The 72,089-nt window shown below is 29.7% G+C and overlaps 5 protein-coding genes across 9 annotated transcripts in view; 3 read left to right on the top strand and 2 right to left on the bottom strand.

Annotated features, from left to right (window-relative positions):
* Nucleotides 1-1,088, bottom strand: part of fzr (fizzy and cell division cycle 20 related) — a 6,548-nt gene extending 5,460 nt beyond the window's left edge. The window contains exon 1 of the mRNA XM_011497479.1: nt 1,058-1,088. The gene's annotated coding sequence lies outside the window, so the exon portion shown is untranslated. The remainder of the gene's footprint in view (nt 1-1,057) is intronic.
* Nucleotides 1,089-10,386: 9,298 nt separating this feature from the next.
* On the top strand, nt 10,387-15,326 carry koko (cyclin Q). Of its 5 annotated transcripts, XM_011497484.1 has the most exons (7): nt 11,871-12,005; nt 12,069-12,136; nt 13,020-13,153; nt 13,452-13,549; nt 13,625-13,843; nt 14,293-14,523; nt 15,132-15,326. In XM_011497484.1, the coding sequence occupies exons 3-7, from the start codon at nt 13,027-13,029 to the stop codon at nt 15,225-15,227; spliced, it is 771 nt and encodes a 256-aa protein (XP_011495786.1). In that variant the 5' UTR covers nt 11,871-12,005; nt 12,069-12,136; nt 13,020-13,026; the 3' UTR covers nt 15,228-15,326. The 5 variants fall into 5 exon arrangements, with proteins under 5 accessions (XP_011495787.1, XP_011495786.1, XP_011495782.1 ...); XM_011497485.1 differs by lacking the exons at nt 11,871-12,005; nt 12,069-12,136 and adding an exon at nt 10,387-10,412; XM_011497480.1 differs by lacking the exon at nt 12,069-12,136.
* Nucleotides 15,327-17,316: 1,990 nt separating this feature from the next.
* On the bottom strand, nt 17,317-41,833 carry LOC105360773 (band 7 protein AGAP004871). Its single transcript, XM_011497774.1, has 9 exons — nt 41,788-41,833; nt 22,654-22,769; nt 21,539-21,611; nt 19,865-19,947; nt 19,468-19,671; nt 18,607-18,662; nt 18,225-18,303; nt 18,042-18,143; nt 17,317-17,420 (listed from the first exon to the last, which is right to left on the bottom strand). The coding sequence occupies exons 1-9, from the start codon at nt 41,831-41,833 to the stop codon at nt 17,319-17,321; spliced, it is 861 nt and encodes a 286-aa protein (XP_011496076.1). The 3' UTR covers nt 17,317-17,318.
* Nucleotides 41,834-52,300: 10,467 nt separating this feature from the next.
* firl (firelighter) lies at nt 52,301-56,670 on the top strand. The gene is made up of 7 exons (XM_011497775.1): nt 52,301-52,611; nt 52,884-53,021; nt 53,339-53,533; nt 54,732-54,861; nt 56,168-56,285; nt 56,367-56,492; nt 56,589-56,670. The coding sequence occupies exons 1-7, from the start codon at nt 52,333-52,335 to the stop codon at nt 56,668-56,670; spliced, it is 1,068 nt and encodes a 355-aa protein (XP_011496077.1). The 5' UTR covers nt 52,301-52,332.
* Nucleotides 56,671-64,597: 7,927 nt separating this feature from the next.
* Nucleotides 64,598-72,089, top strand: part of LOC105360552 (epidermal retinol dehydrogenase 2) — a 21,656-nt gene continuing 14,164 nt past the window's right edge. The window contains exon 1 of the mRNA XM_011497486.1: nt 64,598-64,617. The gene's annotated coding sequence lies outside the window, so the exon portion shown is untranslated. The remainder of the gene's footprint in view (nt 64,618-72,089) is intronic.

Consider the following 72,089-nt stretch of genomic DNA (forward strand, 5'->3'; position numbering starts at 1 on the left):
AAATAGATAAGAGAGGGAATAATAATAAAGCTCCCAGCCGACGTTTAAAAATGGAACACTGGCACTAGAAGCACTTAGCGAGCACATAAGTTAAGTAAAATCTGCTTATAATTACCGTATTGCAAAAGCTAATTGAATATAAAATTAACATTCCAAATAATTCAAATTGCCTTGTTATTTTACTCAAGACTAGTCAACTGCCTATATTAGTTGAACATGTATGCAGGAGAGATATGTGTGCCTATACATTCCAGTAGATAAGACTTAAATATTGTATATTTGAAATATGATTATCAGTGCTTGATAAGAAAGAAAGCAAATATGTGATTAAAGGCGTGTAAAAATATAGATTAGCACTTTTAATGTTTCGCGCTACATTTCGAAAACAGAATTTTTCGGGGCCGTGGCTTTGGCAAACTAGCATAAGCGAAATCGCTGCGTATCACCAATGAAATCAATCGGCCGACGTAGCAACGCCGTGTCTCTCGCTAAATTACAAATAAATTGCAAGCGACCGGATGTAGAGCGTACGCACAACCAAAAGCTAATTCCCAAATAAATAATTAATGATCGGAAAATCGGCGCCCCTAAAACAAGGACGAAACCCCATAGAATCGGATAGATACATGCTGATCTCGTGAAACTCAAGAGCGATTATTAGCCTCGAGAATAAAAAAGGCCAGGACGATGAGAAGCGATTGAGAAGCGACGGGGGACAGCCCCCACAAAGTTCGATAGCTCCGTAAAGTCTCGCGCCCACGGCACAGGAAACCCCCTAACCTCGCGGATGTTCGTGGTCGCGCTTGCTTGAGTGCGCGCGCGCGCGCACTTCCCGACCAGACCGTGTTCGAGAGACGGACGACCGACTGAGAGTGACTGAATGAAAGAGAATGAGAGACTGAGTGAGTGAGCGAGTGAGCGAGTGAGAGAGAGAGAGAGAGAGAAAGAGAGAGAGAATCAGAAGGAGAGCGAATGAGGGAGGGATTGGGGAGATTACGGAGGAAACGAGACTCCCGCGGGTCGTGCACACTCCGAGGGTTGGAGTTATCATACTAACCCTTTTCAAGCAGCTTATGGTCGCATGGCCTCTCACGAGTCCTCGTCGTCGTCGTCGTCCGCGACGCGAGTCGCAAGACCAGTCATCCACGTCTCCGTGGCCGTCGCCATTCGACGCCTCGACTGCTGCTCTCGTGGCCGCTGCTCTCCCTCGGGCTTTCCTCGAGTAACAGCGAACGAAGCGCAGAGCGTGAGACGCGTTGATGTGTAGTGAGACGAACCACGATGGAGCGAGAACGGGAACGTTGAGCGCAAGAAAGAAACAGGAGGAGAGAGTGTGCGTGTACGTGTCTATATATGTGTATAGGTGACTGCGTGTTTTAGGGGGTGATATAGGGAGAAATGAAGAGAGGGTGGAAAAGAGAGAAAGAACAACAGAGAGAGAGAGAGAGAGGAAGGGAGCGAGAGCGAGAGCGAGTGTTAGGAAGGGGCGCGAGAGACGTACACGAATCTTCCTCGCCCGCTCGTAGTGCGTGAGCGACTGGGCGCCTTGTGTCTCTCTCTTTTACTACTACGCTACGAAACCCCCCTCGTACTCCCCATCCCCTGCGATACTATAATGCCCCCGGATCTATACTGTACAGCTTTTTCACGGGGAGACGAGAGCCGAACCGCGCGGATTCTCACAACTACGAGTCGCGCCGCTTTATTGCCTCCGTGAGCTGCCGCCGCCGTCGCCGCTGCCGCCGTCATAGGACGACGCGTAGCCGCCGTACGTATTCGTGTGGCCTCTCATCCCCCTTCTCTCTCTTGTTCCCACTCACTTTCCTCTCTCTCTCTCTCTCGCGTTCTCTCTCTCTCACTCATTCTTTCTTTCTCTCTTACTCACTCGCTCTCTCTCGCTCTCTCTCTCTCTCTCACTCATTCTTTCTTTCTCTCTTACTCACTCGCTCTCTCTCGCTCTCTCTCTCTCTCTCACTCATTCTTTCTTTCTCTCTTACTCACTCGCTCTCTCTCTCTCTCTCGCTCTCTTGTTCTCTCACTCGCTCTCTGCCCCACTACCGCCACTTCATTCCCCACTCACTCACTCCCTCTTTCTCTCTCTTTCTCTCTTTCTCTCTCTCTCTCTCACTTACTCGCCGCCTTAAGCCACGACTACAAACCAAATACCGAGGCCGAGCGACGGAGGCAGCCCGACGTCGTCGAGCGATCGCCGATGCCCCCGAACAATTCATCGGGGATAACCCAGCTAATGCACCGTGGCTGCCTCGTCCCTCACCCCATCCACCGCCGCCAACTCTTGCGGAACGCAGCGAGCAAGCGGCCGAGACTCGAGGCTCGACTTGGTCATTGTAGGGGAGGCCGTAGGCCGTAGGACACTTACACAACGCGAGCTCGAGTTGTGTTACATCGCGCGCGAGTCGTGGCTTTCGGCATTGCCGCATTAGCGTGGTAGTAGTAGCGCACTATAGTCCATTCTCTGGGGCCTTTAGTCGATCGTCCCCCGCCGCCCCCCCCCCACCACCACAACGCTCGCTCGGCTGGCTTGCTCGTGTACGTGCGCGTATGCGTGTGCGCTCGCGTCCATCCGCCCGCGTGCGCTTGCGAGCGAGGCGCGTGTGGGCGTAGGAAGGCGCGAGCGCGCAACTTAGTACGTGCGATCAGCCTTTGGCCATTTAAACGTATGCATGCGTCAGATATCCTTTTGGATGCTTTAAATACTTGAATGGCTCGGCTGCATCCACGGCGCGCTATTCGCCGCACCGAATAGCCAGCCGCGAGTGACGCTGGTCTACGGGAATTTTTGAATTTGTACGTTGCAACATTGGCACAATGCACTTGTCGGCTAGGAAAAAATAGTATCGAACGGAATATCGAACGCCGGTTGGCTTAACTTGTGAGCGCTCGTCCCCTTGTATACGCTTGATTTTCTCCAAACTTGAACGAACAGGCTTCGCTTTTTATTTGTTTTATCATTGCCTTGCGAAATATCCTTTTTAATTGTTCTAGCAATTATAGTTCTGCCAATTTTATCGACGCGCTACTTTATCGAGCCTGATTAATCGTGCAATTGCGAGATCGAAGTAATGGCTTTAGAGAGAGAGAGAGAGAGAGAGAGAGAGAGAGAGAGAGAGAGAGAGAGAGGATGAGTTGAAAAAGTGGGGAAGCAAGGGCAGAGGAAAACGTTTTCCGCTCCTTCCAAGCCTAAGGAATAACGTATTAAATAAATTAATCCGTGCTTATGGACGAAAGTGTAGAGTTATTTATCAATAAGCTGCATCGAATGACAAATTGCTTGATCGAATAACGAAGCCAAACATTCCTTATATTATTATTGTTATTATTATTATTATTATTATTAATTATTATTATTAATTATTATTATTAATTATTATTATTTATTATTATTATTATTAATTATTATTATTATTAATTATTATTATTAATTATTATTATTATTATTATCATTCGTTGTATCGTCGTTTGTAATCCGAGGCACACAATTTCATTTTGCATTAAGCTTGAAGTGTCGCAATGCATGTGCATACCTACGCAGTTTGGCTAATTAGCGTCTGGATGTATAAAACATTTACACGATAAATTGTCCAGAAATAACCTTATCCTGTAAAACCTTGCCTGTAAATTGCCTTGATTATCGGTATGTATGCACGTATGCGCATACGTGGCTGTGTTTAATACGCGCGCGCTGCGTGTATTAAAAATTAGATGTAAGAAAATATTGAGCATACGTTGCTATTGAAATTTTAAGACGATTGTTTTACATCGGCTCTCTCCTCGTTACTCGCCAAACGTGAAAAGTAATTTTAGAAATTGAATCTGTCGGACGTACGCTCGTTTATAAAAATAATTGTTGATGTCATTCTCGAATGTCTTATTTCTCTTATTTTTTCTTTCTTTATTTTTTTGTCTTGTTTTTTCTTTTTTTTTTTTTTTAGACTTTTCTACGCTTCGCGTCTGCCACGAGCCTCTGCTGCTCTCGCCATAATATTCATAATTTCGTTGGCAAAGACGTTAAAGATATGCCTTTATGCATAAATATTATAAATTTGCGCGCGTGTAAACTCCGGTGCGTAATGCGACGAGCAAATCTCCGGTAAACGCGAAAGAATCGCTCGGCCGTAACGGTGGAAGCGTATACGTTGAGAAGAGTAGCTTGCTTTCTTGGAGGTCTGCGAGTTTGTGAAAAAATGAAATAATTTCTCGCAGGCTTTCAAGAGTTGGTCAACGAGCTTCCATAATGAATTCCTGGCTATTAGTTTGCTCGCGCTCGCAATTTCGGAAGAAGCTCTACTACGCGGGACTGCGTACGAACGTTACTTCCGAAGTCGTTCCAAAGGGAAAGAAAGAAAATCCCGTCCGTTCCCAAATGAAGGAAGATTACGTGCGCCCATGATTATAGCAAAATACAACGAATGCTTGTAAAAAATATCAGTGCCGTCGAAAATGTACGGTCCCTGGCGTAAATAAGTGGCTTTAATCTGTACGTGAGTCGGAATTTCTCACACATGGGTGCTCTGCCCATGTAGATGCGGACCGCAGCGATATTTCATTGCGGAACGATAATAAATGAACTCTCGAGTGCCTCATTTTTCGCCAAATTTGCAAAATAAGAAAGCCGAGAATTTCAGGCGACTCGGCATAGCGAACGACCGGACTCTTACGGACAAGTAGAAAAGCGTGAACGGACGCCGGGAGATTGGAATAAGGTGAAAAGCGGAAAGCTACTGCTGCTGTTGCTGCTGCTGGACAATAACGGCCCATTTTTCCAAATCGAGCGGAAGCGCAATGAGACAGACGAGCGCCGTTCCAATTCGCGTTGACAATATAGACTCGTGGCGTCGTTGATGTCGATGTCGATGTCGATGTCGATGTCGATGTCAACGTCGGCGTCGGCGTCGGCGTCGGCGTCGGCGTTGGCTTCGGCGTCGTCTACGAGGCTGATGGAGATGGCAACATGAGGCGAAGCAAAAAGAGAATTAGAAAGATGGTCGTCGTCGGGTAAGGGACTGAGCGGAGATGACGATGAAGCGGGTGGGAGCGTAATCGGCCTTCCCCTCGGCCCCTAAGCTCAGGACGAACGTCCCCCGCTCGTAGGTAGTACGAGTACCACTGGCAGATCATTGACCCTCCCCTCCCGCTTGCCTATTGGTAGGTGACGTCGCGACGCCAGATAAGATGCGCGTCGGACCCTTTTCCCTTCCTCTCGGCCAAGCGTCGTCCTCAATAAGGATGCGCGCGTGGCTCCCGTGGAAAATTTCGAAGGCCGACCGCGTAGAGCCCGAGTCGGACGTCTCGTTTCCCCGATGAATGATCGATGCTCGGCGTGCGAGACGATACGCCCTGAATTCCCAATACAATATTTCGGGATGTAAAGGGAACCTAGAGGCTTTATCGATGACTAGCTTGAGCTGCGAGCAAGCGCCTCCCCCCCCCCCCCCCCCCCCACACACACACACTCTGTTCGCCAGCGATCGAGCGCATGATTTTTATCGCCACGACTTATCGAGGACTCGCGATAAAAGTGCTCTAATGGCGATATAACGACGATTCACGCACGGAGTCCCGTGACTCCACGAGCTCCAACGTCAGTAATTCGGAGCTTCATCGACACGCGTGCGACGAATACGGTCGTCAATATTATTTCGGTGATATTAATAGACGACGAGCGCCTCTAGGATTTAATTCTTCGAGTGAACGGATGAATTCTTTCTAACGACGCTCGTAGCGTTACGTTTTAGCTTTATCATCCGCTCTCGGCCTGTACCTGACCGTTTTCCCCCCCGGTATACGGGGACTAGCAAGTGTGGGAGACCGAGGAAATCGGTGTTCCCTCTTCTTTATCGAAGCACCGAGAAACGGAATGCAGCTCTTACGCAACAGTAGTACGCTAGTGATAAAGGAAAGGGGAAAAGGAGGTGGGGGAGCGGTGGAGCGTGGTGGGCGGAGGGCGGAGGGCGGAGGAGGGACGGTGGGACGATGAGGGGGCGGGGAGAAGGGAATAATATAAATAAAGTCTTTCGACGCGATATTTACATTAAGTTTATCTGGAGTAATTTACGTGTACGTAATGAGGGCTTATTCTATACTCTTCTTAATAAATGCGAGTATTTTCGCTAGCGCTTCTCAAGCCTTTAGCAGCATTAAATATTTTGCATTAAAATCTCGTTTATTGGCTTGGCGTGGCATATGGTTTTTTCTTTCTTTTTTATCTTTCGTTTTTTTTTTTCGTTTTTTTTTTTTCATTTTACAAATTATATTAGCGCTTGCTTGGGAACTATTTGTTGTGTCTTTGGCTCCTAATTTTTTCGCAGTCTCTATAAATACAGGGGCCATTATACATAACTGTTCGTTTAATCTGCGTTAAAACAGTTGCTTGAGAGATTATTGCTAATGTATATTGGAAAGCGCTAAATTCATCATCGCTCCTTGCGAGAATTGTAAAACATCGATTGGAAATAGCGCGAGACATACATTGGTATATCGGCTAACAAGAAAGAGAAATAACGTAAGTGAATGTCAAGGTGAATCTTCGCCTGCTGTATATCGAGATTCCTCTGAGTTATATGCAGATTAGTGTCGATCGATCGACTTACTTTCATATTGGGAGCATTTGCGCTCGCTCGAGCCTTCGTCCTCGTAAAATGCGATTGTTCTAAAATAAAATAGAACGCTCGTAATTTGGGCGAGCTTATCTTTATTTCAAAGTATCAAAGCTGAGAGAGAAAGAGAAACTGGTTTCAGGCAATATACGGAATTAGAAGTTATCTAGGAGGATCCCTAGTTGATAAAAGACACAAAAGAGCTTTATGTGCATTCGTCACGTAAATTCCTCGACGTTCTTGTCATTTTATGTCTACATTGTTTTACTAAGTGCGTAAAGATCAACTCGCTCGTATAAAAGCGACGGTCATTTTTCATGCCGTTAATAATGACTCAGTCTTACCTTTAAAATTCTTCAAGAACACGATGAATAAAGTGCTACGGTATTGCCGAAGAAAGCCTTTGTAAGAAGAGAGGACTTCCCACGTTTTTGCATTCTTCGATAAAAACACTTATGTAATTTGCAGAAGTTCTGCCTTCTGCAAAAGCAAAAGCAAAAGGTATCTGCTTTTTTTTCTTTTATCATAATTCAATCACGCGAGTGAGGTCAACGAAGGGTTGCGAGTCGTCATTTTCTCAATATTCACGCACTCGTAACAGTATTCATGGTCAGATTCATTCTATGGTTATTTTATATTCAAGCACATTATTACTGATATATATATATATATATATATATATATAACATTTTTTCGATACAGCGATATGGTTAACTTAAACACTTTTTCCGTCCTCTGCAATAAATCGCTGCTTTCTACTAAATTTATACAATACAGTTCGAATGGAAAATAGAAATAATTACGAATATTATTGTCATACCAATTAATTCTCGCAAATACAAAGTGATAAATATTTATTTTCACAGGACAGCGACACGGAGAGAGAATTTAATTAGAAATAGAACTTTTACTTTTCGTTATTATGCGATTATTAGGCATGCGTGAAATATTTTTAATATTTCCAAAAGATGCTAAAAATAAGTAATATTTATAAAGTAAAAAGGGAAAGAAGTGGGGGGGGGAAGTTTCGAATCTCCCACGCTTCACTCATTATGAAACCTTTTATTGCGGATACGTGTAGAATAAAATTAATTTTTATTTAATGCACAGGTATAATTGAATTAAAAATATTTCCTTTTTAATTAAAAGTAATGTTACTTGAAATTTTAACGAATCATTAAACTTTTTGTACAATGTTAAATAAAGTGCACTAACAATAATGACAATTGAATCTCATTCCTATATAAACAATTACAGTCTAATTTTAATTTTCATTTGAAAAGAAATTTGTATTTATAAAGACGTAAAAGTATGATATAAAAGAAAATAAACCAGAATATTAAAGTTTGCCAACTTTCTCTTTTTCAAGTGCCTTACTTCCCTTATATGATAAAACAAGCCTGCATAAATGTACAGAAGCAAGTTGAAGCGAAGGTCAAGTTAAACGTCAAATTCACATTTTTAATAAATGACGAAATACTTATAATTTGCAAGAAGCTTTGGCTAAACGGAAATAAAATCATATAGCTGTTTAAATATTATAGGTTTATAATGTACTTAAGTTACTTGTGTTAATTATATCTTGATATATATATATTTTAATAGTTTATCTTCGAGTTGTGTTTTATTTCTAAAAATGTATTGGTAAAATAAAATTTAGCGATTTAACCAGATCACTCGGTGTAATTTTATTCGTACATGATAGATTTCATTATATAAATATACTTTAATAAACATTTTTAAGAAACTCTATTTGTACATTCGTGGAATTATTATATTTTATTTTTTAAGTGTGTGTATGTGTGTGCTTCAATATCTTAGGCGGCAACATTTTTATAGCTGCAATAGTAATCAGTCAGTAGCTTTTAGTTTCTTTTGATATTCTTATAAAAGCTATTTTCGATATTTTCATAAAAAACCAATGATTCTAATTTTCGATAAAGAATAAAGTATTTTAATGCTTAAATAATTTACATTTAAAAGTGCCATAGGAGCTAATATTTATGAATAGCCTTAAGTTTATTTAATAGCGTCAATAACGTAAAATAAAGTATTATCTCTTCTACGAATACGATAATTTAGGTTTATCTTTATTGTTATATTTCAAATTATTATAAAATTCCGTTATCATATTTATTATGTAAAGTAATGAATTATTTGTTAAACTGTATTAAATGTACATTATAGACAGTTTTGAAATTTATGGAAACAATAGTGGTTGCTTTATTATATTTAGATGTAATAATCAGTTTGAAATATTGTATCGATATTTATATTTACGTAATACTGGATTTCAAATATTCAATAGAATTGATTGAATTACTCTACAATTGGAAATTACCTATGTTATATATCTTTTTAGTTAATTACGTCTTTTGTAGAATACCTTTTTAAAATCCGAAAGAATAAAATATATCATACTGTTTATTCTGTACGAAGAGTGTGTACAGATTTAATATAAAGTTGTGTATTCTGCTAATTTTCAAAAATCAGTTTATGATTCTACTAATTAGTATATTGCTACTACTATTACTACTACTACTACTACTACTACTACTACTACTACTACTACTACTACTACTACTACTACTACTACTACTACTACTACTACTACGACTACTACCACTACTATTGCCACCGTCCTTTTAATTATTACTAAATATAGTAATCATTGAAATGGGGGCGGGTCAAAGACCGGAGCGATTGTATCGTAGAGGCGGTTCGAAACTGCACAGATAATGTTTTTAAAATTAAAAACTATATGCTAGAAATATTTCTATTCAAATTATAAAACTATATAAAATAAAATGTTATACTCATTTTAACTGGTCAGGCATTTAATTACGATACTCATTCTCAATTCTTACCTCTTGTGTTTCAAAATTCGAGAAGGTAAAGATCGATATTAAAATGGCTTAAATTTACATTCAATTGGGCACATTATTATAACGCAAATTTAATTATTTAAATTATATTACGAGCAAACACGAAAACAACAGTACGATTATAAGTAATATTTTACGAAGGTAATATATATATATATATATATATATATATGTATATATTTAAATATTCGTTCGTTCATTATTTGCAAGTAGCTATAATAGAGAATATAATCTATTGTATTCTATTGTTTATTATTGTAGACCGCGCATTAAAAAATAAATTGCACTTTAAAATATTGTTATTTTCGGAACAGACTGTTTGAAATCCCTGCCACGAGCGTTCACGAGATTAATAAACTTTTAAATAAGCTAAAACAACGTAAGGTAAGCGTACTGTAAATTACGTTTAGAATAATATAATTACGACGAAAATATATTCAACCTTTGAAAATATATTATTTTGACCCGAATAAATGCCTAATTTCTTAGTTAGATAACAGGTAGTTTATCAAAAAAAGCATATTGATATGAGCAATTGGAGTTAATTTTAACGAAAAATTCATTCATCAGATATTTTGTCATGTTAGCTACCTGATTCTCACATTGGTGAAATATCTCAAAGATACAATTAGTTTTAAATGTTTGCAAACAAAACGGAATACTGGTATAGACACTGGTATAGATTAGTCAGTCAACCAGGTTTTTATCAGTTATATTTCGAATCTTAAAAGCTTGGCTATTCTTCAAATGCCAAAGAACATTACTATTAAATTTCATGTAAAAATTTGCAATACAAAATTATTGCAATAGTATTTTACGATAAATAATACAGTACGTTACATTTAATTTAAAAAAAAAAATTGTTCATTCGCATGTAAAATTGCAAATAAAATCATTCATAATGAAATGCATAAGCATCGTAAAAATATATTCTCATTTGTGTTAAGTAAAGTTTTAAATATCATTTGTATGCGATTATTGGCACTATAAGTGCAGTATAAAAAGTGAAAGTAACAAATAGATTTATATATATATATATATATATATATAGAGAGAGAGAGAGAGAGAGAGAGAGAGAGAGAGAGAGAGAGAGAGAAAGAGAGTTGACAAGATGTTCATCATTGCAAGGTCGTTTTGTCGTATGAATTGGTAATGGTAAGCAAGATAGTAGTAGCGCCAAGTTGAACAATTAAATTAAAGTTGAATCTACCCGATTTAATTTCTTATGCTAGTGAATTGTAACAATGGATAATTAAAAAGAGCTATTTAAGATAGAATGGGCGCACGGTTAAAGCAACATAGGATAATATTGCTAAAACAATTTTATGTGTATAATGCTAAGTAATAACGAATTTATTGAAAAACATATAGTTAAGTTACGTGTTTGTTGCATTATGATATACACACATGTAATCTATGTGCAATTGTAGATTGTTTGTAGTTTTTTTTTTTTTTTTTTTTTTTTTTTTTTTTTTTTAAAGGAAAAAAACTGTTTATTTAATGTTTTCATATTCAAATTATGATTCAGGATAAGCATCGATAAAAATGGGATGAAAAATTAAACATTGATAAATTAAAAATTGCCAATTTTTATTGTTTAACGTTTGAGGCGCGTATGGCAATATTTTTAACATATTCTTGAGCATTTATGTCAATTAATCATAATTGAGTTGCTATATCGATACACGTCAAAACGTTCTTATTTATTTATTTGTTTTTCACTCTGCAACAGAACATTTGAATGTATCGTCTCGATCAAGCAGCGAGGAAAAAATTAAATTAACATTTATTTATTTTCAAACATTTTAGCCTTACATCCAAGCCTATGTATACAAGCTGCTCAAACAACTGGCAATACTACTCGCATATTACTCCCGATTTTCTTCTAAAATCATAAAATTTTAAATAAATCTACGCACATATTGCTGATTTTTAAGCACGGCCTCGTGCAATAAATTACACGTAGATAATTTTATATTGTACGATAAGCGGTATGATGATAATTTGTATGGGCTAGTGAAAGAAATATAGAGCAGCAGCAACAGCACACGCGAACGTGATTGTTTAGCTAGACTGCCTAGCTGATTACCATTTAATTTGCCATTAACGCAATTATGAATTCCTTCCCTTGAAGTTATCTTCAAAAAGCAGAGCTAATCCAGCTAATCCATGACCCCTGCACATTATCACACTGTCCAACTCGATGATTATTCTTGGGCTTGGGAATAACGAGGCTCAGCCCATTCGATGAAAAAGTATGGGAAAGTCGATTGCCACGTTTTTCGAAACGAGTCGAGTCGAAAGTCGAAAAAAGCCTATTGAAATTTCAACCTAACCTCAAATCGACCGGTCGCTTCGTATTTCAGTTTAGCGTGGCGTTGTGGATGAGTTGGGTTTTATATCCAGAGTGGATATCTAAATCAACCACTTCGTCCGCGGTCAATGCGGCTTGTTATATCAGTGATCGCTTTTTGTGCAGCGTTTTAATGATTATGATGAAAAGGTACGATGAAAAAATAACCATATAATTAATTTGCTGATAACGAAATTTTATTTTCCATAAAAGTTTACAATTTGTTACCTATAACCTGCATTGGAAGAGAAGGCGTTCTTGTTGAGGCTGATTTCTTTAATGTAATATTTATTTTCTACACAAGTATAGTAATAATTATCTGATTTCATTCTCATTTCGTTAATAAATAAATAGATAAATAAATAAATAAACAAATAAACAAACAAACAAACAAACAAACAAACAAACAAACAAACAAACAAACAATCGATCGATCAATAAATCAATCAATCAATCAATCAATCAATCAAATAATCAAACGAACATAAATAAGATAAATAAATTAAATAAAACGATAAGACTCTCTATCTCTCTCTCTCTCTCTCTCTCTCTCTCTCTCTCTCTCTCTGTCTTTGCTGCTTGCTGTTGTTATAAGTATGAATACTTCCGGCGCGTATATGTTGTTTTAGAGGTTGAAAACATGATTCACTTGGAGCCGAATACTGGCGAAATTTTGAGGTAAGCGAGTCTTCGCTGCGTTTCTATATTTCACAAATATTTGTCACCAGCCAAACTCGTGGTTGTAGCCCCTATGCATATTGCACATTAATTTTACACTTCTTGGATATCACGTTTACGACCAGGATCACTTTTATCATAATACACCTCTTAATTAAAAAAAAATTTGTTTAATGTTTACTGAAAAAAAAAATAAAAAAAAAATATATATATATATATATATATATATATATATATATATTTATATATATCTTTATGTTTAATCGCAGGAAGCAATGAATCTTGATCGAAGACTGAAGCGACTAATTTTATTCTTAAACTTTATTTTATCTTCCGAGCTATCGTAGTTCCAGTTACACGCATATTTGTATGTTGTTTTGTTATCAAATCATATCATTTGATTATTACAACATTTGTCACATTCGACTCATATTGTTTTGGATTAAGTTTCTACTAAGTTAATTTTTTACCGTAATTTCATTTCAGTTCAAAAATGAAGGGCGTTATTGATGTACTCGCTATGCAAAGAGAAAAAAGAATTAGTTTACAGAAAAGTATTATCATTGATTATACTAAAGCGAGCGATAGTTTCACAGTAGCAAGATTTATATTCGAATGTGGTAAGTAATTATTATCGAATGTAAACGTACAATATTCATAGATGTAATATTTAGTAGTTCAAAAATTCAAGGTACGTTAAGATATCGAATAAAATTTTGTAGTAACGACTTTCGAACTAGGAATTTACGAGAGATTGTACAACAATTGTTAATGAAAAAATGCCACTTATATTTATCGACAATTTAAAATTATGCAAATATTGTAATAAATAATTCTTTTACTATACCACAATTGTTATTATAAGCTAACATATATATGACATAAAAATAACATATATATATATATATATGTTTAAAGGCTTTAAATTAGAGGCCCATCCATTAACAATTTCGACAGCTGCAACTTTATATCACAGGTTTATGAGAGAGGCAGTACCGCAAGGATATGACTCATATGTATGTCAATACCGTTTCTAATAAAGCTGAAAATAATGCAAAATATACTTTTTAAATGAAAACTTTTCCCCTAAGCTCATTGGATCGACGTGTTTGTACCTGGCTGGAAAGATGAAAGATAATCACTTGAAAATCAGGGACGTTATGAATGTCTCGTACAGTACATTGCATCGAGGTGCAGCGCCTTTAGAATTAGGGGATCAATATTGGGGTATGCGCGACGCCATAGTACAAGCGGAGTTGCTAATAATGCGAATGCTAAAGTTTCAAGTAATGCCGGAACATCCACATAAGGTATGCCTTGTACTACGTGCATTATTATAAATTAAATTACCAATTGGTATAGTTAGTATCGATGAATTAATTTGTATTTTTGAAAATAGTAAGCTAAGAATTTATGCGTTATAGAGAATTATAGAAATATAATAAGATATGGGATTGCTAACCATATAATGTGTTTGTGTTAAGAGGCTATTTTTTATATAAACGTGCAAAGTGTCATTGTAATTCATATGTATGTAAATACAATTTCAATATCCATTTTTATCTTCTAATCTTAATGTAAATCTTAAGTCTTATATATTTTTAGCCAAGATATACTTAGAAATTTAGATTTTTTTTTAAATGGGAAGGTAAATATATTATGATGAACTGCTTTAAGTAAAAATTAGAATTAAGCCTTATCCATCGCCAATTGTTCTAATGTCGTATTAAAATATTTGTGTACAAATAATTATTTTCAGTACATGTTACATTTTCTGAGATCTTTACAAGCCTGGTTCGGGGAAGAAGAATGGCAAAAATATCCTGTGGCAAGAACCAGTATGTCCTTACTGCAGGACTTCCATCACATTCCCGCTATTCTTGATTATCCACCAAATTTAGTTGCCATCGCTTGTATAAATTTGGCTTTGCAAATTTATGGAGTAGTGGTGCCATTAATGGATGAATGCGATCAACAACCGTGGTTTAATGTAAGCTTAAAAACTAAAATATGTATTTAGCTCTTAAAGGTATAAGTTTCCTTTTTTCTTTTTTTCTCTTATATATTTTATTCCATATAATATTAAGAAATTGTAAATTAGAAACAATAACATTATTATTTGTTACTGAAAGTTTATTATTTTGTAATGTGACATTATTTCTTACTTTGGATATTAAAAGATTTGTCTGATTATATTGTTTATGAATGGTCTATGAAACGTCATTTGTTAGAAAACAATTTTTAAAATAATAATTATATAAAATGTAAAGGATATGTCAAATGGTAGTGATTACATTTAGTGATTTTACTTTTCTAAAATATGAACGTTTCAAATCCATATTTTTATAATTGCTTAATAATGCAAAATTCTTTTGATTTTCATCAAGCTATTAACGATGGTCCATAAAGTAAAAACATATTTGTTACATTTTATTACAATAGTTTTATTATTACATCGAGTATCTTTCAATTATAAAGGCAACATGATTTCTATATGATATAAATAAATAAATAAATAAATAAATAAATATATATATATATATATATAATTTAATTCAACATTTATAAATAATTTTGTCATCATTGACATTTTTACAGGTTTTCTGTAAAGATTTGACGAGAGATAAGCTTTGGGAGATAATGGAAAAAATCATGGCGTCGTATGATGAAGAACCAGAAACGAGAGATCATTAACTACATTAGTTAATTAAAACTTTACTTGCCGATACTGAATCATTTACATTATATGTTAATTTTTATTATCGATCGAATTAAACTATCAATTCCAAACTACTTTGTGATTTGTACACATTTATCGCTTTTTTATGTGTAAATATAGAATTAGTAAAAAATTATTTAATCGACTAAATTTATAGTTCTCTCAATTCGATGCGCAAATTTCTCTGTCATTGTCTGATAGTTTTACTTTTAACTTTAAGAAATTCCTATGTACAATCATTTCTTTTGGTTAATAATCATTATTTAAATCACAGTGTTATAACAATACAATTTTTAAATAATATACGATAATGAGCTAGAAAAAGTGAAGATAATAAATTTTTTTTTAATTATGCTCTATGAAAGTATTTTGACGACTTTATTCTGAAAATGATTGTATAATTTTGTGTATATATATTCCTGTCTGGCGAAAAGTATAATTACACAAAATTGATCTATGTTTAAGTATTAAGTATCATATTAAGAGAATGATGTAATTTAACTAAGATTATATTCATAAAAATTTAGTCTGCACGAGTAAATTTCATATTTTAGTGATTAGATCCCACTTTTTTTAGCATTTGCAAGTACCGAGATTTATGTATACAAAATTTTCACAAAAAAAAAAAACACTGCTATTAGAGCATTGAATAATTTAAACTGAACACTTTTTTCTTTAAGATTACTTGGAAATTATTGTAAATCATTAACAGTAGGTAAATAGGTTTCAAAAATATTTCCAACTATTCAAAGAAAAAAAAAAAGAAGAAAAACGGTCGTAAACTTCTTAGTAATAACGTAATTAATATTACAATTAGCCGATAGTAATTGTTTGGCTTGAAAATTTCTTCATATTCAATTTCTAAATTAGTGTAATCATTAATGGATTGAGTATATATTTCATAAATTCGATTTCTTCAATTTTTACAATTTATATACATTCTAAATTCCCATAAAAACAACTGTATCATAAAACTAATAAATAAACTATTAAAATTAGATTTTCATTTTTTAACAAAATAGATTAACAAAGTATTAAATAAATATTCCACAGTGTCGTACAAAGCTTTATAAAAGAAGAGGGAAAATGATTGAGATTTATCTTTTCATTCGAGCCAACAACAATCATTTGTATGTCATTCAATTCCAGCAACATAATAGAATTAAAATTATAATTCGAATAATTCTCAATCATAATGTACGAAATAAGTTAAACGAATAGTAATTGAATTTTTTACATTTATAGTCTCATACACTCCATGTGAAATCATTGCACTTTAAGTATGCAATAATGAATAGATATGTACATACAACCGAGAAGGACTACGAATGTATTCGTCAGGTCCATGAAATAATTAACGGAACTTCATAATCATCTTTTGCATAATATTGCAATTCCATCTATCCAATTCTTTATAGTAAGAGCTGATTTTCCAACTCATTGCAGTATTAATGAGCAGCTGAATTACAAGGATTCTGGCTCAATGAACTCATTCATCTAATTCTCGAATAGCCAGTCGAGCAATCCTTATTGGAGTTATGTTGCAATTCAGCCAGAATCCTCACAGTTTCGATTGGTTCGCAATGATTGAGCTGAGGCCCTTGCGGACTAAGCATAAGAGTCCGCATATGGTTAAATGCGCTTGTGCTAAGTTTTCTCTCTCTCTCTCTCTCTCTCTCTATCTCTATCTCTTTCTCTCTCTCTCTCTTTAATTCCAGTGCCAAATATAAAGGGGGAAATAATAGCGTACACTTGAACAATATACGCTTTTCAAATCTCTTAATCAGCTTCGTACATTTTGCTTACATAGTTGTTACGATTTTACGTTAAACTATATTTTCCATGTTAGCATATGATAATTCATTGTACCAATATAATTTTACAATACCAATTAATTTTGTTATAACAGTCAATACGAGTTGTACATGTAATGTCATCAATGACGAAAGTGCTCGTGGACCAAATGCGCCTGTCTTCATTTATCGTTGTTTATACATCTGTCTATTGATTTCTCTGGAGAGGAAAAATATCATGCGAATTAATTAAAAGGAAAGTAGTTAGTTGCCTTAGGCCCTCGCCTCACTTGCTTTCAAGAAGTACGTGACCAAGTCGATGGGTAGAGGGAATACAATTGTTGAATTCTTTTCGGCCGAAATTGTATTCAATGTCTGAAAATCAAAATTATTATCTCACTTATTTATTAATTTTACTCGTGTCTTCGGGCGGGGACAGTTTCTTTTCAAATCCCAGGCCAGTTTGCATTGCACAGGTCATCGTGCGCATTAATAATAGAGTCGAGCGTTGAAACGAGCACGAATATTAATATTCCGAAATGTTAAATTTATTATATTTATTTTGTAACGTACGCACTCGCACAAAGTCACCAAGCGCCAAATAGTAAATTTATCGATTGACGAATAAACGACACGACTTTGTCAAATTGAAAAAAAAAAAAAAAATAAACATTTCTCCCTACACAATAGGTAGTCTACACAAAGGCCCGTCTCCGTTGCAGTTTTCAAAAGCTAAAAATCACGGAGCTAAATAAGCACAAATAAGATAAATAATAAAGTCGTAATGGGGCGCAAAAGATATTTACTAAAACTCTAAAGCCTCGTCGAAGCTTGTATTCGAATAATTATTCGAGTTAAAAACGCGGGTAGCGCTTAAAAAAGCCTCATCGCGTGAATAATCGTTATAATCGCAACGTTAGATTCGCAAGAGGCGACCGCTTAACTAATGCTAATTAGTCGAATTGCAATTGTTAAGGGAGTAAAATGAGTGGTGACCTGGAGATATCGGAGCTGGAGGGCAGCGGGCGAGTCGCCAATGACTTCGGAAGCCTCTCGAAGTGCTCTACTGGCCTTCTGCTCACCTTCCGCGGCGATCACCTGCAACGAGACAATAACACACAATATTAGCCAGAGTACCGCGCGATCGTCCCGTCTCCGTCTTCTTTGCTCACTCCTTACCTTAGCGCGAGCTTCGCGGGCAGCCTCGGCTTCGGCAGCCATCGCTCGCTGCAATTGCACCGGTAGTCGTACGTCCTTGCTGTGAAGCACGAATATCGCAATTGTGTCAAATCATGTTTCATATACTTGCGTGGCCTCTGACGTATTTTTCGGGCTTCGGCTCTCGGTTCGGCCGATTGACATTCGGGGAACATTGAAATATTGGCTATGAATCGAACGAGTGGCCTACGTTATTACCCCTACGGGGCGTAAAATCGTCATTATAGTCGTTTAGCAGTGTCGTTAAGGAATAGTGTGCGCGGGTTTTGAGCCTCGTAGGGTAGAGTTAAGACGAAGAAACAAAAAAAGATTATCAGCTATATTCGAGCATTGGTTTACTTACATCTCCACTCGTTCCACTTTAATGCCCCATGCGTCGGTTGCTTCGTCCAATGAAATCTGCGAACGATACTTTCTTCAGTATACATGTTTTGTGAGTATAATTTTCCTCCACTTAAATCTAGCCTTTCCATTGAAATTGTAGATTTTATAAAGCCGTTTATAATAACTGCTTGCTTGCCATTTTATTATTCGAGTACTTTGTGCGAATTATAAATGATTAAATATATTGACGTGGGTTTACCAATTTTTTTAATTCAAAAATTAAAAAGCCGATTCTCTGTTTTTAAAGGCCATATTAGTTCAATTTACCGCCACGGTAAGGCAATTGGTATTTTCTTGGTTAACCATATTTTTACCGAAATAATGATCCTACTAGTACAGTCAATAGTTTCCCTATACTTTTCTTGTTAATCGCTGTGATTATTATTACTCAGTACTTAAAACTTCCTCTCCATCTTATTTTTTTTTTTTCTTTTTTTTCTTTTTTTTTTTTTTTTTCACTATATGCTCGCATTACGCCATTAATCACGATATAACGTTATTCGGCTTAAAAAATAATGGCATTTATAAAAATTAACATACGGTAAAAGACACACGTGGAAGATTGTATTGTGAGATCGAGTGGAAATTTTATTTAACTATTGCCATTTTGGGAATATTAAAAGGATACGTCGAAAGAGCAATAGCGAACGCGAGAACTCGCTGATTGTGGCTGTTGGCAAATGAATTTGAATTTCGCCGAAAGACTGATGAAAGAAAGATTATTCGTAGATGAATTCATCTTGCCACCGCTCGTTACCAAAGAAATTCTCATTTCAAAGCAAGACTATGGACACGATGGAACACCGGTAACCTGACCGACCTGCATGTTCCCGGAGATGGTCTCGCGCTCGCTGAGAATCTCGTGCAGGGGCCTCATGCCCATGGTGTTACGTAACGTCGTCTGGGCGAGGAGCCTCGTGCTGTGGTGTGCATTTTCCACGTTGGCGATCGAGATGGTCGCGTTGTTCACTCGGTAGTATACGACGGCGTCCACTGATACTGTCACGCTGTCCTTTGTCAGCACCTGGCGACATTCGTTTGTATTTGAAACATAATAACGAAATTCACTTCAGATCACCTCTCTCGAGCTTTTATACTCGTTTGCTCCAAAGGCACGTGAATTTTCCGGCAACTTGAATCGCGTGCTTATAAAAATTCGAAATTCGACTTCTGTAAATATTGGATTATTAACGCAATGGAGAAAGAGATATACGAACCTCTTGTGGCGGCACATCATAAGTACGTGTACGTAGGTCCACTCGTGCGTAACTATCAATACAGGGCAAAATGAAGAAAATACCTGCAAAAGTCAAATAGAATTCCTGCATAAATGTGAACGTCTTGTGCCTAGGCAAAGTATTTGTTGGAGAGACGCATGGGAATCTATTGTATTTGCGCGAAGGGAAGATATTAAAGAGAATTTCTCTTATTATTGTGTCTGTTCATCGCGCACGCGTGTCTTTGTGTGTGTGTGTGTGTGTGTGTGTGTGTGTGTGTGAGGGGGGGGGGGCTCTTTAAAGTCATTTGTGCGTCAAAATAAGGATAACTAATCACTTCAGAGCTACGAATGATTATTTATTAATCATTAATGGATTTCATCAACAATAAATTCTGTTTTTAATTACACACTGGTTCTCGCGTTTCATGCAATAGGCAAATTTCAAAATTCATTCGTCAAATACTGTGAATTTACAGTGACGATTAATAAATATAACGTCGTATTTATTAAAAATGTTTAATGATCAAAAACGTTTTTAACGATCAAGAGTTTTTATCAAAAAGAGGAATAAAGAGTATTATTGATTAAAATTTGAAATATTAAGTGATCGATAATGGTAATTATTCCGAAAATAATACATGAAAATAATAATTTTCAAGATTATTAGGAACTAAGCATATTTAATATACATTCGTTTTTCTATAAAATTGGATGAAATGATTTTAATGTTGTTATTTAATCGTGAAATCAATTTGTATTTGACATCATATATATAGCCAATATCTCATGTTTGCATTACTGGTTATTAAAGTCTATTATTATAGTAATTTAAACAGTAGAAAACACAAGCGAAAAAAATTAAGTAAAAATTTATTTAAGAATAACTTGAATGAAAATCAATTGGATATTGCATATTATTTAATATTATTTAAAGTACATTATAATAGAAAAACTACAATATTTAATAGTATAGAGTAAATTCAAATTTGAAAAATCAATTTTAATTTAAACGTCTATATTTCTCTATTAAAAATGTAAAATTTTAGTTTCATTTTCATTTCATTTCATTTCATAAATAGACAACAGAAGAACTCAAATACACAATTATTGTAAAGTTTATTTACCATTTTTTTTTTTTAATTACTTCACTTACTTAAATTTATTAACTTATCAATATATATATATATATATATATATATATAAATTCATTTGAATTGTAATATTATGAATAATCTAAATGTCGTGAGTTAATTAAATTCATTGTTAATTAAAATTTCATGATACACTTTAATGCAATGAGAATTTTAATTTTTTGACATATTCTGGGCACAAGAACTCTAAGATGTAATAATAACTTTGTTTATCTGCTCTAAACGTGTATTTCATACTTTTATACGAAGTTATATTATTATTCATCATGTTGAAATGATGAATTTTTGATCCCATCGCACAAATTCATTATATTCTATTAAATTTATGTTACATTATTTATTAATTTATTACTATTTCTCTATTTAAAATATTGAATTCTTACATCAAATTTTAAATGTAATTTCATGGATATTTCGCATGTATTTCTAGTCAATAATTCTTTTATTGTTTATGTACTTTTGTGGTACATATAATGAAAACATCTAGTAATGATTACATTTTTATAAAAAATAATTCTTACCAGGACCCTTTGCACCACCAGAGAGCAGTCGACCAAGGCGGAATATAACAGCTCTTTCATATTCTTGCACCACCTGTGTACAAATTAAATAAAGGACAGATTTAATTCACTTTAAACATAAAATATAAATATATCTTTGCTAAAACTTAAATACATCGTGTTATTCTTCTTCTTTTTTTTTTCTTTTTTTTTTTTAACGAATACATTTGTAATTTAAATTAAATATTGGAGATATAAGAATCCGAAATATTATTATTGTATTATCATAGTACTGACGAAGATGGAATTTAATACTTTGAAATTTAGAAATTACCGTCGAGCTGTAATAATTAAAAATGAGTAATTAAATCAAATGCCTTGATTTAGGAACCATAATATTTATTTTGCTTCAAATTCATTCTATATATAGTAATGTGAAATTTGGTCTTTAACATGATCTTAATGAAATTCCAAAGTTATTTTATATAAAGTAGTAGTCAGTTTATATGAATTTGTTAAGCTCCACTTTTTTCATCCACAAACATGAACATTACTTGAAAATAAAAAATGTTGAATTTGAGATTAAAGATTTAGTATTTTGTAGTGCTACATGTACATAAAATAGGCAAATACACGTATTATATATTTGAATTGAATATTTACAATTAAAATGATTTTTTTTCTTTATTGGCAGTATCGTAATAAAAAAAAAAAAAAAAAAAAATGGAGTGAACGTTAAGTTTAAACAATAATTTAAAATTCGAATTCCTAATTATTTATTATCATTTCCGTATATGAGTTTATCTTTACCTTGACTTATTTAAAATTATTAGAAAATTATTAAACCATTTGAAAGTCTCATTACTTAAATAAAAAAGATTATAATAAAGTTTTTCGTTTAATTTTAGTACATAATATCTTTCGATTAAAAATATTTTACATATGAAATAATATTCAAATATATAAAATTGAAATATTAAATGCTTCCTAAATTATATATACATCTCATATGTCATTTACCTTTTTTATTATTTTAATATAAATATTACAAACATCTGACGTATTAAATTAATTTATCGTCACGTTTTCCATATTCTCAAGTACTATGATTTATATTTATAGGGACAACTTCTTACCTTGAAACATACGAATAAAGAGAAGGGCATTGTTATTATTACCAGCGCCCAGGATAACATAATAAGGATCTTTCCGCATGCCCCCCCACCAACGTCCTTGTTGTTACCATCTTCCGCTATAAGAGATAAAAAGACTCTTTATTATTCTTTTGAATTGACAATCAAAAACGATTTTGCAACTTGTTTGAATGTACATTTATTTACCTTAATAAATTGTACACAATTAGTTTTTTACATTTACGTATAAATGGTATGAATTAATGAGTGTATTTAAATTGTATGTATTCGATAAACTATTGAAAATGCATAAAAAAATACGTCCATTAACTTATGAAATTAAAAAATTGCATCAATTTAACTATTGTAATTTAAAAAGCAACACACCATTATATACAGTTTTTGTTTACAAGTTAATATGTATTTTTAAGTTTATTTGTATTTATATACAAGTTTATAAGTATAATTAGTTGTAACAATTGACTGAAATATATTATAATAAAAAATTTTACTTTTGTACAATATCGATGAAATTTACATATCTACTTGAAATTTCTGGCCTTTCAAGTTTGAAAAAATATTGACAATTTCGTATTTAAAAATATTAAATTTCACATTAAATTTCATCTCATCGGAATTTTTTGGTTTATTTAGAATAAGAATATTAATTTTATTTGCCATTATCAATGATCAATGCAAATATAAATAAATACATTATGCAATGTAGTGTGTTTTATGTGAAAATCTTCGTTTAATTACAGACAAGTTTAAGTGATTAAAAGTAAATTTATAAAGTCATATGGATACAAAGTGATTATTCATAAAGTTACATCTTGTTTATAAAGCTGACATTATCCATAATTTGATGTGGATAATATGAAAATATTATTTAGTAAAACCAATTCTACCATATTTATATTAAAAATCATGTTTAAAAATCATACATATATATATATATATATATATATATATATATATATATATATATATATATATATATATATATATATATATAGATATACATCGAAATAATGTAGGAAATATTCAATATAATTACATGATATTAATAGAACGAAAGACAGTATAAAAGTATCACTGTACAAGTGCGATGTGCATAGAAGATCAGTTTACGGACTTTCTAACAATAGACTTTACCTTAACATAATTAGAAAACATCGGCTATAGATAACTTTATGGACTGTTCCATAAAAATGAGGCCATATATATAATTAACTTTAGCGAAATATATATATATATATATATATATATATAATTTTACTTGTATGTAATCATTAATGATAGTATTACAAAATTTGTATAATTTTATAAAACTTATAAAAAAATTATTTTCAATAATAATAGTATGTTTTAATCAGACTTGGCAATGTTTAATAGTATGTAATTTCTTCTGTAAATGATATCGATATATAGCATTAACATTGATAGCTGTTTCGATTTAATAATAATTTAATAATAAAATATATTTTATAATTTCTTTCGCGTGAATGTATGTCTTACGCGATGCACAATTCACTTGTGATGTTTAAATAATTTAATTTCGACTACAAAAAAAAAATCATACGAATATATGCCGAATATTTTATATTTATAATAATCACTAATCTTTAATAAAACATGATGCGATTAATTAAAAATATATTCAATTATTAGATTGTATTTTAATTTTATAAAATGATCAAAGTGAAGTAGATTGATTGTAAATTCGGCTTCGGTAAGCCAAATCTTATTAAGACCGCGAGAATTAGTTATTACACGATAAATTTTAAATAATGAATTAATAATTTACAAGCAATTCTTTCGTGATATTAATAATAAGTAATAGTTCTTATTAGTATTGAAAAAAAAAGTCACTTTAATGAAAAATTATGCAAGAGAATATAAAATTTATTATAGAACTTTAAATATAATGTAGTTTTTCGTTAAGATTTTTTATAAATATTATGAAATAATTTCTATTTTCTTATACGTGCGCATAATAATTTCTTTGAAGCTTCAAAATGAAAAAAATGCAAATAAAAATTGAATTATAATTGTAAAAAATAAACGCAAAGCCGCTTTTCATTATATACATTATATATGGATATATAATATGTATAATATGTATATATTATATAATATATATAATATGGATATACATTAAATATATCCATACATAGGAATTTACATTATACATATTATTCAATTAGAATTAAGTAATTATAGTTAATCATAAAATATGAAAATTTATCCTTATTGTTACGAATGGAAAATGGGCCAAAGTTTTTAAATATTTAACAATTACATATATTTTTAACAATTACAATTTGCTTAAAAATAATACAGATATATTCGAATGCATTGCGATACATTACGTATACGTGTGCTCAATTAATTTTCTATAAGTAAAATTAAAAAGTGCATTCCTTGACAATAAAAAGGATAGAATATGGTGGATTCGAAGAGTTTTACCGATAAGTTAATTATTGTAAAGTTTTATGTTTGGATATCCGAAATGATGAGCATGAAAAACAGAAAATATTCTTCGAATGAAAATAGACTTTATGATTTGTTTACCATTTTTGTAGAGGAATAATGAGAATAAATATTATTCGAAAACAAAGTAAAATTAATAAAGTTTTTAAACTCATATTTTTTCTTTATTGAAAATGGCAAATGTCAGTAAAATACGTAAAGGTACTAAAGTACTGTTATGTGATGTATCAACTTTTTAAAATTAACTTCTACCACAAAGAAAAGTAAATATTTTAATATTTTGAAGGATTTTAAGTTCCGATGTTTTCATAGTATATTGCATAGTATAATGGCATATAAATATGCTCTCTATACTTTTTCCGAAATGGACTTATGGAATATCGAAGACACGAATACTCAATGCTAAATATTTAAGCGTAAAAATATTAAATGACAAATATTGTATTATTGACAATGTTTGTGCATGGCTCCATCTGGTTATGTGAAATCAATATGCCAATATTCATTATCATATATATATATATATATATATATATATATATATATATATACAAAGAATGTACAATATAGTTAAAGGAAATTGTACGATCAAAGCTCGAAGTACTTTCACGCACGAATGGAGATCGACGAGTCGAAAGTTCGGGTTAAAGCCGAAGGATTTGTCGTATAATAACGAAAAACCAGTCACAGCTGCTAAATTATACCTTATAACTAATCGCTAGCGAATCCGACAGCATTTTCCAAAGTTTTCCATCGCCGATAAACTAACATGTATACGAACTGTATTATATTTCGTGCATCTCCTGTCACTCTCGTCGATGCTTGCACTCTTACACTAATCGCATACCATTTACCGATTAGCATTAATAAGCTATGCACTTATGGCCCGTGGTTACAAAATATTAACAATGCAAAAGGAAGATCCTTTTTTAAATGTCGTTAATGGCAATTAAACTTCAGGTAATCCAGGCCATCGATGATCGTTATCAATAACTTGCATATCATTAGAAATCTAAACGCCTCGAGCTAAATTACACAATTTTTCACGATATAAATACATCGAGATTATATTCTATGCACATATGAAAATTTGTATAATGCAAAATCATAAATTAAATATTAGTTATGTATATGAAGGGAAATTGTTTTGGAAATTAATAGGCGTTTTGTGTGGAAGTATTTAATGGTCTATCTATCAGTAAGGTAATAAATAGTGCCGACATGAGCTATGACAAATGGTAGCTGTAATTTGCAAGAATACAAATTGATTTATTTACTAGAATAGCAGAAAATTTCATTTATCAAAAGCGTCAAGATATTTATACGCGCGTCATTTTTAACAATCATTCAAACAATCCATTATTGCATTATTATTAGGAGAATTTTTTCAAAATTGTTATCTCTTACTTATTCTACAATGTGTATGATTTGACTATTAGATTATTACTATTCGATGAACTTATTACGATATATTATATTTTACAATCTCAATGCGCCTCGTATAACTACTTCATTTATCTTATAATTAAGAGTACTAATAATGTTCTAAAGTAATACGTGGGACAATGAATAGAGTATGGTAAGTTAAAGAGGGATTAATTATTTTTACAAATTCTCGTATGTAATAATATTTTTTTGTTTAATAAATTTGCAAATTATATTTAGATCGTTAATATAGAAATCGATTTATCGTTGATGCATTAAATCATTATTTAAAAGTTTCTAATTATCTCAAACTCGAAGAAAATCAATGTCTCTTCAACTTCCTCTCTACTACAATTAAATAGATTACGAATTCATTGTAATATGTATAATATGAAAAAATAGGAAGAAAATAAAATAAACGGCAGATAATAATTTATAATAATCGCATATTGAAAAGTCTAATGCGGTAATTATAAAAATATCAATGACAACTTTTCTTCTTACAAATGAAAAAAGCAGCAATTTTATTAATGAATATTTTATTTTTTACTATTTTATTCATTGATTTAGAGTCATTTTATACAAAACTAGTGATTATTATATAATTCATATTAAGATCCATTTAAATAGACTTGCCATAAAAGACATATAACGAACCGATAGAAATATTTCTCGTTGAATGTTCAACGATATCAGGCTTATTATAAGAGATTGATTACTCAATAGAATTATTACGAACTTTGAGTTTTCCATCGAATGATGCCAATTTGTCATAGATACGGACTGTCCACGTTCAGAGGAAAGCGTTTACTCAATAACTAAAAAGTAGTAGTCATTTTAATTGGCCAACGAATTAATGTCATTATGTGTTGGAAAGATCGATGATAGAAAAAAATATTTTGCAATCATCAATGTTCTTTTCTAATGATATTAAATATATTTCAATTCAATTTTATAAAGTAGTTTAACAATGATTATTCATCCACTTAAGACTTTAGATCAATAGATCGGGAAAAATACTTTCTTGTCTCATAGGTTACTTCCGCACTTTTATCTTGTTTTCGATTATTCTTCTTTCTTATCGTTTATCTACTTCTTGTATGGAATTTGTTTCGCTTATTGATTATAAAGGGCAAAGAAAGAAAGAAAGAAAGAGTGGTTTAGTGTGCATGGAATTTCATGAGCTTTCGTTTTTCTCATTTCTTTCACTTTTCTTCTTTTCTATCGATTTAGCCTGCATTGCGTTAACGTCTCGATAATGCTCGGTACTTAAAGGAAATTATGACTATTGTTGTTTGCATTGCCGATTTTACCATATTACTTCAGCTACATTTCATTTTTTGCTTTTATGGAATATACTCAGATAATCGAAGTATCTTTTCTACGAATGAATAAGCACATATTTTAAAATATTATTAACTTTCATAAATTTTAATTACATTTATAAAATTTATCACTTGTTACAAAATTAGCCTACTACATATAAATATTTGATAAAGCAACTGGATACTTTATCAATTTATTAAGTTTTTTGTTTGTTTTGTTTTATTTCTTACTATTTATATATTAAAGCTATTGTATTCTTACATTATTATTCATTGCTGGAATTGAATTAAACTTTAGTCTTTTTTTAATATTCTGGTTTTTCGTTTCATCTTTAATTATTGTAGAACTTAATTTGCAAGCTAAATGCTAAAAACAAAAAAAACGAACCCATATTTTACTTTCCCATAATGTAATTTAATTATTAAATATTTTACAAAATTTTTAAATTAATATCATTTAAATTGAAATTTTTGTATTATTTAACTTATTATTTTTCTCATTTCAATTGATTAAATGTATAAAAAAATTTTAATAACCAAAATGATAATAAAATTATGTAGCGTAGTATGTAGCGTAATATCAAAAAGGAAGGAAAATTTCCAAAGCGTTAATTAAATTTATGGATAGGACACGTAGTCGACAATCGATTGAAAGAATAAAAATTAAATAATAAATACATAAAATAAAACTCGAAGAAGAAAAAGTTCTTTATAAAATAATTTTCGTGAGCAAAAATTTTATTGTACTTCTCTCACACATATATTATATAGCCTTCCTATATACACTTTTACCATGAAAAAATTATTGCAATCATTTGAAATTTAAGCAAAAATCTGTTAACAGCAACTGAACATTGCAAGTAATAATTTGATTTATCATTTTTATTCATGATCTTTTGTTTTTTTAACAATTAAAAAATTTTCTTTAAAGCCTACAGTGTGTCGTTGATACATATGATAAGCAAATGATATTTACGTATTTTTGCATTTCGTTTTACAAAAATTCTGTCAGTCTGCGTGTGTTTCTTTTAACGCGCCTACGCGCTATTAAATACGTAAATCTTATTATTGTAAATGTTCAGAATAACAATAAAATTTGCGACCATAGAAAATGGATATCTACGTATTTCTATCGAAGAAGCTTGGTATAGTCGCAGTAGATAAACTATCATTGCATTATTGAAAGAAGTACTAAATTACATAAACATGAACTAGTAGAAGATAGACTAAACATAGACTTTGTTATAGGTTTTGTTATCGCTTGTGATTTATAGATTAGTATTTATTTTTTACAATTTGGATGGCCATGATGTTGTAACGATATGAAGAATCTATTACTTTCGTTTGCAAATGAATTCCATGAAATTGTTATTGTAAATAAATGACTTATTAAAATTACGGACAATATTATCATTCAGATTTTCCTGATTTAAGAAATATTATAGAAATTTTTTTAAAAAATTGTAAGATATATAGTACGGAAATAATTTACTACAATTTAATGTTTTGATTAATATAAATTACGAAATACATCAATGTACTGACATAACTACGTTGTTTATATAAAAAAAGATTGCTTATTTAATATTTGAATAAAATAATGCTTTAGAGTTCATGTCGGTAAAACTTGAATTTATTATATTTTGGATTAATTCTGCATTAATTGAAAAACTAAATCTATTTAGAAGATAGCCAGAAAAGATTGAAAAATAATTAAAATAAACTTTATTCTTATTTGAATGAAACAACTGTGGATAATTTATTAAATCAATGATATTTGAAATATTATTAAAAAAAAAAAAAAAAAAAAAAAAAAAAAATTATTATAAAAACACTTAAAGGTGCTAAAATTGTAATTATATATCTAAAAATTTATATCAATACCTATAATAAAATAATTCATTTTTATGCACTCAACGATGAATATTGATTGTCTTCAAATTATTTGTCTTTATCGAATAATAAAAATCAATTCACAAGTAAAAGATTAAATACAAATTGTAGATCAAAAATCGAGATTAGATTGTGAATAACAAAAGAAAAATATTTAAATTGCGTATTAGATGCGATTCTGTCAATAAATTTCAATTTATTTCTATTGAATTGCGCCAGATATTAACGTTTTAAATAAAAGATTTTTCAATCCCAAGATATTAATAGATTATTTAAGGAATAACATTTAACAACATGGAATAGAATAAATTATAAACTCGTATCAGTTTTCGTGATTTTTTTATGGAGCCTTTACAAATATCAATTATTAATAGACGAAATGTAACATATAACGAAGCTGAAAAAATTAGACAAATGAGGAAGTACTATTATGTTAAAGTACTCATTAAATCTATAGATAAAAATGCATGTTTACGAGTGTATTTTTTTTTTATACTTATTTTACTATTTTTATTTTTATTATACTTTTTATTTAATTATTATTTTAACGAGTATCTTGTACGTGAGTTATTTTAATCCGAATTGAATACAATACGTTATGATTATTTACTTAATGGTAGTTATTATATAATTAAATACTACTTTAGTATGGTAAAGATATAAAAATAAGAATTTAATTATAGATACATTTGCATTTTAATTTCAGGGAAAATGCCCTCAATGTAATAATTAATTTAACAAAGAACTTAATACGCTTCAGACACAATACATCTACATTTGTGTTTTTCATGAGAAAATCTGTTAATGTTAAGAAAATAAATGTTAAAGCTAATGAAAACAAACAACCCATGGATGATGTCAATGATCGTGTGATATTGAATATCCATAATACTGAAGTTTGTAGGAAATATTTTTTTCAGATTCCCCAATCGTATAATATTGAATAATTGTATCGTATCAGTTGAATTAATACTTATATTATTAAAATCAAGTTAATAAAATTTGAAATATGTTACTTTTAATAGTGAGAATTGGTCACATAAATTATTTTATTATTTTATTACTTCATTCACGCAATTTATTTATTGTTATTTATCATTGTTTCAATTATTTAAATCAGTAATATTAAATTTTGTATTTTATATTTTGTAATAGAAGCAGTTCCTGAAAGTGCTATTTTTTCAAAAAATTAATCCAATTTAATTCTATTTCGTCCAATTTCTTAGCACATAAATAAAATTATATAGTATAATTTACGAAATAATATATTTTGTTTTAATAATAATATAATTTAAACTATTGATGGTAATGGAATATTTACAAGTGTAATTTGTTTTTAAACTAGATGTTGCGTATAGTGGAGTAACGTTAGTATGTAATAAAAAAAAAGAAGTTTTTATTTAGCATCACATTAACGTATTCAGATACACTTCAATGAGAAATATTATTACGAGTGTAATTGTATGTGTTAGAAGCCTTACATAGTAGCATGATTCTCCAAATTTTAGTTCTATTAAAAAATACAGTTTAAGAAATACATTTTATAGTATATTAAAATAAAATTTAATAAGTAATTAATAAAATGTAATAAGTATAATAAAATAATATACAATGAAAGTTCCGTAGTCTCATACACTAAATATACATAAAATTTATGAAAATAATATTTACATGAATAAAATATTACTCAAACAAATTGATACACAAAGTGATCTCTAAATTGTTAATTTAATTATTATGCATTAATCTGAGAATAATCATGTCTGTTAATATATCAATGTAAATATAGTGCAATAACAAAGAAAATATGTTATGTTAAAGAATACAATTCCAAAGTTTCGTAGAGACAATAATAAGGTAATACGTTTTACTTTTTAATATTACATTATTATTGACTATTCTATTGAACGAATAAAATTATTGATATTCGATTGTATAAATATTTAAGCATACAATTGTTATAGAGCACTGAGACAAAATGAATGAAAAAATGATGAAAATTAAAAAAGTCGCAATGTAGAAGAACTATAAAAATTATATTTACAAAATTATGTTAATTGAAAAAAATTGTGTTAAATCTGTTTTTTTTTTTTTTTTTTAATATAATTAAATAATTATAATAAATAACACGTATATTCGTCAAACCAATTCTATTACATTCACAGAAAGACAGAACAACTTTTTTCTAATCAAGTATTTTATAAGTGTCTAGCGATGGAAATAATCTAATAAGAACATGAAATACAATTACAACTTCATTATTATTGAATGACAATTTCATTATAATAACAATTTTCGTTGAATAATAAAACTTATTAATCGTCGTAAGAATTATTATTTTTAATTCAAGTGCATTGATTAATATTTTACGAGAACGCAAATAAAATTTAGAAAAATTTAACTATAGACTCTTCTTATATACCAATTGTAATTTCAACAATAGATATTCAATTCCTTATTTCTTTATATAAATAATATTTAATTATTATCAAAGGTTTCAATTAATTAATTTTATTTTATGCTTCATTAGTAATTTACCTATATTGTGTGTGTGTATATATATATATATATATATATATATATATATATGCTTATGTTTATATTTATTTATTCTTTATTATTATATGAAAATCTATATTTTACAGGCATTATATTAGGAGGTATAAAATAAATTAATAAGGAATTATCTTCTTACTAATTATTCCAATTAGTACTATTATAAAAATTTACCTTATTTTTATTTAGGATTAAATAAATGCTTTATTTTATATAAATGTAACCGTTGTATGAAAACTATATGTATAATGGTTACAAGTTATTGTTTTTTTTCTATGTTAACACAATTTTACTAAATTAGCCATTTGTAAAAAAAAAAAAAAGTGAATCTAAAATTTATTTTTTTTTCTTATATATATTTTATACTATACAGAATAGGAGTAACAGAAATAGGAACTAAAATTGAAAAATTATTTCCCTAGCATAAATTAAATGGCTTATATATAATACCTCAATTATAATCAACAAATAAATAAATGAAACTCTCTAATCGAATTACTTTTAAACTTATCTATTAAAGAAATCAGTACGAAACAAAAATGTTGAGAAATTATTTTTTTCTATACTCTGCTAGAGAAAATGTTTAAATCAATGTATTTTATTTAATAAAGATCTATTTCAAAAGGCAGAATTTAAAAACTATTTAAATTATCAGTGGAGAGGGAATAAATAAGAGGCCGATAATGGAATCGTCATTGGACTCTATAGACCTTACATAATAGTTGGTTATGTGTAAATTTAAAAATGGCCTTTTTACACTTAAATATCACTTATTAAGAAGTTATGAACCTTAAGTTAAACATTTTGTTTAAGACTTATATTAATCCTTTTGTTTATCTCTCTCCGATGATTCGATTTCAAGCGTCATTTGACACTCAAAACACGTCTTTTTCGTTTAGAGGCGTTTTACATTATAGGTGATACGCCTATAACTTCTTGAAATTTCATATCCAATCCCGAATGTTTTATCTTCGGTATTCTTCAAATATCATTTCAAGGTAATAGCATAATATTTATAAATGTAAATATTAATGAAATGTTTAACTTACATATAACATCTTAAAATAACGCTCTTTCGGCTTTGCATTGTTTCTTAATCTCATAACAATATAAATTTTTTTATTATACATAAGCTAAAGAAATGTGTCTATTCCGACTTTATTTCTTCGATGGGAAATTAAAATTAAACGTTGAGCTTAAACAGTATAAACGTTACTCACTTACGTGGATCGCTTTACCTATTACTTAAAGTCATTTTTCTTTCGTTCAGTCACGGTATATGGAACGGTGGTTTAAAGGAGCTTGATGGCTCGACAGGCATCTGTCGGCAATTTTCCTTATGCTAAACGCGACACCGCGACACCGCGACACCGCGACACCACGACACCACGACACCACGACACCACGACACCGCTACATCGCGCAAAATTACAAAAGACGTTTAAGCGTCGAATATTTCAACTGAGATTTTCACGAGAGAAGCGGGAAACGGACGAAGGACACGGGAATCCACTGTTAATTACTCTCATATTGTATCGCACGTGACACTTACTGATCATAAATGGGGACGAGCGAGGAGGCGGCAATTACAAGATAAGGATTACACAAATTAATATTCGCCGGTGTCTGTTTACAATGACGTAAGTAGCCAACGCTATAATAGAGAATCGCGACGACACTCGGGGGAACGCGAGAGTAAACTAGCGCAGAGTATTATCGCGCACTCTCTCGTTCTCGCGTACACGAGCACCGGGGTTCCAATGGCTCCTGGGGGCCGATAAACGCCGGCTCACCTTTCATCTCGGTTCCTCGTTTCGGCTCTCGGAGGATGGCAGATTCGGCAGCTACGCAAGTCACTGTCGCCTAGGAAGTGCGGCCGTGCAATCGCGGCGCTGTCATTCGTTGTCCTAACGTCTGCAGGGATACGCATGCGCCCCCACCCCATCGACCTGCGCACTAGGAATCATCCCGGGGAAGTCGAACGAGGATGGTAAGCGAAACGACGGCTACTCGGTCACTCGCTTCCTCGCTCGGAATGATGTTGCTCAGGGTGGGACCAACAGGATGAGGTCGGCTAAAGTGGGAAGCCCGGAGGCCCGAGGCATAACCACTGGCCACTGCGTCGTGGAAAGTTACTGCGTGGCCGACAGGAGAGAGACTAAGTCGCCGAGTCAGAAATCAATTTCTGATAGTTTTTGATCCTCGCACTCAAAGCTTTTGGGATTATTGGGGTTGACGAAGGAGACGAATGGAGTGCTGATAAAATAGAGCACAGAGGTGTTGGCCACGGAGAAACTTCGTCTCCATGTGCATAGTTGAGTAATAATTGTTGATTATTGCTGTTTATTTCATTTTACAATGAGACTAGATAGTGTAGACTGTCGATCGAAGGTTAATGATTTTTGTGCTCGATAGAATGTAAAAATTTTTTCGAACTATGATGAATATAATATTGCGTTGATAATGTTAATGTAGTGTCGTTGAGCAACGATTGGTAGACAAAGGCAGATGGATTCGAAAAACTCTGTAATAATCTAATTTTCATATTGATTGCTTTATAAATATGTGAAATTATCCATTAATTTGGCAATTGGAAAATTCGTGATTTATTATTTCGATTTTTATTCGAACTGAAATTGAAATTTTTTTTTTTTTTTTTAATATTTGTGATAAAAACGATGCTATAGTGCGAAAATCTTGATTATTTATATTGAAAAATGTTGTTTTTAACATTCAAATGACTCAAACGTTTAATCTGTAATCTCTTTATCAAATATATTTAAAAATTAAATTAAAAATTAAAAATTAAATTAACTAATAATTAAATGATAGAAAAGAATTAGCATTTTTTTTTCTTCTTAACATTTAGTCGATAAGAGCATTTCTTCTATATTATCCATATTGATATTTTACATACTGGAAACGTTACGTTAATAAATTATTATTAAATTAATATTTATATAAATTATATAAATAAATAAAGTTAATAAATTAATATTAAAAATTATAAAGAGTGAAATAGAAAATATTATAGTATTAGGAGATACATCTTTGCTAAAATTTTTCAATCCTTGCAATATTTTTGTTTTAATACAAAAAAACATTATAAACATGAAAGAAATTTGAACAGTGATCGTTAAGAAAAAAGTATAACAATCATTCTGAAAGATTTAAGACAAATTTTGTATTTTGCAATATATATATATATGTTTATTTTAAATGTTAAATTAGTAATTAATGTAAAAATTCAAAATTCATAAATATTTTGAGAAAGTATATGTTTATAAATAAATAATTTTCTTGTTGACAAAATATTGGACGTTACTTGGCTTATCACCATGCATAACTTTTTTTTTTATACATTTTCCACGTACGTATACTTTTTATACTTTTAGCCTTTTTTTTTCTCTTAAAAATAAATCGTTTTACGATATTAAGTTTATGTAAACTTTTAGAACAAGCCATATCAAATAATTAATATTAAATTATGCATAAATTACGTATTTATCAATAATTATTTACTCCTCTCATTTGCTATACCGATAAATATCTGTTTTATTATGCAATTGAATATTTATAACAAATTTTATAATACCAATTCATTATCATTATACGTAAAATGATGAAAGAATTAAAAATTTGGTTATATACTTTTATTTATAGATATCAATGTTAAACGTATATATGCCATTTTAAATTACAATTTACTAATGCAAATAACAAACTGGTTGAAACTTGAATTTCATAATTCAATGAAATAATTAATATTAAAGAATTTTAAGTATTTTAAGTCAACCTACGATTAGCCATATATTAAATAGTATATTTTTTTTTTTTCATCCCAATAACATTGGAATATATGATAATTAAGAGTCTTATCGAATATTACCTAAATAAATTTTACCTAAATAAATATTACCTAAACATATTTATTATGAAAAAAATCCATAAGTGTTAGACTAAAATTTGTTCTATTTGTTAAATAAGCATTGATTACTATGATGAATTATCTTTTGAAAAAGTTCATTGATATTTTGAGCTTTTTATTATGATACTCTTGTGTACGATCCGACACCCAAAGAAACATTGGCACATTTATTTTCATTGATATTAATCGTCATAAATATTGTCGTTTAATAAGTATTTTTATTTATTACACTATACATATTCATATCCAATTTTCAAAATTGTTTTTATCGAATAAAATAATTAATTAAATGACATTATTTCAAATAATCTTTTTAAAATTCATCTTCAACTGATCTAAATTCCAAAATCCACATTAAAATTTTCTATTTTCGTAAAACCGGTCTATTATAATAAAAAAAAGAAGAAGATATATATTTTTAATAAGATTGATCGATATCCGTTAAAAAAGATAAAACTCCTACCTTATCAAATACATCATTCAGATCTACCAATGTTTTATAATATTGAGAAGGAAAAGAGAGATAATAAATGTATCGAATCTATTCAAGTACTCCATAACATTCGTAAGAACTTTATAACTTTCTCTAATTTCGCATTAAGATAGAATCGCTACAACTACAACGGTTTATCGCCACCGAAGACTCGTGCTCATTCGAGCAAATCAAGTGGATTTTTCGTTTCCCCGCCAAGTATTGGTCATCCTTGAAATTCTATTGCCAAACACCGTCGTATAAAATTAATTGTAGCTGTAGGTAGATTTCCGATTTTCATTCCAGCCACAAGCGATGGACGATGTAGGATTGGATTAAAGTTTGAATTGCTACTACGGGCTCGCAATCCGCAGCTGATAATTAATTTCAATTTATAATGATGACAAGGTGCACGAGTGTATATATTACAGGATAATTACATTGAGCGAACGAACTGTAGATCGGCTAATTGAATTAAATTCAGCCAGTGAATGAGAAACGTAGACAGGGAACGCGTGCAAGTAGCGGTAATCACTGGAACGAAATTTATAATAAGAAAATCCTTGTAGCATTTAAAGACAAACTCAACATCTTATTCATATACATATATGTGTATAAATGTAATTTGTTTATTTATTAAACTTATTTACGACATTTTGCTATCAGAGCAAGTGAAATTAAATACGTCCAAACATTAACAAGATCATTGTTTTAATAAAAGCATAATAAGCATTATTTTCGATTAAATTTAGCATTACATATTATTACTTAATTTTATTGTTTTCAGGCATACTTTATAATGAAAAGAGATTTTCAAAATCAAAGAAAATTTTTTCAAACATTGATAAAACTGATTAAAATGTCAATTTAAATTAAAATATAAAATAAAATTATCATAAATTTATTTAGAAATAATTTTTTAATTAATAACTATAATTAATTGAAAAATTATTCAATTTAATTATACACACACATATATATATATATATATATATATATATATATATATGCGTATTAATTTCAGAGCTTCATAGTATTTTCTATAATTTTTTGAAAATATAATAAAAAATAAATTCATTTTCTTATTATAACAAGGAGAGATAGAAATTTATATATTTGTTATAAATTAAAATAATTTTATTGCCCTAACTAAGTGGAAAATTTTTATGAAATTTGCTTTAAAAATTTTACTATTTAATTTTATTTGAAAATTATTGATATTAATAAAACAATTATATATATGTATGTATGGATGAAAGCTTAAATGGTTTAGTAAACCGAGTTTGTTAAACGGGAACGAAAGTATTTGAATTAAAAAAATTATTTTTTTTTAATTACGTAGGTTTTGTAAGCTAATATACTACAGGATCGATATTTAGAATATAAAAGGTCGCGATAATAATGTAGCTGATGCACTATCTCGTGTCCACGCGATTTCTAGTTACGTCGATTGTGAAACTCTACAGCCAACGCGATGCAACGACTACCAGGTAATTGTGAAATCGAAAGCAATAGCGCAGAATGTGTATATTTAATGTGATAAACGGGGCATTATTCTAATTATTAGATTGTAGCCAAAATTATTGGCCTGTCGATTATATTCTGTCATTCGGCAGACATGTTAAGCAGTTTAGAAGTCACAAAGGCACGAATAAATCATGCCGTTTGCCAATATTTGCCCATGATCGATATATACCATGGGGCTTGGACTTGCTAATAGTAAGGATGTCAATATTTCAAGGTTATTAGACGCGTGTCATCGATTTTGGCAAATCGGATTCGAGAAATTGGCGAGCCAATCGAACGCTTAAAATATATCAATATTATTTCAACGATAACCAAGTATTTAATAATTAATTAATTAATACGAAAGTAGCTTAGCGTCGTATCGGCTCTCGTTATATTCAAATGTCATATTTCGGTATTCGCACTAGAAATGATTCATCACAATTACCAATACAATTGCTGCTTTTGCCAATGGAAATATGCCAATTATGAGATCAGTTAGTTAATCTACATCGAAACAGAACAAAGAACTCTGTTCTACTTACTCTACTGCTCGCCAATAAATTATAAAACAATGATGCAAGGCAATGGTAATGGCACTAGTATCTTACAAATCGTCATATTTCTTATATCATGTCATAATATACGTGGATTATGTCTAGGAAATGAAAGCAAACAGCACACGGCAATATGTTAATGAGCCAACCATCGCCTCTATCTAACTATCACATAAGCCTTTTCATAGTGCACGAAGAAATTGCAATAAAATCCAACAGATTAGAGCGAAAATTAAGGGAATAAAAGAGATTGCTTGAACCACCGATCGAGATTTGTAACTGATAAGCAGTCGGCATGGACAGGTACTTTGAATTAAAGGTAGGAGAGAGATCTTCGAACGAAATAATAAAATGCAGCACATAAGAAACTTACAACTTGAGCTATTTGTTGTAGCACACTGTATGAAAATGTCCCAAACGCAATAAATTCTACAGTCTTTCCGAGTCTTGTCATCTCCCTCGAAGCACTCCAACTTAACGATTGATAAAAAGGGTGACAAGGTCGATAAGCAGATACCATTATTGACTGTCGATCTAGGATTTTCTCGCTGTTCGCACGAGCGAGTTACAAACATTATAAACTTTTGAGTTCCGAACTTGCGATAAAGAACCTGAACGTAATGAGTATCGGCGCAAAAGTAAAAGTGAAATCCGAGCTTCGCCATTAAGACACACGTAGGAGAAAATATTTTGATATCTCTAAAGGACCGTTGGCCTTCCTTGGCTATCCGTTGCGACTGGGAGACTGTGGTTCGGGAGATGGGCAAGTTGTATCGTGATCATTGTCTACTATCAACTGACTGCCACATGGGCATGGACATGACATTGGGATTATTCTATTGGCGAATACGAGTTTACGTACACGCGTGGCTCCACTTATTTTTCAAGTACCGCGTGTACTTTCATAGCGACAGATTTGTGAAAAAGGACAGTAAGGAGTCCGTGGACCGAGCGCTGAATTTCCCGTGAAATATAATATTATTGCTTAGGAGTATTAAAAATTCTGGATGCTTATCGTTAACGTTGTAATAAAAATAAGTATTTTACCAATAGTTTTAAAGACCAATAGGAAATACATTTCGTCGTTACTTTGCAATGCAATTAGTGCTTCGTTTGTAACGACTATCGATTTAATCGATCCTAGAAGCATTAACGACAATCTCCTTGGATCGATAATCGCTTGAAAAAATTTTTAAATATATTTATTGCTGATTTTAATCCGTTAGCTAGTTCAACGTTTAAGCTTTATTCGAGAAGAATTAAAGAAACAGAATATCCAAAAGGTTGAGAAATGCTTATAGGGGATGAAATATTTTTTTATGACAATTATTACTTATTAACAAAATTTACTTTGACTTAGGCCTCTTACATGTGAGTGTATATGAGAAAATGTGCAATGCCAAATTTCCAATAAATACGCGATTTACTCCTATGCATTGACATTTTAATGGCTCCTCCTCCTCCTCCTCCTCCTCCTCCTTCTCCTCCCCCATCCCCATCCCTACCGAGTTTTCTTATCAGTATAATAACAAATGTCGAAAATGAAAATGTCGAAGTGTTGATTGTCGAGTGAAATTCCTATTATAGGCAACAATACAATAACGTCTCCGTAGTAGTACAGAAAATTGAGAGAAATCACTTGTCCACTGCTGCGAATCATAAAGAGTATTGAATTTTTTTTACGCACTCAGCGAAGAATCTTAATCCTAATCGTTAATTAATTGTGCTTTTTCTCTCTCGATTATTTACGCAGAGGCTACAAATACTAATAAACTATTCGGTCATATACTATCCGCTTATTATTGCAAAACGATCACATTGTTCATCGAATTGTCATTATGTCTAAATGACTAAGCAGAAAGATCAATGAATGTCTGAGGTACGAGACTCTCGTAACATGATCGACGACAGCATGTAAAAATAAAAAGCATAATGTTTGTTGGGTAATTTTTAACAATCTTCCCGTTCCGATATTACAATCGCGTAGATAAATAAATATATTCGACTACATCGAAATATTTAGTCATCGAATGTTTTCACTTTTTATTTATCTACCAATTTTGTGCATCTCAATGGTATTTGTAAATGTGTTTAATGATTTAATTATTCGACACAATGTAACAACTATCCTTGAAGAGTATTATTTATCAATCGTACGATACTATTTGCCTATATGATTGTTACACTTATTGTTTTAAACGTTAATTTTTATATCGTTAACGAGTTAAATTACAGTTCACTGTTTAACTGTAGTTTTCAAACATTCAATATTCTTTCTAAATAACATCTACCGCGTCATATTCCAGACTGAAAGGTGAAATTATAAAATTTCATTTAACATTAAGCTTTCGCTAATTACGCTACTCACCTAATACACATTGTCATTATTAGTGAGCTTAAAGCGTCGGTGGACACAAAACGAACGTTATCGTTCGTTATCGATTCTTAAAAGTTTGTGAAAGAATTTAATTTTATTTCTGCTCTGTTAAATTTAGCTAATCACGTATTACGTAAAAAGAAAGGCAAATAAAATTTGGAAACCTATAATGCGCGAATTATCTCAACAAAAAAACGAAGTCCCCTTACGACAGTGGCCCAGCCCTTTATTTATTACTCGTACTTTATAATATCATAAATTAATAATTCCTTAATACGAATTTAATTAGCTGCTATATCAACTTTGTATTCGAAGCAATTATTTTCGGATTATTAACGGGGGCAGCTAATCGTTGGTTATTAAATTGCAAAGACATTTTTCACAACTATTGTTCACGAGTATGTACGCAACATTATGTATATATAAAAAGGTAAAAAAGAAGTAGATTATACGGCCAATGACTGTAATAAGGTCATCACAAATTAGTCTCAGGTATATTTATCGTTGTAATACCATTGCGTCGAATATTAATTCTTGAGATTTAAGTACAACAAGTAAGACAGCTGGTGTGTCGCATGACTCGCGAACTCGCGAACACGATGTACCAGCATCTCTTGCTACTTGACGACACTCTAGTGAAACTGCCCTCATCGTCGCTTATATCCTGAGCTCGAATTTCGCGAATTTTTATCAAATGTAGGGATGATGTTACGCAAGATCGTAATCACTTTTATCGTCAAAATTACAAGGTTACTTTTTGTGTGTGTGCGTGCGTGCGTGCGTGCGCGCGCGCGAGTGCGCTCATGGTTATGTGCGATGTGCGTGAGATTAATTGCAAACTACCTTGAGCATATGTCGTACATAAAGTTAAAGTATTTGTATATAAAACTGAATTTCAATGGTAAAAATTGTATAAGTGCCGGACTTTTTTTTTGTTTTTTTTTTTGATTTTTTTTGTTTTTTTTTTTTGTTTTTTTTTGTTTTTTGTTTTTGTTTTTTGTTTTTGTTTTTTTTTGTTATTTTATTACTTATTATAATCGAGCTTCTTGAGTAGAGATTCTCCTATAATTATCCTACTTTGATTTTTAAAAACAATTATGTTTCATTGATCTTAATTCTATATTCGGCTTAAAATTTTGTCTGTCCAATAGCATCACCGGCAAATAAATTATTAACGTTCTCATTGCTTCATTGCTGATATAAGAATTCATGAGTTTTACGGGGATAAACGAGAATATAGATTTCATAATATTATCTAGTAAGAACTAATTGATTGATAGAAATATACCATTACAGTAATAAATAAAATAATTGTTAATGTTCTTAGGCTTTATCTTACGATTAAAGATACATGTTACATTATATAATTATTTTATAATACCCCTATTAAGTATATTATGTTTATTTAAAATTTATTTATAATCACATCCTTCATTATATTTTTAATTACTGAAAATTGAAAGTAAAACTTACCTTTTTAACGAGAAATTTTTTTTTGTTAAACAAAAACCTTATGAACATATTAAAATTAAATATTAAATGAAATTTCATTGAATTATATGATGTTGGAATGAACTTTAATGGCACCACACAAAATGTATTAGATGAAAAAGATGTTAAATTATTAATATCGATAAATTTCAGGCTATAATATACGCTTTGTTTAATTATATTGACGAGCAGCTAAGTTTATCTAAATTCAAATATTTTTTTTTCACTTAACGTTATTCATCGAAATTTATTTAGTTAGACGCATTACATAAGCAAGCTGGTTTGCTGGTTTTTTGAAGAAACCCATAAACATTTTTAAACATCTTTCGAATAATATCGCTATAAAAGCAAATTTTTGTAGCTCATTAATTGTAAATAGTTTTCTATAAATTACATACAAGTTTTAATTACACGATATTTATGTAAATAATATTCAGAAGACGATTGTATTAAATACACCATGTCACTTAATCCTTATAAATTAGAAATATATCTTTACCACTACATTGATTGAAACTTTGATTATTTGCATAAATTCTACATTTGAGTCAAGGACATCTAATCCAGACTTAAATTTTCATTTTCTGATTTTTTCATGGGAATCGAAGCTTTGAATTGTAAGTATTGTGTTTATCATAAGCCAAAAGTATGATGGACAAAAATTTATCCTTTAAATCACTCGATACATTATATAAACACATGTTTTTAATTGACTTTCGATAGTTACTTGAACATTCGGCATTATTCGTAATCTTATAATACAATGTAACATATTTATCTTAACAAAGTCAATTAGCATTTATAATTATTTACATTGATAGCTGTCCTATAACTATAAACAACTTCTTTCGCGTAAATTACATCTTTAACATAACATACTATTTTATTTCTAATACTACATTATCTATTTAATATTCAATAGCAAAACGCTCAAAATGGCATTGCAAATTGTTTCTATATTATTGTTGAAATACATTGAATGAAATGCTGAATGTGTACATTTGGCTTAATTTAAGAAAGAAATTAAGTTGAAAGTTGAGAAAATCTATCGCTACACGCTAAAATATCGAGGAACAATTAATTAATTAATTGATTTGCGTAATGATGATAAAGTGAGCTTTATTACAACGAAGTGAAAATGATTAATTTAATGATAAGCTGAATTACAAACCATTTATTATTCGATTTTGAATGTCATCAGGGTGATTGTTGAATTGTATCGTCGTTGTTCCATTCCCGTTTACATTCATCCTGGGATTAGATATCCTTATCGGACTAATTCGCGCCTCGAATCCCGCCAGCTGTTAATAATTAAAAATCATTAGTATTTGTATCAAATACTTTTTTATCTCTTTATTATATTTTATATTCAATAATGATTCAATTTTTTTTTTTTTTTTTTTAAATGATTCGACATCTTTTAGAAACGTCCAAAGTCAAACAAAGTATTTTCAATTACTAAAAGTTATTAGGAAATAATTTGTAAGAACGTAAAGTGTATACTTATAGAATTTATAATGCAAAGGCAAATATGAACTTTGAAGTAAATTTTAAAATCACACGTCAGAATACTTACCGTTTAATCGAGGAAAACTTGGTCGTATTAAGTTTAAGTATTAAAAGTTACTTTTGCCAGAGTACATTTCATATTTATCGTAGATCCCTATAACATTGCTATTATCACTAGTATTATATGGATTTTCTTTTATAAAGTTAATGTTAGCCATCTAAATTTTATTAACTTAGAATTCATAGCAGTCACTTTCATTAATAAACAACATCGTCTAATGTATCGACTTTTTTTTTTTTATACATTTACTGAACTATATTAAATGTAAACAGAAAATATTGCCCAGTAGGATTGATCAATATGTTATCTAAAAATACCAAAATAATTTATTTTATTTTCTTTACTTATAATCCATACTTTTCTCGATATAGCTTTAACAGCAACATTATTGAAAATATTTTCTTCGTTATTAACTATTTTAATTCACAAAAAAGCTTTAGATGCAATCTTTCAAAGAGACCATTACCGTGCATCATCGGCAAAGAAATAAAAAAAAAAAAATTTTTCACAGTACAAAAAGAAACCAAGTTTGATTATAGAAATGAACAAAAAATCAAAAATATTGGTATTTGAAATTTTATGTAAATTAAAAATCATTTCATTATTATAGATGTTCATCTGTTTAATGTTCTTTTCTTTTTCTTTCTAAATTCCGTTATTTTCAAGAGAAAATTTTTACTATCTAAGATCAAACTTAATTCCAAAATTATTGAATGTATACCAATCAAACTAAGCTACGGACCTATCCTAATTACATATAACATGAACTCTGTTTGACAGCTTGACAATTCGAAAAATCATGAAGCTGTCACACAGAGCGAAGGCATCGGAAATATTATAAGCTGACAAAAGTAATCCTTAAAAGGACAAATTTTCAAATTCTATGAGTAATTTCTATGGGCAATCTGCATAATCATCCGCAGCTGTTAACGAACGCTATTCATTTTTTCGCCATTCTCATAAACAAATATTAATCAACTCAAGAAGTCTCAATTAATGAATATGTAATGAATTAACGTCTTAACCATTTATCTACGCGCGCTAAGACTTTGCTAATGATTTATCGCTTTTAAAATCGAGGCGTTAAATTCTTTAAATTTTTATGCATAATATTACGATGGCATAGTGGTAGCACTACGATATCCTCGGATAAGCTTTAAAAATGAAATAATTGCTCCTGCAAATGTCAATTGACCATAACGATGGAACTAGGCTTTCCCACACAGTTATTTAAGCAATCCAACTTAATAAATACAATAATCGTTATTCTACATTGATTGGCAATACAAAAATCTTCTATGTCTATATTATTGCTTTTATGTTGCACGAAAATGCATTGATCGCGCTGCAAGTAAGATGAAACGTAGAGCGCGATAGTCAGGAGGAAAATTTGAAAAAGAATGTGTGTAAGCCGTAGCGTGCAATTTCTAAAGCCAGAAACATAAGGCAGATAATACCTTAGGCACAATGCAAAAAGCGTAAACAAAATTTTCTTTCACTCAACTGTACGTATCGTTTATATAAACGACTGTTTTCTCGTATTCGCCTGACCGAGACCCCTAGGGATCCTCTAACATCCCCGGCAGCGTTATCGTATCGCTAAGTCGTACGGCAACTGTCACAGTAGCACCATTAGCAATCACACTGACGTATCAAATTGAAAATCGTCTCGTAGCGTCGAAACTCACCCCCACCTCAAGCACTGCCACACAAAAACTTTACCGCGTTTGATGATTACAATGTAGGCGGGAAATGAGAGACCGGGAGTGGGAGGGAGTTGGGGGATGAAGGGTGCGATATTATCACCTTATTATTATTAACAACGCGTCGTCGACGGCGGTCAACGGTGCAATGGTGACGACGTCGACTAAACGCGGCGGCACCAGGACGTACGTGGCGCGCGCTATCCACGGCCGCGGACTCTAGGCCACGTGTACCGTGACCCACGCTGCCTGGCCATCCCGTCGACGTAGACCCGGCAGATGGTGTGCACCGGCGTACGGCTCTTCATATTAATGCCGTATCGATTGGCTCGCGGGGGTGGGGACGAACGCCCGCACGTATACCCTTCGAGAATAGGGGGAGTTGGTAGTTAGCGGAGATAGCTAGCACGGAGGGATTTGACTTTTTTTCGAGACTTGGTTCGCGCAGGTATAGAAGAGAATGCAGTGAAGTAATACGTTTATGGGTGAGGGTAGATCGAGGAACGAGAGCTTGAAGGTTGAAAGAGGCTGGATAAGAGTGACGCGTTGGTCTCACTGACTCGATCTGGACTTGAGATATTGAAAAAGAGAGATGACCGATGATACTCGGCTGTTGCTCGTAAGACGTCAAATTTTTATTTTCATTTTTTTTGTTTTTTTTTTTGTTTTTGTTTTTGTTTTTGTTTTTCTCATCCCAAGGAAAGGAAACAGTCTACGTAATAGGCTACGCGTCCATGATTTTAGAACAATTTTTAGATCGAGGTGTGCGACGTGTGGGTATGTATAAAATATTGTCCAACGACGATTTCAGCTTGTCTACGTCTTCATAGGACTAAGAGAAAAGCTTGACATATCGCATAAGGCATATAATAAAAGTTAGTATAGATAATGGAACTGGAAAAACTCGAAGCAACTCGATAAATGGATGATAATGGTTAGCATAAAGTAAGGGGAATTAAAGAAGGCCAACCATTGTAATATGGAATTCTGACGCACGACATGTTATTGTGTAAAAGAGAAATTACGAGGCAGTTTATAGATTGTAACTCGAGTTCGGAGATCTCCCCCCCCCCCTCCCCCTCCCCCTCCATCCACCCCATCGTTGGTTAATTTCGGCACGAATAGGTTATTTATGTTATTTTTTATTTATTTTCTTGATGCTTTCAGTATAATTTGTCATTCCACTTTAACATAGAGAATGATAAAACATTAATGGTATAAGCTCGGGATCTAATATATAGCTCGAATAATGTCGTTTACCTTATAATAGAGATAAATCAATAAGATTTCATATGCACATTGACATATGATTAAAATAAAAAAGTATTATTCACTTAACCGTATTTGATAATTAAATTAAAAATTTATATATACATCCGATTAAAACCGATCGAATCCGTAATAAGTTCTTGACATAAAGTTTATAATTTACGATATCCTTTATGTGAAATTAAATATGTTATGAGCAAGCTTTACAGGGCATATAAATACAATATACACTATACTCAATGGTGTAGGTGTCCTTGTAAACATTTTCTTTTATCATGTGTACCACGACATTCAACATAATACTCTACGCCATATTTCTTCCAATCAGTCACTTAAGTTTCTTTTATTTCTAGGAAACCAAAGTAGTTATAATATTAATGGTTAACAGTATTATAGAGATTTATAAATGAGTTGGCGCTGATTACGTACATTTTAAAGCGCAGACTTGCTATTCTAATCAAACTAAGCATTGAATAAAGAAATATGCCAACTTATTGATAACATTATCAAACTAGGATACTGTATTCGTGGAAAAGTGTCACAAGATAGATAGATAGAGAGAAAGAGAGAGAGAGAGAGAGAGAGAGAGAGAGAGAGAGAGAGATTATATAATTTTAATGAGACAGAATGTCGTTGCTGATATTATTTTTTCCATATCCTCATCTCAAATTATTTCGAAAGGTAGTAAATCGCAATAAAGTATTGCCTATACAAATTCAACATTAATGTATTTGTAAATCTTATTATAACATATAATTATAGTATCATTTTTTTATTTTATTTTATTTTATTTATTTATTTATTTTTATTTTGCTTCATAAAAGCTTTCATTTGATCCATCTATTATTATGCAAAACTGTTACGACACAGAGAAGCTCGAATAGCTCAAATAATTAAATATACTCTATTATACAGAAAATCATAAACACATGCGAATTAGAGCTTATAACAATTTAAAATAAATTAATGTTAATTTAAAAATAAAGAGAAGCATAAATTCATATAGGAAAATATCACAGTATTTAAGTTTAAGTATGAATATAACAAAAATTATTACAAATTTTATTTTCGGATTTTAATTTTACAAGAACTATCGAGTATGATATATCAAGGTTTATTATAATTTTCTTTTTTTCTCTTTTCCAAAAATTTACTTTACAAAAAAATAAATGTGTGTAAATAAAAGTGTGTACATAAAATTGAGCACTTTCTATGTTCATTTCAAATTAATGCAATTAATTTTTATAAAAGCGCCCGCTGTATAATGCAATTATTTTCGTAATTAGTGTCAGATTTCATAGTCACAAGCGACAATAATTATTTTACAGTGAATTTCTTTTAAATTTTATAGTATACAAAATAAAAAGCAAATATCCGTTCAATAATCTAATTCAACAGTAGAACAATTAATTACGCATTTTAAAATGAAATTGTGTATTTCATTTACGTAGATGAGTAATTCAATATGTATTATTATTATTATTATTATTATTATTATTATTACTATTACTATTATTATTATTATTATTGATTATAGAAGGGAAAATGTTGCATAATTATAGGAGATTTGAAGAACATAGGAATTATTAGTTGGCTTCGATACTACTGCCAAACGCCCGAATGCATTCATAATTCATAAGATCGATGTCATCAAGTGTCTATACATTTCTATTATCTATAAACATGATAAATCATATTTCGTCAGATTTATTAAAAATAAAATGGTACATTTATTTATTTATACGATATTAATATTTACAATATTTATAGTTTAATATTCTTATGAATTTTTTGCATTAATAACACTACATTTATCTCATATCTACCAACACTACTTTACAAGCTCTTCAATTTTCATTTGAGCAAGAATACAAATATATAATTTATTCCTTAATAATTGATAAAACATTGTTATAAGCATTCGTATACTCTTTAGCCGTTGCTGAACTTTTGTTATAAATATTTTAATAGCCATTTGCGTTCTTCTTGCGTCCTTGGCCGTTCTTCTTGCGCTTTTGCAGAAAAATACAAGAAGCGGGAAGAACATTATAGATATTGTGTAAAATTTTCAAGTTACGTGAATTTTCAGTTTAACAGATGCTTATGCACACCGTAGTCCTCGACAGTCAAAACAAACAGAAAGTGAAGAATTTTAGAAACCTGTGAGATAAAACCGACGGTACTCTACAAGCTTAACGCTTAGGCTTCTAAAGGTACCGAAATAAAGAAATACAAAAGGACTTTAATAAGAATAGGAAAACGATCATTAATAAGAGAAAGTATTATTATTATCGTTATACGATAACGAATTTAAACCTTTTAGTCGAGAGTATTGCTTTTTATTGAACTTAGGCGGTGTGTCAGCGGGCGCTTAAGTCAATTATCGTTAAGGATGGGTAAAAAGCTTTTTGTAGCGTCCGATTTAGCAATTTTGGTAAATAGTGTCGTGTAAACCGAAGACATTTGCTTTTAATATAATTATTTACGAGTGATTTAAAAGCTTTCTTCAAATTATACCACTTTGATAGTCACTTTTCATTGGCTTTTTTAAATTACAACAAATATTAGTGATATTACAGTCTGACATTACTGACCATATTTTGTTAATTTTTAAAAATTTTTTCAATACTTATAATGTCAATAATCTAATATTTATACAACATCCACTTAAATATATATTTTTTTTTACTTTTTTTATTATAAAACTATACGAACGGAAAAATATTATAACTCCAATAAAATTCGATCGGGCTTATTGATTGATATTGTTTTATTATGAGACGCTTAAGTGATGCTAAAAGAAATTAGCTTTATGCATACCATGAATGTAGCATATTTCTCCATTAACGTAAAAGTTCTCTGCTCTCTTGCTTTCTATATATTCAATATATATTTAGATAATGTATATACAATAAATAAGCATACAGTGAGTCCGGATGTATTGATTCGTCAAGTTAACGGTTAGTCCTCGTTAATAATGTAGACCTTTTTTATGTCAAGTCCATTTGGCCATTACTAAAAACTCAGAAATTTCATTGGAAAATCATGTACGTACTTAATGCCGTACAATATATGACTTTTACGCAAGTGTAATATTTTATTAGTGAAGCATGTAAAGTGGGCGGCGCATCCCTTGAGATTGACACATCAAGTTAAATAATACTGCGACGGAGAAAGTTCGAGTATATAGTACAATTTTAAAGTTATATCTATAATTAACAAACTTGATTAAAAGTAATTAGTCTACTGAGAAGAGTAGGGATACATTTATCGACCTACGCTTGCGCAACTTTCTTAAGCCTCGAGAGCTTAATTTATAAGGAGGCTGAAAAAATTAGTAAAAAAAAGTAATCACACCGCAGATCTTAATGTCCTGGTTTTCGTGAACGATCCCAGCATATGCAAGATTTGAAAATTCACGCAATGATTTTCCCTATCAACCTAATCTTGCGCTCCACAATTTTATATTGTACGTGTAATAAATATTCTTTCACTATTTTATACTCTTGAACTTTATTAATTTACAGTCATTATTATTCTTTTAGCTACTTTATATCTTTTTCAACTTTTTTTTTTTTTTTTTTTTTTTTTTTTTTCACTAAAATGAAAAAATTCATAATCTGAAGTTTGATACGAGGATGTGCGTTTAAATGGCTTAGTCATTTTTAATTTACGACCATGACTGCAATACATTATGTGCCGCGATATAGTTTCGACTACAGTAGGCACTATAGTTCAATAATAATAACAACTTGCAGTCCAATATAGTTTCAACTGCAATTGATATTGTAATAAGTACACGCGTCACTGCACAATTCTATAATAATAATTGCTTGTACGCTTGTACAACGATTGTATTGTTACAATATGTATACGTAAAATAATAACTATTTTCAAAAGCATATTGATAAAAAATACTTAACACTGTATATACATACGGTAAATTTATTTCTGATTAAATTTTGAACCTAAAGTAGATCATTATTTATACGGTTGAAATAATACAGATTTAATCGATTTAATTTTGCAAATTAGTAAATTAATGTGCTGTTTAAATTTCACTTAGTCATTCAATTTAGTTATATCAAGATTTTTATTTTTGCGACAATTATTAAAAATAGAGACTATAATTTCAACACAGAGCACATGCAATACAAATTTAAATTATAAGGTGATTTGAATAAATTGAATAAATTTTTTTTATCAATACAAATTTGATTATTGCCAAGTGGCTAAGAAGATTAAAAATTATTTAATTTGGCTCCAAGTCATCGAAATATTTACGTAGTTTAAAAATCTCCATTAAATCATTAAAAAGATCCACGTTTCTCATCCATATAGCTCACAAGCTAGAATGTACTCGTAAAGGCTTCACGAGTGAAATGCAAAGGACCAAAGCCATCTAACAGTTAAAAAGATAAATATATAATAAATGAAATAAATAGTATTAGGATAAATATAGGATAATTAAATGAATAATATAAGTGTAGGAGGTAATTTAGAAATAATTATTTGCCTTATTATTTAAGAAAATAATGTAATAATACCAATGTGGTTATTTATTCTTTCAATAAATATCGATAAGTCGTATGAAATACAGATGATATTTATTTCTGTAAAACGATGCTTTTTAGTTAAAAATAAATTTTCAATGCTTTCGTGTCGAAGCTCATTATGCTTTAAATAATTTAATGGCTTCTTCTTCATACTTTACACACTTCTTTTACACACTAATTACACATTATACATTTAATAAAATTTTTCTTAAAATTGCCTCTTAATTCTCCCATTATCGAATCAATTATTTAAAAAAAATTCAACATCAAGCCAATGGATACGATATTTACCATAATTTCAACATTTCAATAATAAATTAATGCTTAATTAAATAAATCCATGATAAAATCGCAATGTCGATTATTATCGAAACCATATTCGATAATCCTCCCTGGCTTCAATCTCAATAGGTGCGCTTAATTTATCAATTCGGCGCTGCCGTTCCCCATCAAAGTAACCATCTTGAATTGACGATCGTCGTATGTTCCATTCGCCTCGCAATCATCGGCTCGCTCGCTAACAAGAATTAAACGACAACAAGTCTATGTAATAGGAGCGCAATGTATCTCTCGACGAACGTAATTCGAGTAGTCAGTTGTCACGCTCTTGTGATCTTTGCGGTGATGACGGTCTCGACTCCCCAGGCCATGACACTCTCGTCGACCAACCACAGGCAGCGTCGGCGCTGCTGTAATTTCCTCGGGACACTGTTACGCATCCCGAGCAACGCCTGCAGCCTCTTCCTCTTGTTGATGAGGTGCACGATGGCGATGCTGACAGCGTCAATTAGACTGGTCGTGCCACCCTGGAAGAAAAGCCTATTCGGCGAGACCGTACTAGTGAGCTTATAACCTATTCCGTGCGTCTCGTGACTCGTGCGGCTTCATCCGGCTTCATCACGGATTTTTCACACTTTATTCAGCTTCTAGTCACAGTGCTAAATTACCGACTACGCAAATAATCGTTAGATCGATCATTATGATGATAATGCTCGCTCATACTACCCATCCATCCATCCATTACCACCATCCTATCAAGCCAATGTTTATGCAATTTAACCTCGTACCGTAAAGGACCGAGAGGCACTAGAAACGAATGAAAATAATGATAGATTACAGGTGCCGGTCATGGAATTGGACGAGAATTGGCGATACAATTGTCGGCTCTTGGCTGCATTGTCGTCTGCTGGGATACGGACATCGAGGCAAATCGAGCAACTATGAGTATCATCTCCAAAAATGGTGGCGAGGTATAAGCAACTACTACCTGTAATCTCGAGGTAGACCAGACAGCGCTATTGTTGAACATTAAAACTACATTTGCGTTGGCTGTCGTCAGTCAAATTAGCCTTTAAAAGGCCAATATAAATTCTCATGCCCACCAACCTGCTAAATCAATCAATTAAGAAAACAACCACCAACATCTATAATTAGATATATGTATATATATATATATATATATATATATATATCAATGCCCGTCGACGCGATAGAGCGATCGGACTAAAGCACACGCGATAGTCCTTTATTCATTAATAAGCGTCCTTTTTCATTTATTAAATACAAGGTCCACGGCTTCGTAGTGGATGTGTCGAAACGACTGGAGGTACGGGAGGTAGTACGTTTGATGAGGAAGGCCGACATACCGGATGTGAATATTTTGATCAATAATACCGGAGTTCTGCTTCGTGGGCCGTTCCTCGACTATAAGGATGAAGACGTGCAAAAAATCTTCGAAATTAACGTTCTGTCGCAATTTTGGGTAAAGTGAACCTTTAACGTGCATCATTAGTGGCCGATGAGAGTCTCGTGACAAAATGGCAATGTCCCTTTGCATTTAGGATTATGGACTCGTTCGTGTCTTTTCTAAGCATGGACAATAATTACCATGTAGAGCTGCATGTTCCGTTTTCGCAGTAATAGTTATTTAGAGTGATTACACTATACAGCATTAGTTTATATTTGTATAAAGTCAGAAATAGAGATAGATAAATATACCTCTTAGGGTAGGTCAAATCTTCTAGAATTGTATGACTTCCAATCACATGCGATTCCGTATTTGAACGTGAATGACCATAATCCGTAGGATTTTAAAGGACGAATACAATTTTTTTAATTAATTTATTAATAAAATAAGCAGGCACGACATTGGACATAATAATTCATTGTTTCTACGTATCATTAAAGAATTTTAATGTAAAAATTTCTTTATAAATTAATATTATCCATACAAATGAATTAACGAAAAGTGATCGTTTTATTTTCAAATAACAATTAAATATAATTTTTTATATCCACAATGTATTTACTACGTAAACTTTAGCACTTTGTGCTTTTCATTCTCATATTAAAGTAATAATATGATTTCAACAATTTATCGACTTAATAAAATAAGTTAAAAAGCATTGCTGAGGAAGCATATCTCTGGATATTTTATATTATACGTGCAGAAAGTATATTTTACAATAATGTAAAACATTCATTAGAATTAACTATAAATAATATTTCAACGTGATTTATTAAAGAAGAAGAAGAAGAAACTACGTACTAAACATTTTAATAACATTCGATTTTTGTTTTTTAAATAAATAACTTAATTAAGGATTTAGCGATAATTTTATTCCATGAACGTAGTGAATTTTTTCCCTAAAATGATTGTACAACTAAATATTTTTCATTATCAGTTAAAAATCTAAAAGTAATTTTCAAATCAAACTGTAGAAAATATATAGTAAAAATATTTTGATTTAATGAATAATCGCAATTTTCTTGCATTTTTTTTTTCAAGTTGATTTTATAATGAATTAATCTCGATAATCCGAATGCAAAAAACATACTTACTTGAAGATTCGATATTGATTAAATTAATAAATACAATACAATTCTATGATTATTATATAATCAATTTGCAAAATCATATTCGAAATCACAATAAGCGAGTTCTCCCTTTTATTTTGCAGACAATACAGGCGTTTCTACCATCGATGTTACGAAACAAAAAGGGTCACATCGTTTCCATAAACAATATGTGCGAGTTTAATGGGTTAACAAACAACGTTGCCTACTGTTCATCTAAGTTCGCAGTGAGAGGTTTTACGATTTATTTTATACTATTATTATTATTGCCTATAATGTCCAGTTCTATAATGCCAATCGACATCGACACCCATTTCCGGGCATCTGCACATGTACATGAGCAAACAAAATGCAAGCGCGCACATATAGATGACCGAACGTAGTAATTTTTTTGGGATTGAATTGTTAAAAAAGTTTGAAAAGTTTAAAATAAATATGCTATAATCAATATGTTTGCATTGAAATCAATAAGAAATATCAGATTTTTGTCATCGTCCCTTCTTATTAGCAATCATAACGTATAAGCATAAATAGTTGAATAATTTTTTTACGTCATTCATGAAAGTAAGAATTTTCTTTACAGCAATTGTTAAAGACTTTAAAAGAATGATATTTTAATATATCGATATTAATGGTTTAATAAATATATTATTATTATACTAATTTAATTCTTCTAATGTACTGATTAGTTTTTAAATCAACAATAATATGCTATTTTTAGTTGTAAATATGATGGAAAATAGTATATTAAAAATAAAAATTTTCTTTAAATTGGGTTGTACATATTAAAATATTTAATAACAAAAATGAACTTACTTTTAATTTAAAAATTTTCAATTGTAACTTTATAAATAAATAAATATGTTTAATATTAACTTTTTCATTTATTTCAAACTGGTTAGCTACATAGATAATTTTCTAATAATTCCAAAAAATAATTCCAATTATTAATAGTTAAGCTGAAATGTATTTTCGATAAAAAAAAATATATATATATATTATTATATAATTAAATTGCTCTCGAAATTCGACTAATTTACAAAATAATTTACTAATTCTAAATCTTGTGAAATAAACAATTTTTTTTATTTTAGATCGAATGAAGTTTATTGACATTTTTTTTTTCCCTATAGTCTTACATATAGTTATTTATCTTAATAATACATAACTATTTTTTACTTCTTAAAGTCTTTAACGCTTATTTACATATTTCTATTTACTTGACGATATTACATTATTTATTTATTTATTTTTGAAAAATATGAAAATTTGTTTTTCATTAACATATAAGTATGGGACATATAACTATGGGAAAAAAAATTAATATTAATTATTCTTACTATAAAAATATTATATCAATTATTTATTTAAAATGGTATTCTCAAAGTTGTATAAACTACGAATTGAAAGATAATTTTACATTGATGTTTCATTATTAAGTGCAAATGTTATTAATATTTTTTAATTGCTAAATAACAATTTTAACTCATTTTGATTTTTCATAAATTTTTTCTGCTAAATTAATAAATAATATTTACAGGATTAATGGAAAGCTTATGCGAGGAATTAAGATTAACAACGGAAAATTCGAAAATAAATTTCACAACAGTTTATCCATTGTACTTGGATACAGATTTTCATTATAATCCTAAATTTAGGTAATATAAACTCTAAATTATTATACCCATGTCAGTTTTATTTACAATTCATTATACCAATTCTTCTACTACCACGGACAGATTTCCTTACTTATCCGGCGTTGCTTCTCCAACATACACAGCCAAAAAAATAATACGCGCTATACAAAGAAATTATGAAGAGTATTCAATTCCTGGATGCCTCGTTTATTTAAGTGCGATAAATAGGTAATTGACTTACGTTTACTCCTTATCTTACATTAAAGATTAACCATATTGTTTTCTTTTCTTTTTGTTTTCTTTTTTTTCTGTTTAACTTTTTAGACTTTTGCCAAGGAAAGCTATGCGATTAATAATAGATTTCTTAACTAATTTTGAAAAAGATACAACTATTGCCGCCGACTGAATGATGATCTTTAATATAATTATAGATTAATTAAGATATAAATATTATATTTATATGTATATATATATATATATATATATATATAAATTTACGTCGTAAGTTAAATTAATCAAATTATTTTCAAGGTTACGTATGTTATAAATCGAAATATAAAGTTTTATATATCATCATAATGAAAAAAATCCATGTTGTTAAATTCATTTCTATCTCAATTTAATTGAATATTGATAATTTCGAGGCTCACTTTTTTTAAAAAATTAATAACTAAAACACCTTGTACTATCGCTATAAGTACATTTGGCTAAAAATACGTTTTTTTTTTTTTATTAGAATTTACTTTAATTATATTATTAATTAAGTTAGATAGTGAAGTTCTGGTAAATTTATTTTCATGGCTTATTAAATAGCAAATTTAAACTTTAAATTTATTCATGTCTGACAATATTTCAAAATAATTTATATTTCCGTGTACGTGCATAAGCATATCTATCTTCTAGGATCTAAGTGTTATTGTATGAGTTTAATTGAAAAATAGTTGAATAATTCAAAGTCAAATACTGATTTACGCGCGCGCGTGCGCGTGTGATTGTGTATACTTTGAAGAAGTTGATGTATTTCGATGTAGCGAAACTGGTTGTTTAGATTGTAAAAAAGAATAATATTTCTTACATAACTTGTTGCTCAATTCATTACAAATCCACATTTCTGCTAAACTTGATTAGTTCGCATAGGTAATTTTATTAAAAACAAGACATTTTTCATTATTTATTTTATATAAAATTTGCTTTATAGAAAGAAATATTTTCATAATGAACGTAAAAATATTTTAAACATTCAATATGCGCTTAATAACCCCAAATATTTAATTTAGTACTTTATTCAAATATATCATTTTCTAAATTAAGATTTTTGTCCTAAATGCAGACTAACTTAGATATAAGTAACCGCAACAGTAGGAAATAATTAAATAATTTAGTATGTTAATATTATGAAAAAATCATAAATCACTAATAATCACTAATATATAATGCAGGCACATATCGAATTTCTATTAATTTATTCGTTTCTGATCAATGTTGTAATCATTATTAATTAGAGAAAGCGAACGGACTAAATTAAACCTTAGTTTGATGAACTGAAAAAGTGGCTATTCTAATGATCTAATACTGTTCAGTACACTAATCTACAATTTTTATAGACTCAGTAATTGTTGATTAATTTATTATTATTAATGATTTGATAATAATGTCTATAAAAATTATGTTCAATTGATTTTTAAGTTTAAAATATTTAAAGATTGTGTATTAATAAGATAATACTTAATGGGTAGAGTGTTGTTTTGAAATTGTCTTCTTCAATAAAAAAAGTTCACGGTACTATGTTTCAATTTTATTGGCAATTTTCATTCAAACAACGGTATGTAAAAACAATTTTTTATTTTTCAGTTTTTATTTAATTGCTAGATAATTATAGTTTCATTCCTGTGCCGAGAAAGAATATGTTTTATATAATATTTACATGATATATCGGCCTGCGATAAAGTATATTTTAAGTTTATGTAGTCAATTGGGCGTCAACAAATACATAATCTCGCAAGTCATTTAATTAATTTGAAGGATAATGTAAACGAAAGCAGTGTGTGATTTGAATAAAATTAAAAGGGATATTTGTATGTGTAAAACATGAGATAAATACTATAAGATAAATTTACTCGCTATTCTACATAATAATGTTTATAATATGTAATACATAATATGTAAATGTGACTAAACACATATTCGTATATTGTATATATTTATTTTTATATATTTTAGACTTTTATTGTGAAAAAGAAAGAATAAAAGTACCGATGATACGAAAAAGTTTTAGAGTGCAAAAAGATTTTTTAATTAGAATCGCAGAAACAAGACAAATTTAACGGCATGTGTTTCTAGCATTTTTTTTTTTAACTACTTTTTTTTTTTTGTACGTATAAAGATTAATTCATATTAGAATTGTAATGCCTATAGAGTAACGATATTGTTATTAAGACTATTATGTATTATTTATGTCGAATTGAAAAGGTTTTCATCGCATTTTAAAATATACAAATGCAAGCGTAATGAGAATCGTTTTTAATTTTTAAATTAAAAAATAATGTAACACGTTTAAAAATTCTTAAATTAAAAATATTCAACTAGGACGTTTTGTATAAATTTTATCAAAACTATATTAACGATGTTAATTAAAGAAAATTGTTAAACGATTAAGTAAATTGAGGCTATTAACTAATTACTACCATTTTTTCATCTTAAACATCAATATAGTTTGTGTAAACGATAAATGAAACGATTGTTATGAGAATATGTTGTTGTTGTTTTTTTTTTTTTTTTTTTTTTTTTTTTTTACAAAACTTAAAGATATACGGAGAAAATTGTAGACTGATAATGTTTATCCATTAAAATAAAATAAAACAAAAAGAACATTTAATTAATTTAAATTTATTTTAATTTTCCTGTGATGCAATGTGGTTCACGTGGTGCATGATTGTTACTAAATTCCAATAATTTTTCAATTTTTTAAGAGTAAGCTTTCCAAAATAAAAAAATTGGATAATTCATATTCGTTATGATTTATATCGATACTTAAAATTTTTTTAATTATCCTAGTAGTTATAAATGAAGTGGCTTTTTTCCATTTCACACGAATGTTGATCAATTATCAATGGAAAACAAAATTTTTATCATATAAAAGTAGACTACGAGTGCAATAGGTAATTCATAATATATGAAGTTTTCATTTAACCAATGAATTTATATAATGTATAAAATGCTGGGAAATTGGAATGTCGAAATACAAGACGTTTCGTCACGCCAGAGAAAATTCGCATAGTTTCTCCACGTGGAATGTTACAAAAACTTTTCCGTCTCGATATAGGTGACCGATTTCGGTTGAAAAACTTATATGTGCAAAAGATCATTCGCCGCCATCAATGGGCGTACTTTATTGTCACGTACTAGTATATATTGTAATATTCGTTTTGTTATACACTTTTATAAATAAATCGAGATGTCCTTATCATCGGGACCATGAAATTAAATATCTAAATACTCGAAAAGAAAAAATTCTTTCTTTAATAGTATAGGCAGAGCGTTTATTATCATAAAATTAGAACTGTTTAACGTTCGATTTGAAACTTATATTTTTTAATATCTACTCAGTGCTTAATTAAAAGCCTTTCCTATTAATGATGTAGCGGTGGAAAATATTCGTATTATAATTAATATATAAATGATTTTTGCTAATTATTTATAAATGCGCGCATCACTTGTAGCATTTGCAATGGTATTTTCTTGTATTTCATTAAAATTCGCCAGCTGTTATGTTGAAATATTTAAAATCAGATATAATGTATTAAGTACAATAAATAATATTCAATTAATTTTATCAATATATGCAATAGTTAAAAACAATATCGATGATGTTAATAATGTAATAAATTGTAAATTCATGTATAAAATTAACAAGGATTTATTAGTTTCTTGGTTTACGTATTAAAATCGCTTCTTATAAATATTTATTGAATGTTCTTATCTGAGACAGTTGCAGTGATTTAATTACCATAAAACACCAGCATTATTTTCATGACATTACGAATAAGTAATCATTTTGTGCAATCGTCAATGAGCCATTTTGGTATGCAGTAGACCCATAAATGATCGATCGACGCTCTCTCTCTCTCTCTCTCTCTCTCTCTCTTGTTATTGCACGGTATTTATTACGTTCACGTTCATTCTTATCATCTCATTACATATGTAATCTTTACTCCATAATAATCGATGGTGTTCACATATCCAGAGGATCGCATCTAATATTTAAATATTTACGGTAAGTTTATTTTCCCATATATTCCAATAGGAAATCATCTGTATTTGCTAGTACTTTCACCATAAGTCGTTATTCAACTGCTGCACTAAAATAATAAAATTATTTTATAAATCAGTTGTCTCTCGAATGAGAACTTGAAACTAAATCATATTAATTAGTATTTTCAACTTTCTGAAATTATAATTCATTTAAAAATCACGGGTCTTTAATATCCGTTAAAGTCCATAAAATTTCGTAGATATACCAATTTTACATCAATTATAATTCGTGCCTATAAAATACATCGTGACACCTGTAACGGTTAACAAGCGATGATGAATAGATAGATGAGGAAAAAAAATAGGAACGAGTTGCTTACGCAATATACATCGGAATTTGCGGAGCAATCGAAAATCAACAGACAGAGAGCAAGCGCGTTAATAAAAAATGTCTAGACGAACCATAGCTTTGTCCTTGAACTTGAATTATCATCCACGAGTTCACTGCACTCAGCTTGTATTCTTTTCCCTTTTTTTCATCGTATGACCTTCGCTTTCTTGTATTCCCCCGTAGTTGCTGAGTAATTATAAGAGCACCGACACTTTACAACTAACCTATTGTATTTATACAAGAAATATGTACGAGTCTTTCGAAATATTAAGACCCGCCAGCTATTTACATCTAAATGCTGCGAGTATTTTCCTTACACTAAAGGATTATTTAACGAACGTCGACAAGTGAATATAACTCAATTAATAATATTGCATTTGATTGCGATCAAAGAAAACATTTCATGACATTCTATAAATAAACCGAGGCGGCATTTTTCAAATACTGAATAGTTGAGGAAAGAAAGCTTCTTAATCAAATTTATCTGAATAACTAATGAGAAATAATCAACGGCATAATAATTACGGAGTAATATTTTTGCAACATAAATAATTACTAACTACTTTAGCACACGCACGCAACGTACTTGCTACCGGATTCCACCACTTTTCAAATATAACTAAAGGGCATAAATAAATGAAAATACATCAATTATCTTGCAATCTAGTATTCGATGTTTTCGTCTAAATTGTTTTATGCGACCTAAGCTCGAGTTTCCTTGGGCCAAGGATTAGCAGGCGAAGAGACTCGACAAAATTATGCGCCTGGGAATTTTCTTCATCACATCGAGTTTGCCAGCCACAAAGATTAATATTATAATCAAGCTATTTACAGTTCAATTCACTTTATAAACAATCGGTTATTCTAAATTTATTTACATAAATATTAAGCAAACGTTTCTTTTAAGGTTGAAGATAAATTAAAATTCTTTTTTATCCTAAGTTCTTTTTTAACAAATTGCTTTCAGTGGGATTTTTCAAATATTTTTATAATAATTTTTATAATACAAAAGATTTATAATTCACAATAAATGCAACATAAGCGAATGATAAAAGAGAAAGCTTTGCATGAAATTATCGCTCAAGTTATCGATAATCTAATTTGTGCTTGTTATTACCCATAGGCCAACGAATATTCTTAATTCAAAGTAGCCGTAAGATGATTATGATTACTTTTGTATTTCAATTGGATAATAAGCTTATAATAAACTTTTCCATATAAATAAATTAATTAATTAAGTTTTTTATTAAATGATTGTACGATAGGGAGATGAGACCGATAAAACAAGACTAAATATATTTTATATTTCATCGACAGGATTAGCGTAGGTAAAAAAAAAAGAAGAAAATTTGATATCAAATTCTTTCTAGCAGTACAATTGGGGTTTTTTATTTATTACCGACCATCACATAGGCAACGTATGGGGCAATCTAAGCTTGTGACATTTATTTAATAAATAATTATAAGAACCGAATTGTCAATTATCAAGAAGCGATGTTAAATCTACAAATAATTAGTACAGCGAAATATTTATATTTGCTTCTCGGTATAATAGCAATTAAATTGCATACGCCCGCGCATGCATATATTATATTTATGTTGGTATTTAATAGCCGGTATATATATATATATATATATATATATATGTGTGTGTGTGTGTGTGTAGGTAAGAAATTAAATAATTAAACATACATAAGATAAACAGATAACAGCATTTATTATATACTGTTGGTGTATTTAGTAAGTATGCGCTTTTCTAAAATTTTTGAAAAAGTAAAATTTTCTAAATATTCAAACTATGTAATAAATATAAAATTGTAAGAAAATTTTATAGTTAATTTATAAGACATTGTCATAGAGTTTTCATAAATTTTTAAAAGCAAAGAAAACTAAAAAAAATACTCTAATGTACCGTTCCTTAATTGACATAAAAAATACTTCAAATAAATTTACATATAAAAGTGTAATAATGTAGATATTAAGTTAAATAAAATATTATTATTATTATTATTGTTGTTGTTGTTGTTATTATTATTATTGTTGCTGTTGTTGTTATTATTATTATTATTGTTGTTGTTGTTATTATTATTATTATTATTATTATTATTATAAGAATTAAATACATACGAATGAAATACATACGAATGAAATACAGAAACGAAACTTATGATATGCCTTTATTTTCATTACAAACGCATCTTAACGAAGGTATATAAATATACAAAATATATGGAATAGAAAACGGGCGTATGAGAAGTGTAATTATATAATTTAAAAAACTAAATAAAGATTATTCTGTTCCTCTCTAATAAATAATTATTAGTTAAACAATGCCAGCTGGTTTTTGAGAAATATATCCTCATTAGGCAGATTTTCTTAAACAAATGTTGCTCATATAAACGACGTATACTTTTGAGATCAATATTTCGAAATATTTACAAAATTTTAAATAAACGGCAGGCAAGACAGTAACAACGTATAAACTTATGTCGATTAAAATTACAATTATGCTAAATTAAATGTAATGCGAAAAAAGAGAGTTGAAGTTGAATTTTCGTAATTTATGCAAATGTAAATTATGGAAAATTATATTGTTCTCGATTGATATGTAATAATTAGTTAATAATTTTCATTCCCTATATTGTACGAACAATGTCTCTGAACTTATTTTATTCTCTACAGAAATACATAAAATTTATTTATCAAGCATTGTTCGAGTCGATTATAAATCTTCTGATAATATTACGATTACGTAATAGGCATACATTTGTATTGAATGAAGCAGATCAGTTGGGAAATCCGTAAATGTAAAATCAAGTCTTTAAAATTAATATATCGATCGGTTACGTAACGGGAAATGCGGTTTTTAAAATGATAGCGGCTGATTACGATTGATTTTGAATTCAAATTAACCGATAAATCCAGTGAAACATCGGCTTAAAATAATTCTCGGAAATTCGACGAGCACGGACCTTCGTCTGTTCAAAAAAATTTATTCGCACGAAAAGCAATAAAAGACAGTCATAAAAGTAGATAATAGAGGTGCTTGATCCAATCGATTCGCTCTATCCGAATGAAAAACAAAGTTGTTCACACTCCACGACAACGATTCGTCGGCGACCTAACGATTTTATAACCACTGGGAAGTCTGTTTTGTCCCAGCGATGCTCGCTGTGACAACAAGAACTAACGTTAAGTAAGTACATTGCCATCCTCGCCTCCTTCCACCGAGAGTCGGCCGTCTTGACTCCAAGAGTTTGGGGTTGATCGCTGGGGACCGGGTCCGAGTGGAAGCCACTAACATCGTCAGTCACTCTCGCCTTATCCGCGTGCCAATGTGGACGTGCCCCGGCACCTCGTGCACCACCGATCCCGACATGTGACTCAACAACCGAGGACATCGGAAGTGGATCTACGCGTCTGACGAATAATCGAGGTAAGTGCCTATTTCGTTGCATATAACAAAGACATAAAGACTTTCAAGTGAGTTGCACGTAATTCTCGAGCGGTAATTGAAGGTTTGACTTTGCCCTTCGATAGAGCTTTCGACTGACTTCGCTAATTCTTTTATATGCAACATATATTCGTTAATCTTTAACTGTAATGACGGCAAGCATTTCGGTTCCTATAAGAAACCATCCATAATGACAATGATTGACCATATTTTCGAAGCCAATGGCACTAAGGATTTTCAATTTTTGTCACACTCCTGTGAGTAACGAACTTATTAAATCTTGTTGTTTTTTTTTAAATTCCAATAACTTTTATTCAAAATGAAAACAGTGAATATTTAATATTCCTCAAACACTTAATGTATTTCACGTATGTACGTTCAAAATGAAATTAGGAAGCTCAAAGACCTATGTATATAAATTGTAAGATTAAGAAGAAGAAGAACTTACATAAATTACTATCTACAATTTAGCAATTTTTTCATTTAATTTTTGAGTTTGATGAATACAATGATAGTAGTTTTTGCTGATAATTGGAGGATTATGTTATTTCTAAGATAATTTACTATTTCTTTATTTTATAGCTAATCTTTTGACGGCAAACTGAACAAAATCAAAAAGTAAAATCAATAATTTGATAAAAGTATAATTACCATTAATAAATAAATGCATATAGCACATTTTATATACTGTAAACTCTATAAACACTAATTACTACTTTATGATTATAAATTTAATTTATCTTTAAAAATTAATGAGCAATTAATTTATTAATATATTAAAAATAGTTTTCGAAACAATAAAACACGTTATAGGCATTATTTTTATTTTATAAACATGTATAAACTAATAAAACCAATACTATGTACGATTCTTTTTTCTCGTTATCATTAAAGCTATTACTTATTATTCAAAATAATTATATTATGCAAAATGGACATATAGCGGCATACATTAAATGTACTTGCTATGACTTTTATGTAATAAAACATAATGCTATATTTGTGTGAAGACATGTATGGTTAAAAATCGTATGAAAAATGCTACGTAATTACGTTTTGTGTGAGCGTATATTGCGATTGGAAATATATAAAAAAGCAATTACATTTTACGCGAACACATATAGGGTTTAGGTAAGCATGAATGATAAATTATAAAATTCTGACAGATGGATTATTTTTTTACTATACAAAAAGGTTGTAAGATAATAAAGAGCCTGAAGGCTTTCTAAATTTCTTTTAGATAATATATAATCTTTAGCTTTACATTAATCGGCACGATTTATCCTGAATTATTGTTCAAAAAAAATTTTTTTTTTAATACAGAATAAAATAATTAAATTTCAAATTTACTCGAATTTGAAAGATTATTTCTATTCTACTCACTCTATTCTACTTTTACCACTGTACTACTATATATATATATATATATATAAATATAAATAATATGAATTTATGTATAAAATTAAAATTTTCTGTCTAAAACTGTTGAGCGTTTATTGTTAACAATTAATTCATCTTACAAAGAAACGATCACATTTTTCGTCAAATCTGTAATGAGTTAAGAGGTGTTTTAGTATTTTATTTTAATCATTTTAAACTTTAGTAAAATAATAATTAATATATTATTTGCTTAATGAGGATGAAATAATTATAATAGAAAATAAATAATAATAGTATCAGCATAAAATAATAAATTGAAAATTTTCTTTTTCATATTTCAAATTTAGCTACATTATATTAAATTTATTAGTATTCAAATAAACATTTTTTGTTTATTAAGAAATGAATGAACTGCATTGATAAGTTAAATCATCTCTTATGTCACTACACTCAATAGTCGATTTTAAGTCGCATAATACATTGTTAATGATAAATATTATGAAATTTTCTTCATCGATAATCACTTCCTTATTTGTAAATAATTGTGAATATTGCAAGGTAGTTTAATCACTGTGATTTGATGTTGCGAAGGCTTGAGTTGTAAATAGTACATCTAATGGTCTATAAAAGTATAATAAAAAGTATATAATAATGAAGCACAAAAAATATTTTTTTATATTTACCTATAAATGATATACCTATTGGAAATTATACCTTTCATAGTATAAAATTTTCTCGTCAAAAAGTGAAACTCCGTGTCTAACGATATAGTTTACAGTGTATATACACAGAATTTAGTTTCATATTGAATGTTACACAGTTTATGCTAAAAAACAATATTTTTAACTACAAAAAATTGTGAATCATTTATCATAAAATTACATCGAATAAAATTTGAATACGTATATTTTCTAATGCACTAATATTTCATTATTATTAAAATATATACTATTATGAAAGTAATAGATTTTATTTCGTTAAATTTGTAAAATTTCTCCTGATCTTGATTCAAATTACAGTTATATTTCTCAAACCATTGTATTTGTTATTGGCAAATGAACTATTAAAGAAATACATATTAATGAAATCTATGTAAATGAATAAGATAACAAATACAATTTTTTAATAAAATATAAGAAGCATTAATATTTATAGAAAGATAATTAACATATATACCATCGATTTTTTTATTGATTTTTTGTTTCATTGATAATCATTGAATGTATCATTACGATTACAGTTTACATATAGATTAATCATGCCTCGAAATACAATAAAAAATCAATTTGTCATTATTTAATGACACATATTAAAAGCAGTAAATTATTTATAATTCGTGTAAATAAATGTATTCATTGTTTATCGACATTCAAAGTTTATAATATCATATTAATGTGAGAATAGACATTTCGTTAGCTGAAGGATGGAATAACATTCGATTGTAGGATAAAAATTAAAATGCTATTTAACTTATTTATATTTAAAGGTCTCTCTTATATTTACACATACAGAGCCTGATATTACTGTAACATTCTTTGTCAAATAATTTGCATTCTTCTCTAAAATACCTATAATTCCATTTATTAATAATCATCATTGTGTGGAGTACATGCCAGTTTCATATAATCAACAATCTACTATAAATGAATCTTTCGATAATAAAGGAATCAGGAAATAAATGATTAAGCTGTAGGTGGGGTATTAGGAATAGAAACATTGTCGGTGAAGTTTAATAATAAAAGTGAGGGTCAGTCGGGGACAACCAATCAGCTAAACCGTGTGACATACGTGTGACCGAAGTATTTGCAAGAAACAACACCGTAATCTACGAATCCATTCGACTTTGTACTCTCATCGAGACAAGCCTCTTCCGTACCAATAGCTCTACCTATTCCTATTACTATTCCTTTGTATTCTTTTATTAAAAATTCGAGTCCATTCAAACTCGATTGTTGCAGTCGGAGTTTGTGTTGTAATAAAAATTTAATTGTATGGTAAGTACGCTGTTTTACATTAAACGCACTACCTTGTTTTTTCACGCATGCATAGATTAAAAACATTTTTTGCCGTAATATCAAATCGATAATTATTTTTATTTAATCATGGACAATTGGATATGTATAATCGAGAATAAACTTATTTGATATCATATAATCTACTTTTAGAAAAGTGTGCCATTCTATTAAAATCTAACGGTATCTTTAGATCTTCAAGTTTCCTCTTATTAAAAGAAGCAGATATTATGGCAAAATTTTCACTATAAAATGTTACGATTGAAGGATAAGATCCTTATAAGTTATGAAATTCAAAATTCAATCATCAAATTTGTAATATCAATGTACATATTAATGAATGTATATACGAATGTTAAATTAAATTAAAAACTTACGTTTAGCTAAAAAAATAATAAACATTATTAAGAATTTGAACAAAATTTGTACTTCAAATGTTTTTCGCATTATTTAGCAAAACTCGTTAAAGTATCATTTCATTCAACAAAAACGAGGAAAGATTATGCATGATATTTTATGATACATTTAATGTATCCAAATAATTAATATATTATATTGATTCTTTAAAATCATTGTCTACTATTTTACACACTTAATTGAAAAATTAACTTAATTAACAATAAATATTAAAAAAAAAGATGTTATTATCTATATTATTCATAAGGTAATTGTGTATTGTTTTTTTTTTATGTGAAAGGATTACTCTCGGTATTTCAATCTAAAATAAATGTACCATTCAAAATTAATTAAACGGAATAAACTATGAACCAAGTAAGAAGTAATATTCAAGCATATTCATCTATCCTAATGAAAAAAAAAAAAAAAAAAAAAAAAAAAAAATTAGTATTCTAGCGTAGTAAAATGTTGTTTACTATTTATTACACAAAGCAGTTTTTTTTTTTTTTTTTTTTTTTTTAATGAATGTATAATGTCAATTGTTGTTTTGTTTTGCTAAAAACTCAATTATGTTTCAGTGAACGATTATGCTTTTAAATATTAACTTAGAACATCTACGGATGAATCCCTAAATGTGGACGTCTTTTTAATTAAACATTAGACATAATTTTAATTAAAAATAAACAATATAATTTTATTTAACGTATAATATCAATGTTTTTGACATTTTTCGACACTATATAAACTTTAGGAAAACGATTATTTGCCTATTAGCACGATACTACAAATATAATTTATTCGTCATTTCTATAGAATTTCTAAAAGTTGGTGAAAGTGTCACATTTTGTAGCTGCCACCTTTATTTATAATGTCACTTTTTATGTCTCGACCGTGTAACAAAATGGTTGACAAGAAAGTATAATAATCTGAAATATACAACAATGAAAGTTCGACAAAATTTATGTGATTTGAAGATTTAAATGGGTCACGGCATCGACTGTATACAATCGTATTCTGGAAATAAATGAAATGGGCGTATCACGGCAGGATATGCCAAATCCATCCCCGCGAATTCATACGCAATTACAATTTATTGCAGAGACTTTACATGGTTATAATGGTTACATGGGTATAATTATTATCTTTTTTTCTTTAGACTTTTCCTAAAGTAAAAAAAAATACAAAAATTTATTGGGCTGCTTGTTAGAAAATTGTTACTTCGACTTGAATATTGATTTAAATTATCTTTTCGTGGCAATAATCTGAATAACAATTTTTTAATTTATTAACAATTGCGTATGTAGGGACAGATTTTTATATCATCAAATTATTTTTATATTATCAAATTATTATTCTATGATTAAATTATTTATATCATAGAATTATTAGTGAAATGATATCTAATAGTCGTTATTTACGTCAACGATGTTTAATATATTCTAATTACATTTTACCTGTAATATAAATATATTTACTATATACACTCTACTATACATACTACAGTTACTTATAATTAAATACAACCATAATGACATAAAGGTAGAAAAATTGTTTTAATTGTTATTGAATATACAGTTGGTTGAATATTAAATATCAAAACTGTTCGTTACATTAATATTCATATCTTTTCATATATTTAGGAATATGTTTCGTAAATTCCTAATTAAACTATTCAATATAGAATCGTTCGATTATTTTATTGTATTGATTTTATACTATTTTACGGTCATTATAGTATTCGATATCATGAATTCGTTATTTTTTATAATCAGTATATAAATTTCTTATTTCGTTAATAAACAATGATAATATACAGAAATAATTATTACTAATAATTATTAATATTTTTATATATTTTATTAATATTTTACAAATATTTCATTCAACATGAAACATCGAAATTCAATAAGAACCAAGAAAATTTTTTATAACAAATATGATATATTAATCAACTTAAGTCAACAAAATGTAAGCATTATTGTTATTCGTATACCAATAATATCAAAACGTACGTAACTACAATTATTACAAAAATATTGATTCAGTCAATGTTTTAAAAGATGTAGTGTATTTTTAACTGAAATATTGCTCTCAATATTGGAAAATATTCGGTTGACATTATAAAAATTTCATATATTAACTATATACAATAATATAATAAAAAAAGATGTAATCCCGCATAATAAAATGTATTCAAACGTATTTTAGGAGAACCATTATTTTTTTTTATTTTATTTCTTTCAAATTTCCTTTACAAAGACTCTTTATTGTTTTGTAACAGACTTTTAGTAATTTTGAAAATACTGTAATGTAATCAATATTCTGAATAATAATTAATCGTTTTGAAGCAATAACATTAATATTAAACATTAACGTGAATAAAATTTATAATAAAACTTAAAAAAATGTTTATTGCATTAAAATCTTGTAACAAATATGTAAATATTTTTTTGTTTATATATCGAGTAACAATCCACTTACTAGATGAAAATTTTAAAATTTGTGTTTTAATCATTATTATATTACCGCATGAGCAATTCAGGGGAGAATGGTTATGAAATATCGGCAGTTTATAGTTACGTGATTTTACAGTTATCTGATGGAAATCCGCTATTTGTTAGGAAATGAAAACCACACGACCGTGTGACAAAAGATTCCTTTTCTAATAAGAAAAGATTTTTATTCATCAAATATAATAGCATTTTTATATTATTCGTAATAATAACGTTTTATCGATAATCATATTATTGACATTTATATAACAGTTAATACAAATTAATTGAAAATTTATATACAATAATACAAAATAATTTAATATAGATTAAAGAATGAATCACGTAACCTTTTAATGAGGATTCAGGTGTTTGAAAACCACTCGTCGCCGATAATCTTTGTCATTTATTTTAAAACATTGATTACATCATATAGATTTATTTAACCGCATAATATAAAAAGACAATAATTTCCTATTTCAGTAATAAGCAATAGGTTATATTTTAACGTTTACTATAATACAAATAAACAAGTTTTCATCGTTATTAATCGTATAACTGTAATTAGAAATTTAATTTTTTGAAGGATAATATAAATAAATCAATGTTACATAATAGGGGCTGTGAAATAGGAAAATATTCAGTCAAATAAGCAATATATTTACATATTATTTGCACTTTTGCAAAGATGTAATTTTATTAATAAGGTTTAATTTATTTATTCGGAGTCTATTACATGACATAGAAACAAAACACTTTGTATTATGAATAATGAACATTTTATAAATATTATAATATAAAGTATAATATAACGCATAAAGTAAAATAGAATAAGTCTTTACCTGCCTAATCATTTTCCAAATTTTAAACTTCTATTAAATGTCCATTTTAGTTTAATTTCACCGTATCACGCATATATATATATATATATAATAATAAAATATGACATTTTATATAATATTAAAAGAAAAGTATTTAGGATAATGGATAATTATGAAAATTAATAACAAAATATTTATTCAATTATTGATAAATATAATACATTTCAACGTGATAAATTGCTTTTACGAAGGCTGTATGAAATGCGAAAACATAATAAAATTTTTTGTGAAACATGCAAATAAAAATATAAAAAATATAATAAATATAATAAATATAATAAATATGGATTTATTTTCCTATAATTCTAATTAAATTTCATAATCACATTTTCCACAAGTAATTTTAGTAATTGATATTTTTGATTATTCACAATTGTAGCTATAATTTCTTTTCCAACACTTTGAAATTAAATATTTGCCCATTTTTTATCTATATATAAATATTTATACTTCATCTATAAATAGTTTTTGCTCTTATTTTTTAATGGTACTTTTGAAGTATTATCTAGGATCTTATACTTATATGTCATTTTTGCGGATCTCCCTTTCCCATTAACAAGATAAATTT

The sequence above is a fragment of the Ceratosolen solmsi genome, unplaced genomic scaffold (assembly GCF_000503995.2).
Source record: "Ceratosolen solmsi marchali unplaced genomic scaffold, CerSol_1.0 scaffold47, whole genome shotgun sequence".
NCBI classification, from domain to species: domain Eukaryota; kingdom Metazoa; phylum Arthropoda; class Insecta; order Hymenoptera; family Agaonidae; genus Ceratosolen; species Ceratosolen solmsi.

What these genes read in the sequence shown, in the direction of transcription:
- koko (XM_011497480.1), top strand. Translation starts at nt 11,887, where the DNA reads ATGAGTTGGGTTTTATATCCAGAGTGGATATCTAAATCAACCACTTCG. An exon ending in TTAATGATTATGATGAAAAG is followed by an intron (nt 12,006 to 13,019) that starts GTACGATGAAAA and finishes ATTTCATTTCAG; the next exon opens with TTCAAAAATGAAGGGCGTTA. An exon ending in ATCAACAACCGTGGTTTAAT is followed by an intron (nt 14,524 to 15,131) that starts GTAAGCTTAAAA and finishes ACATTTTTACAG; the next exon opens with GTTTTCTGTAAAGATTTGAC.
- LOC105360773 (XM_011497774.1), bottom strand. Translation starts at nt 41,833, where the DNA reads ATGAGGGCAGTTTCACTAGAGTGTCGTCAAGTAGCAAGAGATGCTG. An exon ending in TCAAGTAGCAAGAGATGCTG is followed by an intron (nt 22,770 to 41,787) that starts GTACATCGTGTT and finishes TATCTCTTATAG; the next exon opens with CGGAAGATGGTAACAACAAG. An exon ending in AAAGTGGAACGAGTGGAGAT is followed by an intron (nt 18,304 to 18,606) that starts GTAAGTAAACCA and finishes CGTGCTTCACAG; the next exon opens with CAAGGACGTACGACTACCGG.
- firl (XM_011497775.1), top strand. Translation starts at nt 52,333, where the DNA reads ATGTATCTCTCGACGAACGTAATTCGAGTAGTCAGTTGTCACGCTCTT. An exon ending in TCTCCAAAAATGGTGGCGAG is followed by an intron (nt 53,022 to 53,338) that starts GTATAAGCAACT and finishes ATTAAATACAAG; the next exon opens with GTCCACGGCTTCGTAGTGGA. An exon ending in ACGTTCTGTCGCAATTTTGG is followed by an intron (nt 53,534 to 54,731) that starts GTAAAGTGAACC and finishes TTTATTTTGCAG; the next exon opens with ACAATACAGGCGTTTCTACC.